The 72,089-nt window shown below is 26.8% G+C and overlaps 4 protein-coding genes and 1 long non-coding RNA gene across 9 annotated transcripts; 3 read left to right on the top strand and 2 right to left on the bottom strand.

The window, feature by feature from the left end:
- The first annotated feature begins 11,657 nt into the window (after window positions 1–11,657).
- LOC132929262 (E3 ubiquitin-protein ligase RING2-like) lies at window positions 11,658–14,430 on the top strand. Its single transcript, XM_060994484.1, has 4 exons — window positions 11,658–11,954; window positions 12,044–12,261; window positions 12,356–12,951; window positions 14,070–14,430. Exons 2-4 carry the CDS (start codon window positions 12,068–12,070, stop codon window positions 14,276–14,278), a joined length of 999 nt encoding a protein of 332 aa, XP_060850467.1. The 5' UTR covers window positions 11,658–11,954; window positions 12,044–12,067; the 3' UTR covers window positions 14,279–14,430.
- A 4,580-nt stretch (window positions 14,431–19,010) lies between these two features.
- Window positions 19,011–41,678, bottom strand: LOC132929260 (UDP-glycosyltransferase UGT5-like). Of its 2 annotated transcripts, none has more exons than XM_060994482.1 (6): window positions 41,521–41,678; window positions 39,717–39,951; window positions 36,148–36,740; window positions 34,129–34,351; window positions 33,167–33,386; window positions 19,011–19,659 (listed from the first exon to the last, which is right to left on the bottom strand). In XM_060994482.1, the coding sequence occupies exons 1-6, from the start codon at window positions 41,557–41,559 to the stop codon at window positions 19,356–19,358; spliced, it is 1,614 nt and encodes a 537-aa protein (XP_060850465.1). In that variant the 5' UTR covers window positions 41,560–41,678; the 3' UTR covers window positions 19,011–19,355. The 2 variants fall into 2 exon arrangements, with proteins under 2 accessions (XP_060850465.1, XP_060850466.1); XM_060994483.1 differs by having other exon boundaries at window positions 39,720–39,951.
- On the top strand, window positions 21,256–51,519 carry LOC132929263 (E3 SUMO-protein ligase PIAS1-like). 4 transcript variants are annotated; one of them, XM_060994486.1, is made up of 4 exons: window positions 21,256–21,313; window positions 21,547–21,665; window positions 50,091–50,285; window positions 50,359–51,519. In XM_060994486.1, the coding sequence occupies exons 3-4, from the start codon at window positions 50,162–50,164 to the stop codon at window positions 51,144–51,146; spliced, it is 912 nt and encodes a 303-aa protein (XP_060850469.1). In that variant the 5' UTR covers window positions 21,256–21,313; window positions 21,547–21,665; window positions 50,091–50,161; the 3' UTR covers window positions 51,147–51,519. The 4 variants fall into 4 exon arrangements, with proteins under 4 accessions (XP_060850469.1, XP_060850468.1, XP_060850472.1 ...); XM_060994485.1 differs by lacking the exon at window positions 21,256–21,313 and having other exon boundaries at window positions 21,320–21,665; XM_060994489.1 differs by lacking the exons at window positions 21,256–21,313; window positions 21,547–21,665 and adding an exon at window positions 36,627–36,759.
- A 6,288-nt stretch (window positions 51,520–57,807) lies between these two features.
- LOC132928641 (UDP-glycosyltransferase UGT5-like) lies at window positions 57,808–66,664 on the bottom strand. The gene is made up of 6 exons (XM_060993450.1): window positions 66,503–66,664; window positions 65,172–65,424; window positions 63,250–63,842; window positions 62,213–62,435; window positions 60,552–60,771; window positions 57,808–58,319 (listed from the first exon to the last, which is right to left on the bottom strand). Exons 1-6 carry the CDS (start codon window positions 66,539–66,541, stop codon window positions 58,016–58,018), a joined length of 1,632 nt encoding a protein of 543 aa, XP_060849433.1. The 5' UTR covers window positions 66,542–66,664; the 3' UTR covers window positions 57,808–58,015.
- Window positions 66,572–70,862, top strand: LOC132928642 (uncharacterized). Its single transcript, XR_009662054.1, has 3 exons — window positions 66,572–66,706; window positions 69,526–69,794; window positions 70,703–70,862. It is a non-coding gene; the product is annotated as an uncharacterized LOC132928642 (long non-coding RNA).
- The last annotated feature ends 1,227 nt before the right edge of the window (window positions 70,863–72,089 follow it).

Below are 72,089 nucleotides of genomic sequence, written 5' to 3'. Positions count from 1 at the left end.
GAAAATATGAAATGGTAGAATTTATGGTAACGGGCGAAATAAATCAATCTCCTTCCGAAATAAAAACTGATATAATCACTCATAAACTAAATCAAATCTCAAACGAAATAAATGAAAAAATAAATCTGCTTAACGAAAACAACAATAAATTTAAAACCGACATAGAAAATATTATAAACCCTCAAGTTCAAAATAACAATTCTAATATGTACAATAATTTTAAAAATAATCGCCAATCTTTTTCAAACAATAAAATAAATACAAAAAAATGTGAAATATGCTCTAAAAACAATCATATCACAGAATTTTGCTATTTTAAAAACAAAAATACATCAAAAAAATAACAACAAAATACAATGTACAATTTGTAATAGAAATAATCATTTCACAGAAAATTGTCGATTACAAAAAAACCCGATTAATTGTCAATTATGTGATATGATAGGACATTCAGCAATAACTTGTAGAAAATTTTCAATTCAAAAAAACTAATAAATAGGTCAAACAGTTTTTCTGACACTCGCTGTTACCCTTCATTGTCAGTTAAAAAACCAGCAACTACTTACAAAATTAATCATATTTCTGAACCTTTATTTATTCGTGCTAAACTTAATAATATTGATGTACCAATAACTATTGATACAGGAGCCAATATTTGTTGTATTAGACACACGCTTGTTCCCCCTGAAAATAAAATAATTAAAGAAAACATAATTCTATCAGGCCCAAATAACAACCATTTAACTGTATATGGATCTACAGTGATTAAACTAAAAATCGATTCTCAGGATTTTGAAACATCGGTATTTATTGTCAAAAATTTAACATGCCATATAATAATAGGAAATAATTTTCTACACAAAAATAAGGCTATTATAAATTTTCATAATAATACTTTATTATTAAATGATTCAATTACAATACAAACTTACACTAATCTATCTAATACAAATATTAATAATATTAAAGAGGAAATTGCTGATATATTTCTTGTAGATTCTGACTACTCGATTGCCCATTGCATATCTGCAGATTTAAAAATGTCTAAAGGAATAGCTTCTCGCATAAAAACAAAATTTGGAAACACAACGCCTCAACTTGAAAAGCTAAACCCACAAATAGGCGACGCAATTCCAATAAAAATCGGAAATAAAATAATTTATCACCTAGTAACAAAGCAAAAATATTTTCATAAACCTAAGTATAATAACATAAAGCTTACTATACAAAACTTAAAAAAATCAATGCAAAAATTACACGATTTCAAAATTGCTATCCCTACAATTGCCTCAGGTATAGATAAATGTAATTGGACAATCATCAAACAAACAATTTTTACAGAATTTCTTAACACAAATATCAATCTTCTCATTTGTCATAAAGATAAAACACACATAACGAATAATTGGAAAACTCAAGAACATCAAAATGTCATAAATTTAATACATAAGAATTACTATTTTTATAAAACATTAAAACAATTAAATAATATTAACGATAATTCCAATAATAAAATTAAATCACCCATCAATAACCTTAAAAATACTAAAAGTAATGATAAAAATATGAGTAACATAAGTGAATTAAAAAAAAATAGATTATGATTATAATATAGACATTAATAATACAAAAGATAATAATAAAATAAAATCAGTATTTGTAAATTATAAACCAGGAGAAAATGTCGCGGGAGATGGAAACTGTGGCATTTATGCTGTATGCAATGCTTTAAACGACAACAAATTAAATAAAATTACTTCCATAGCAGATATCTTACAATTATTGAATGTTACACAGCTGCCTAATTATTGGATGTCTGATGACGAACTAGCCGCAATCTCTGATTATTATAATCACGATACTTATATTTACAATGACACTAATAAAACGGCAATTATCTATCAAAATAAGAATTATAATAATAGGTCCATAATCGTTTTATATAGTGTTGATAAAAACACGCATTGGATTCCGGGAACAAGAGCAGATAAAATGTCAAATAAAATACCATCTAATTACATTATCATTAATGATATACCGCCTTTAGAACATTTAATAAATAGCATAAAAAAAAAAACATATTGATAATACAATTCCAAACGAGTCTATAGATATAAAAAAACCTCTTAATAATAATGATAACATTGAACCAGTAATTACTAATACAAAAATATCAAACACAATTTCGAATAATTCCGATGACAAAGAAATACTTATGGATAGTGAAGGAACTATAATAAATATATCTCAACATCTCGATAAATATCAACATAAAAAAGTAGTTGAGTTATTAAAAAAATTCATTCATCTCTTTACAACAGACACTTCACACATAAAATGTGCTAACGTAGATCCTTGCGAAATAAAATTGAAACCAAATTATACGGACCCTAAATTTAATGCGCCACACAGAGTATCTCCACAACAACGAGAAGAATTAAAAATACAATTAGACAAATTACTCGATGCAAATATTATTCGCCCAATAATATCAAAATTTGCAGCTCCAGCCTTTTTAGTAAAAAAAAAAGAAAAAGGATCTTATAGACTTGTAGTTTCATATAAAGAATTGAATGATAGAATCGAAACAGATCAATATCCTTTACCTAGAACTACAGATTTATTAAGATCTCTAGAAGGATCAAAATATTTTTCATCTCTTGACCTTAATAGTGGTTTTTTTTCAATTACCTGTAAAAGAAGAAGACCAATATAAACTTGCATTTACATCTTGTCATGGACTATTCACGTTTACTAGAATCCCACAAGGCCTAAAAATTAGCTCAAGTATCTTTCAGAGAAAACTGAATGAAGCTTTTTCAGAATTATTATATAAATCTCTCATAATATACATTGATGACTTAGCATCTTATGGCAAAGACTTTGAACAAGCCTTAAACAATTTAAATAATGCTTTATTAATAATGGATAAATTAAATTTTTCTCTTAAAACAAGTAAATGTTTCTTTTTTAATAACAAAATTGAATTACTTGGCCATATAATAACTCGTGAAGGTATTAAACCGATGGATAAAAATACAAAAGCAATAACTGAGTTCAAACAACCAACAACTCAAAAAGAAGTTAGGTCATTTATAGGAATGTGCTCATATTACAGAAAACACGTAAAAGATTTTGCAAAAATAGCACACCCCCCTCACTGAACTTATAAAAGGAGATAATAAAAAAATAGACTGGAAAGTAGAACATGAAGAATCTTTTAAAAAATTAAAAAATTATTTAATCTCTGAACCACTTTTAAAACACTTTGATGACGATAAACATGTTTTTCTAACAACAGATGCTTCAATAACAGGATTAGGAGCCTATATTGAACAACCCGATGATAATAATATATTACATCCAATAGGCTATGCATCGCGTAAGTTATTGGCTAATGAAAAAACATATTCTTCAACCACCCTAGAACTTTTAGGTTTATGTTTTGGAATAATTTACTTCCGAGAATATTTATGGGGAAGACATTTTACTGTTTTCTGCGACAATATAAGCCTTCAATATTATAGAAATTTTAAAAATCCCTTCCGCTCGAATAGCCAGACTAACGCTCAAATTATTAGATTTTGATTTTGATATAGTTTACAAAAAAGGTAAAGAAAATGTAATTGCAGATGCTTTATCTAGGAATGCAATTAATAAAATTGATATAGTTCAAGATGAACATACAGAAATAAATCTAGATTCAGATAATATAAAAAATGAACAAGCTAAAGACAAATTCTGCTCTGATATAATTAAAGCAATAATTGAACCAAATAATAAAAATATTCCTAAAAATATTAAAAGAAAAACGCGAAGATTTACACTATTAAATGCAATCTTATACTACAAACAATTTACCCCTCCTAAAAATTTCGTACCAATTTTAGTAATTCCAAATCTTTAATTAATAATATATTAAAATCATATCACGAATCACCTACGGGAGGTCATACCGGTATAACAAGAACAACTCATAAAATACAAAATAAATATTATTGGGAAAATTTGGTTAAAGACACCACTAATTTTATAAAAACGTGCCATAAGTGCCAAATAAATAAAAAATCAGAAGGCAAACCAATAGGTCAATTACAACCTATACAATTATCAAATAGACCATTAGACAGAGTAACATTTGATTATTTAGGTCCTTTAACCACTAGTAATAAAAAAAAATACATATTAGTGGCCGCATGTAATAATACTAAGTTCATATTTACCAAAGCTGTCGCTTCAGCTTCTGCCGAATCGACAGTTAAATTTATGATTCAAATAATATCCCATTGGGGATGTTTTAAAATATTTTCTTCCGATAGAGGTACTCATTTCAAAAATAAACTCGTGGAAGATATATGTAACAATTTAGGTATAAAACAAGTTTTATCTACAAGTTACTCCCCCCAATCACAGGGGCTGGTCGAAAAAATTAATGGTGTGCTTTCTACTTCACTGAAAAATTACATAGAAAATAATAATCAATCTAGATGGTCATACTATTTACCATACTACGTAACACTAAGTTATAACGCTACCCACAAACTAGTACAAAATATAGTCCTTTTTATTTAATGCATGGTTTCGAACCATACTTTCCAATTGACAATAAATTAATTCCAGATAATCTACCATACGATATAAAAAAGTCATTAATTGAATTAAATGAAATACGTAATAAAATCCCCAGTATAGTTTCAATAGCTCAACAAAACCAAAAAAAAATATCACGACAAATCACATCAAATAATAAGCTTTAATCCGGGAAATTTAGTTCTTATTAAATTTCCATTTTCAGAAGTAGGGAAATCTCCAAAATTAGGTCCAAAATATAGAGGTCCTTTTAAAATCTTAAAAAAAATCAATGACCTAAATTATAAAGTCGAACTTATTTTAGATAATAAAGTAACTGAAGATATAATCCACGTTAGGCGTCTTAAACCATATCACTCAAGAGAAAACATTAATAATTAATTATCACGAATAAATAATAATAAATTAAATATCAGATATTATTTAACAAAAAAAATAAACTAATCTTTTTAAATAAATATATAACAAATAAATTATAAATAATAAGATCATACAATTATACAGAACAATTTAATAATCATATTATAATTAAATAAAAACATGATTTGAATAATATAAAAAAAAAAGAAGAAAACGCAGAAATAATAAATAATTATTACACAAAAAGAAAAGGGGTTAATAATAAAATAAATAATAATAATATTAGTTTTAACTTTAAAACTATTTACATTATATTATGTTTGTTTTAGCAGCCATTGTATTTTATATTATACATTTATAAGATTGTAAGACAAGCATACTATAGCTAGTTAACTTTCAACATATTCATAATGAACTTCACACCTCTCCTCATCGTCTTACAATTACACATGGTACATGGATTTATTGCATATGACTGTAATGGACCCAAGCTCAACATAACAGCATTTAATAGCTTGTCTGTGGAGCCATGTGAACCACCATCAGAAATCCACACCCAATCAATTCAACGAATTCAACTTCTACAAAAAACAGATACCTACCAAATACCTTATAAAACATGCTCAATAATAATAAACTATTTTATAAGTAGGTGTTCAATTCTAGAAGATGCCCAAATGGTAGAAAATGGTTTTTTTACAGAAATAACTGAATTAGGCAGTGCCCGGTGCTCTGAATTACACCAGAGACTAACATACCATCTACCAAACGGAGGAATAATTACAGGTTTAAAAGTTAACGAGACTATATTATCATCCGTTACAGTAGCCGGTTTTGTAGATAGACATGGTAACTGCAAAGGCTCTACATTTTCATCTGAGAAAGGCACATGGCAAGAGGTTATAGTTCAAGCTAATTATAAAATCACTCTTACCGAAGGATTAGCCATAGTAAACCACAAACAAAATACGTTAACTCTCCCAACTGGTTCAACCTTAAAATTATCCGACCAATACGGTTTGGATATTTATAAAGGAGAGGTAGTGTGGAACGCAAATACTTATGATTGTGAAACTCATGAGTTCATTATTTTATATGACGGACCTGTTTCATTAATAACTTCGAACAATGACAAAACCACTCGAACATATACCTAGTGGAATCGGACCAAATCGTTTTTGCGTTACAACACATAAGATCAACATATATATGTAATATACCAGCTATACAAACTGATCATTCTCAATTAACCATAATTACAGATTCATTATTTTTTAATTATTTTAAAAACAAAGACATACATCCACAAAACATAGATTTAGTGGCTTATATAAATACTAAATTGGTATACATTGACAACCGTTTCAAAGCATCGATAACAACTTTATACACAGATCTAATACAAAAACAATGCGAATTAGAACGTAAAGTGCTGTTACACAAACTATCATTAGCCACATACAGTTTATCCGAATTCGCATACCATATGGGCGAAGGACCCGGTTATACGGCATTAAAGGCTGGGGAAATCATTTATCTACTAAAATGTAAACCAGTAGAAGTGGAAATATCATCAAAAAAAAATGCAATATGTTATGATGAATTACCAGTTATTTACAATAATAAATCATACTTCATGGCTCCTAAAACAAGAACCCTACAAAAATTTGGCACAGAATTAGATTGTAATCACTTTTTACCACCTGCATTTTTACTTGATGGAGAATGGTATACTACATCGCAAAATATTAGAGAAATAAAAAAACCACAGACTCTTAAGCCTTCCACGAAATGGACATGGACATACAAAAGTATGGAAAATCTAATGACAGCAGGAATTTATAATTATGACACTATGAAAAATTTTCAACAATATTTAATACTACCTCAAGAAATAGAAGCATCGCAAAAAAATTTAGCAAGACAAACCATGGGTTTCACAATAATGGATCACAGGATAAATCTAAACACGTTAATTGACGAAAACACCATTAGTAATATGGTTGACAATAAACTAAGAAAAATGTGGGGGTGGTTTACCATTTTTGGTGAATTTATTTCCGGATTATTAGGAATATTCTTTATATGGAAAATAATTCTAACCTGCATTAACACAGGACTTAACATTTCTCTTTTATACCAAACTTTTGGATTAAGCATAAAATTAGTAGCAGGAGTATTTACAAGCATTACTCATTTCATTATGCACAACGCAAATCAAAATCAACAACAACAACAGAAAAAGCAACAAAATCAACCACTACTGACTTTAAATCGAAATCCCAACTCACGAGACAAAGTCAATAAATCAATCACAAACTCAAAGCAAAAAAGCTTATACCCAAATATCAGAAAATTATCTATATGAATACATATTAAAATATTTCAAAATCCAATTTAACAGTCATATGCAATATAATTTCAAAAAAAAAAAAAAAAATATAGTCAACATTGAACATAATTACCAGGTCACAATATAAAAAAAATGTAATTATTTCCTAGTTATATTGTATATTCATTATTATTTTGAAAACATGTATGCATTGTCATTTGTAATATTAATATAGTACCATTTTATCTTGTATATATATATATATAATTACAATAACTACAATTATAATTTTTATTATTATCATAATTTCATATTAACTTATATAATATTAATATAAGTTATATTAATGTTCTAAATGTAATAAAAAAAAAAAAAAAAAAAAAAAAAATTACAGTATATAATTTGTAATCTTCACTGTATAACTTTTTTCTACTAATTTAGTTTTATATGATATGCTTACATTCTTATGCGAGGACGCATCAAAAAAAAGGCTAGGGTGGATGTAATGATGTGCACTTAGCCATCATATATCTTAAATTTTTAATTGTATGATAAGTAATATTCAATAAAATACAATAATATATAATAATTATAGTAATAACATATTTATAATAATTATAATAATTGATAGCTTTAAATATAAGATAAAACTCACACATATGTACATATACACACGCACACACTCTTATATGTAAAAGAATTAGATATATAAGGGGACTAGTAGTCGCTAAGCACTGGAGTCTTTATCATCTTATTGTGCGGATGGTCAAAAGCGAGTGTAAGAGACTACGCAGATCGTTCATACAATAAGACATAATAATAAGTTTGTAATTGATTAAAATATATATATTAAAAAGTGTTAAAAATAAGTTAAATAAAATTACAATTGTGATTCAAAGAAAAAAGGTCTAATTATTTCAAAATATAAATCGATCACCTCATATTACATCTTGAACGCGAACCACGATTTCAACAAGCAAGTCGATACAGGAAGCAGAGAGGTAATATCATTAAAATATAATTATTTAGCAAGTAATAATTTAGAAATATATAATAGTCCCCAATCAACTTACTATTATTCTTTCTCTATCATTACAAATTTATCTATTAACAATATTTAAATATTATTTAGATATCTAGAATCTAGATACTAGATACCTTATTACAATTCACTAATAACTTAAAATAAGTAAATTTTAGATAAGTACACTATAAAACAAGAAAAACAATTTTTAAATAAATAATAATAAATATTATTGAAATATACATGATGTCTTTGTTATTCTATACGTTTTGTTATTATATTTAATAGGTAATATATTTATTAACATAATATGTATAATATTATGTGCTTGTATAATGTCGTGAAAAATATTCAAAAAAAAAAGGAAACACTTAATTATAATATGAAATGAAAAATAAGTATACCTATTATTTTATTATCAAAACTATTGAACTTATTTTTATTTGTGTTATTTCAACAATTTAGTGTGATTATATTACAATATATAGATATTTTTTTCATATTAAATTAAATCTTAAGAATTAAACATAATTTAATAAAATATCAAACCAATTACCAATTTATGATCTAACTCCGAGTCATTCAAAATATTTAATAATTAGTGTAATTATTACTACAACTTTACAAGAAAATCATGATTTTGAAAATATTTCCTATAATAAACGTTGGAATGCAATGTTTAAATTTACTGCTAAATATGAAATTTCTCGTTAAGCTTTTTTGCAATACTTGCAATAAAATTGTTATTATTTATTATTTAAACTTCAATTGTCTTTTAATAATTTATTGTCATTAATCATTTGGTTAATTTGGTTATAGTTAAATGAAAAGAAAATTTACCTCAATGATTGTGTTTGTCATCAACTAGAGGTAGTTATGAGTGAGTGTACTGAACACAGTGTCAGATCCAGAAATTTTAGGGGGGGGTATAAATATTATTTATATTTCCAGTAAATTAATTATAAATTATATAATATAAAGTTATTAATTTATTATACGAGTAAAATACGAGTATAAGAATAAAGTTTCAACACCAGCTGTCCGACTATTATATAGGTATTTGTTTATATAGTTGTTAAAATCACATCTATATATAAATAAAAAAATGACTATTTCAAAAATTGTCTATAGCAACGGGGGGGAATGGTAAACTCCTACAAATGTAGTGTAATCTCCTACAAAATATAGTGTTAACTCCTACAAAAAATAATACCGCTCGTATTGCTGTAAAAAAATATCAGTCAATATAGTTGCAATATATTAACACATAAAATACAAATTGTTTGAAAAATATAATAAAACAATAGTCAAAATCATTTAAGCTTAAAATAAATTAAAAAAATAATAAAAAATTCAATAAAACAATACTTAGTCATAATCATTTACGTATATTTTTATGGCACACTTTGGAGATAAGCTCAAAACGTGAAATTTCTCCTCGTATATAATTGTTTTTTTGATTAAGTATAAATTGATATTTAGAAATTGTTTTTCTGTCTGTGACTAACTTTACTGCACAAAACGGAGAAAGACGCAAAAGATTCACTAGACTAAACTCAAACAATACACAGTTATGCAGTTACGAGCGGACTACGATATCGGCAATTATCGCCAATTTGTTCGGAAATTTCCTATATAGACGAGATTCATGTTCTATCGTTATTTGACAATATTCGATACCATATCGCTGATCTAACATTTTGTACTGCAAGTGTCGATATGAACGTATAATATAGTATATAATATGGATATAACCTAACCTTTGAGAATCATCATACAGCGTATAAATACGCTCTATTCAAGCGTTTGTTTGTTAAATATATATTTATTATTTTCAAGTTATGATAATTTTGAGCTTTTCAACTTCAAAATCGTGAATTTAAATAATATTACCCTATTTTTAAAAGGGGAAAAATTTCTATGTAGGAAATTACAATATCTTTGATTTATAGGTAAAAATTTTGAAAGGTTATTAGTGTAGGAGTTTACATTTAATGATGATTCAGGTAAAAAGGTTATTTGTGTAGGAGTTTACATTTGGCCAGCAACGGTTCTCTATCTTTTTAATACCGTGACCCAAATTTCCCCCGAAAAATCTTTTGCAACCCACACGGTTTCACTTTTCAAAAAGTAGTTATAAAAAACAAAATTTGTATTACATAAATATGTATATACATTTTTATTATGTAATTAGTATTTTATAAGTTTATAATCAATATATTTTTACTAATGTACTTTTAATAACGAGGTGCATGCGAAATATGTACTTGTTTTCTGTTATGGTTAATAACAGCATTGACACAAACGTCAATCTTAGTTTATTTTCAAACGCAAGGAGATCGATAATTGTATATGTATATAGAATATAGCTTGTTTCGCTGTTTGTTTTTGATGCCCACCATTATTATTTATTACCATCACGTAATTTTTGGTACTATATTATACTATAATAATATAATAATATGTTTAATATTAGTAATATAAAACAATATATTTAATATTAATTTAACATAAATTTCTTGGAATCTGTATAGTTCAAAAAATTGTTCGTGACCCACCAAAAGTTTACTGACGACCTACTAGTGGACCACACTTTGAGAAATGCTGGTCTATAGCCCATTTGAGTGGGGCATGGCCCTGTGCCCCCCCTGGATCCGCCACTGACTGAACATACTATAGAATCGAAAATTCATTATTGTATATATAGTATATTAGACACAATCATAAATATTCTATAAACATGATTTTCTGAAAAAAATCCTCAAGTAACGTAATTTACAATCATGTATTATCATTTTGAAGATTTTTCGTTTTTAATTCATTACTTCAAAATACAAACTGTCCGCGGTATGCAAGTCAAACGATAGATAACACGAAGCATATGTACGTTCATAATATTTTTACCGCGTAACGGTTTGACGGCGACGTGCTCACGTGGTCGTCTTTGCTTACGTTCTGTTTCTGATAACAAAACGGAACACTGAAAATGTCAAAAACATATTTATTTTCAATCACAGCGATGGCGAAAAATGTATACAAAATTAAATCGTCAGATGCTGTACAAGTCACGAATTATAATAATCGATATAGGCACATCGCCGTTCTACTTTCCGTGGCCTTTTCCGCCGCGTCTGGGCGTCTTGGATATCAGCCGCATTCACTTGTTTGCACAACGATTAGTGATAACCCGTCGATTCCTGATAACGAATGATGCATGTGTACACAGATGTCTATGTTATTATATATATATATATAGACATATTCTGTGTATGAGCATTTAAACACCTGTTTACTATCTCTACGGTATTACCGTAGTATCGCAAGTCGTGACAACTGTTGAATGATTTTTTTCTTTTTTTTTTATCGGACAGTTAAACGGTTCATAGTTCATACTGTTCATGGTTCCATAACGCATTATCGTTTCGCCGTCGATTTTCGCACGTTAAACTGCAACCACTTTAGGAAAAACTAAAAAGCTAAAGTCGGTTTCATTTGTGCTGTCGGTTGTGACGGTCGTTGTTCGCAGTTTTCTTAATACCGTCAAACCGCGAAAGCCAAAGCTTCTGTTACGCCATTTGCTTCATCGTCACGTGTCGTAATTGGGTACACGCGTTTAATCATCACTCAGCCACCGTCCGCCGCCATTATGTGAGTATTGATTTTATTATTACATGATATACTGAATGACGTATTATTGTAGTACTGACGTTGAATTTTATTTTTTTTACGTGATGAAGACTGTAATTTAATCGCTTACCAACATGGCTTCTACAAACTCGAGCAAACTCGGCAGAGAATGGGATCTTACATCATACGAATTGCAGAGAACTCCCCATAAAGTTATTACAGACAATACCGAAATTGCTGTACCCCGCCGAAGTCTCGAAAAGGAATTTATGTGTCCGATTTGTTTAGATTTGTTGACCAAGACAGTGTCGACTAAATGTCTCCATAGGTAGGTGTTAATAGGATCATATTATATAATATTACATTTATTATGTCTTCACAATTATGCAGCTAGCAATGAAAAATTAATCTGTTTTATTTAGATTCTGTAATGAATGTATTGTGACTGCACTTCGTTCAGGTAATAAAGAATGTCCTACTTGTCGTAAAAAGATAAAATCGAAACGATGTCTACGAGCTAACCCAGAATTTGATTTGTTAATTTCTAAAATCTATCCGAATCGTGAAGAATACAATGCACATCAAAGCAATTATATTGAGAAAATAAAACAGAATCATAGTCAAGATAATTTGATAAAATCTATAACTGAAGGATTAAAAGTACAAAAACAAAAGCGTGAGTACCAGACTAAAAAGAAACGAAGCCTACAGCAAACTGAAAGTAATTCATCAAATGCTTTGACACCATCAACATCAAGTCAAGCGGACGGCGTCAAACTGAAAGAATCAACAGTAGAAACAAATAAAATAAAGAAAAAGATAAAAAGACCTTCTCCATCTTCTACAGAAGTAATCCCCAATATTATTGAAAGTGATGGTGCGTTTAAAAGTGTATCATTAAATGATTTGGAACTGGTGCTTAAACCTCATCCTAAAAAAATGTCTAATAATAATCAACTAGAAAAGGACTTAAAAAAAGCTGATCTACGTTATATAAAAATACCACCTTCTGCTACTGGTATGTCTTTTAAATTAAATAACATGAAATAAACTAATTATATTTTTATTGTTTTTTAACATTTATAATTTTATTAAGAATTCTAGATTTTATCTTTAAAGTTAAAACTTTTCCATACTTTATGTTTGATAGTTTTATAATAAGTTGTATTCATATGCTATACTTTGTCTTATATAATAGTGACCTCACATAGTCACATGACAGTTGGTGGAAATGGATGTAACTAAAGTTTACCTAGTGTCCCAGTCTTGAGAGTATAACCATGTTATTTCAAGTACTACCTAGATTATATTTTTCTAAGATAACATAAATTATAAATTAAAAATGTATGATTTTAAAATATTCACAATTTATTTCAAAATAAAAATGTCAAGAACACATTTTGAGGTGCCCTAGACAGTATTCTTGCTTTTGAATTTGATAGTAAGACAATTCACTATAATATGTTTTAAACTAACAAGTAAAATGGATTTCTCATATATAACATTCATCATATATTATAAGTTAATAAAAAGGGAACAACACGTGTGAGTATAACATCATCTTAACATAATAAAGCGATTATTCAACCTCTAATTATCTGAATTAAAAGTTTGTTGGAAATTAATTTAATTAAGTTTAGTGTAGTACAATATAGTATAGTTTAGTATAATTGAATCAAAAAAAATTGATTGCCATCCGAGGTTACTCTTATTTTAGACAAAGTATATAATACTATAAGAAAAAACTAAATTAATAGATGAACTGTTAAAAATTAAAATGCTAGGAATTAATCACAAATTCTTAAGCAATTTATTGCCCTATACATTACACCCTGTTTCAAAAGATAATAATCAGTTGGTTCATCGATTGTTGTTTATTTCCATGCATCTCCTACCTATGCCCCTTACTATTAGGTGGTCCCCAAATTAAATATAATAATATTAGTCATAAGTGTTCATACATTATTATTAAACAACGCCGGCTAGCAAGATGTGGAAAATTTCGGCTCACCACTGCCAGAACCGTCAGTCGGTATGTGCGAAGAGTAATTATTCTCTTTTGATACAGGATATAGTTAAAATAAAATAACATACTTTAAAAATGTTTATAATTTTATATTTATTACTTTTTTATAGTTGAACACTTGAGTAGTTATTTAACTATGCGGATCCAGTTAGATCATGATAATGAGATTGAAAATAACCAAATTAAAGTTTTAATCTACGTTTCCCTAACTGCTGGTTTATATAGGATCCTTAATGGCAAACGAACACTTCAATATGTTAGAGATAAATTTTGGAATACCAAAAAAGAGGAACCAATGGAAATTTTTTACTCTTTTTAAACTTAATTAAATTTATACGAGTATCTACATTAGTTATAAATATCCAAGTTTTTTAAACTAAAATGGATTATCTGTGGTGTTTTGGGTTTAATAATTTGTTAGTTGTTTTAAATTTTTACTTAGAATGTACTATTTAGTTTTTAATTTTTTAACTCTTAAAAAATATATATAATTTTTATTATTTATTTGTTTAATATTAATTGAACTACAATTGTTAAATAAATATTTTCAAAATTAGTTTTGTTATGTATACGCTATACAGGTTTTATTCATTTTTAATTTATAATCTTTTGTATTTATACATTCAACTTATATTATTTAAGTCATAAATTAAAATGGAATATGTAATTAACTGTTTTATTTAGATTAAGTTCATTATTATTTTATTAATATCAATAATTAATCTTACAAAGATTAAAATTGTTGAATTATTAATGTGTTTCAAATAAAGATGTGATATTTTAATTACTTACTAAGCTAACTTAATGAATTTAGTATTATTTACATTTATATTTTATTAATTTAAGAATTTATTAAATAAAAAAATTGTATTTCTCAAAGTAATTATTTTTAAATACTTTTGTACGCTTACATTACTGTGATAAAAATAATGAATTTTATCTTTGTTAAGAACAAATTTTATATTATTTATCTAGTATTGTTAATCTTATTTACTAAAAAATAATAAATATTAATAAACAAGTATCATCTAACTATATTTTTTTGATTATTATGTATTACTAATTTGTCAGGAGAGTTATATTTAATATTATCAGTTTACTGATATTTAAATAAATAAAAGTAATTTGGACGAATATTCATGATTATATTTATATGTCTTATATATTTATGCTTTATCATCTCATGAATTTATTTCTTTGTAGATAATTTATGAAATTACGTTGGTCGTTAAGAGGGATCTGTGAGAACTCTATTGTTATGAAGTGTTCAAATAAATTTCTTAGATTATTAATTTTAAAGATTGAGTTTTTATTTTTTCCACTAGACTATAACACTATTTTATAAAAACAAATTAATCATTAATTTTATTACATATATTTTTGAATACAAAATTAAACAAAACTTAAAACTTAAAATGTTGAATTTAAGAACCAGTGAAATATTAAATTGAGGAAATACTGTGTATAATTTTAAATTATAAAAATATGAAGTCATGCACTCATACCCACTTCACACATGTATTGTATTTGTCATAGGGTAGATTAGTAAGATTAGTTATTAGTGATGTTACACAATACACATTTGACATATCAAATTTCTATACCTGATTCTTACTGCATTTAATTTATAGTTTGTGATATTAGATCAAATTTGTAATATTAACTATGCTCGATCGAAGAGATTTTCTACATATTTTTAAAATTGGATAAATATTATAATATAATTAAAATTATAACTCACTGCAGCTTATATTCTTATTTCTTCTCTACAAATCCGATAGTATATAAATATGTTCCAATAATTAACTAATATTAACTAATAACTATAAATGAACTGTAGGTTTAGTAAAAATTCCTTACATAATATATTTGATATATAATATTATGTATATATGACAGATACACACAAACGGGCACTACTTTTGTGGTAAAGTGAACAAATGATAGTAATAATAAGAGAGTTATTTGAAAAGACTGTACAAACGTGAGTGGATTAAATGATGAATTTAAAAGATAATAATATGTATTAATGTATGGTTCTAACTATTGTTTGGTTTAACACGGTTTAGGTATAATAATAATAATAATATTATACCTAAAATTATTTTGTTAATTATTTACAGCAAGTCCTCATTTAACGTTGTTTACGTTGTTTCACTATTACATCACAGAAGTTCAAGTCTTAGTGTTTCGTTCAACATTGCAAGTCTGCAACGGTTTCAATATAGGTAACGTCATTAGTAATACCATTGATTTTATAATATATTATAAAATATATTTTTGTGGTATATTATAAAATCAATGGTAATAAATATGTTCATCAAGTCGTTGTTATAGTTATATTTATACTTAGGTACCTACATTTAACGTTTGTATGAAATAATTTAATTTCGTCGATCTTTTTCAGAAAATACTGTTAATCGTTTTGGTTGACATGATCACATACCTAGTATCTACCTACCTAGTACCTATACCTATAATACGTAACGTATGGTAAGGTAGGTATCTACTATTTTTATTAATTTTAGGTAATATAATGTATTTCGTAATCGTTGTGTTGATAATCAGTTATTCAACGACATTTTTACTGTCAACTATAAGGTTTTCGTGCACATTATTTGTTTGCATTGTATATGCAATATATAATATTATTTTACTCTTATACATGTTTGACATATTTTGTTCATTTATAATCAATATGGCGACAAAACGCTCATATTCGTCTTCTATGTCTGAAAATATGTAAAAAAAAATCAGAATTACCTGCTTTCTTTTATTAAAATTGACATCAAAAACATTTTAAATCAGGTAAACGAGCAGAGGACGTTGCTATGTATTATTATCCTAATTAGGTATCAAGGGTGTGTACTAACTACCAGTTGCCTTCAAAAAGTACTTTTTTTTATGCCAATTCCCGAATTTCCCCAAACTACATACCTAGAACAATATGCACCAGTTGCCCTCGCATATTATTAAATTATACATATGATTATAATACGAATCCATAAAATAAGGGAAGTAAATATGTAAATAATAATAATAATATTTATAGTAAAAAGGATAAATAGGTACAATAATAATTATTAGCGACATATACAATGTAATTAAATGATTATTAGTTACATATTTACCTCTATTTTACGCATTGGTATTTGGTATTATAGTCATGTATATAATAATAAGTGAGGGAAAATGGTACATTCGGTTGAGGACAACTGGTCAACACCCATTAGGAAAAGAAATCAAAAAAAAAAAATCAGCTGCAGGATTTAAATCAGCTAAAAGTCAAGTAGCAGTGTTTTATTGAGTAGCAATAATGCTTTTAGTGTTTTAAAATGAAACCGTTGCTAATTCATTTAATTGAAAATCCACGAACTTTTAAAATTTGCTCGAAAGACAATTTACCAGCAATTTACAAATCAAATAAAAAGACGTGGATTAATGGTTCTTTTTTCAATCATCGACTGACTGATTTTATTTAGGCCTGGAAAAATATTGTAAAAAATAAAATGTAAGTGTTAGTAAATAATACTACTTATTATAGTTATTGATAATGTTCCATTACATCCTATACATCGTAGATTCTTAACCTTTTCTGGGCTTTTTTGAAGTATAAAATACAGTCATGGATCCGCCTCCTCCCTGAAGATATAAAAATAAATATAATTTAAAAAACCTTATTAATATCTATAATTAATATAAAAATTATAAAAAAAAACTCACAGCCACTCCATGGAAAAAATCCTATGCTATACATCTATATAGATTAATTAAATGAAAATGACAAAGTTATATTCATCCCATCAAATACAATAGCTTTAATTGAACCAATGTATGAATTCGTCGTAGTGAAAAATTTAGAATAAATGTGTAGTCAAGGCCGTAGATAGTTGGTGGTGGGGGTGGGGGGTTGAAGTGGAGGGGATTCAAACTTTCCCCGCCCCTAAATTGTCTCACATTACGCAAACTTAGAAATTTAATATCATTTTTTAATTAAGCATTTTAGCTCAAACAATAACAATATAGAGACATGGTGTGGCCGTTGCGGGATGTTTGGAATCAGACACTGAATGGTGCTACCTAACCTGTGGTCAAGCACCTGCGTTACTTCCCCCTCCAACCAGAAAATATGATCTGAGTACGGCCTTGTATGTAGTCGATTAATTAGAAACCATACCTGTTTCTATAATAAAAGACTCTAATGATGTTAGTGCGTTATATATTTTTCGAGCTAGAAGAAGAAGAAGATATCGATGTAACGATTTATTGTTAAGTATTTTTTTCTTTTTTAGTTTTTATTAATTTCAGGATTATATTGCTGGATTGTTATACAGTCAAGTCACGATAACTCGAATAATATATTATAATATCTCGAAGCGAATTTTTATCTTCCTTCAACTTCGACTACTTCGAGTTGTCGCGACTCAACTGTATTTGTATTCTGTTATTTTTTGTAAACATATTAATAACACATGACTAATGGACACCTTTTCATAATTTTTATATTATATTATCAATTTATTTAGGTTTTGAGTATTTATTCATTATAAGTACCTATTGTATATGATTTTTTTTTTTTAACTAATTTTTACTAATTCTTCTTATTTTGAATTATTTATAATATTTAATATGTATTTATTGTAAAAATAAACAAGATAGTTAAATTATATACTATCAAATAACTAAATATTAAATATATATTACAAGATTTACATTTATTTCTTTGTTTATTCATAATAAAAATGAGTTTTTGATGATAAATTTAATACTAGAATTGAGAAAGTAAAAGAATTAAGAATAACTTATAATATATATATATGTTTATATGTATGTATTACATCAGCAGATTAGTTAAAAAGTGTCAATTTATAGATGTTACAATGTGTTGTTGTAGGAAAATAAAAATTAAGTCCAAGAGAAGTTATATTTTGAACTTATATACCTACCTTAAACATAATCATTAAATTTCTATAGTATCTATGTTAATAAAATAACAAAATTTTATTATATAAGTTACAACGGGAAGTTAGAGGGAAAAAAATAAACAGAAATTTAAGTGTATATAATGGCTTCTGTATTAAGAATATAAAATTTTACTTTTCAAGTACATAGTATATCACACTTCACTTCTCACAAAAGTATAAAAATGGAGGTCTATTATTTTAGTGTTACGGACGAAGTTACAATAACCCGTGTTTGTTTTTATAGCCATACAGGTATCTAGGTAAATATAAATATGAGTAGGTACAAATAAAATCTATTTATACATAAGCAGATATAATTATATTTCATTAATAATTTGAACAGTACGCGATACATAACTCATACCCCTATAAGGCTATAAAGTGGCGGTGATCAGCTGTATGAGTACCTATATATAAAGTTGTTATGTATTATCATTGTTTCTTCTTTTTGCTTTTTGATACTTTTAAGGGCTTAGCGTTGCCACCGATTATTTTCTTTAGCAAGTACGACAAGCACTTGAAATTGAGGTACGAAACGATAGCAAAAGCAACCACGGCTACTGCTATCACGTCTAACATGTAATATTGAAACCAGTAAAGTTGGTTGGCGGTTGTACGCAGATGGGGCGCACCTTTGTGCCGGACGACGAATTCGATCCAAAATACGGCATTATCCATGATGGACGTCGGGTTGTCCCACATTATCGACGATGCTTTCGCTGCCGCCTCGCCGAACCTGAAACCGAACCGTCCGCCGCGTTAATAAAAACAGTTCTGCGGTTAAGGTTTCCTATAATATGTATATGATATATGTTGTTTTCGACATTTGTACCTATAGTCAATAAAATCGTCATATATTATAATTATATTTCGATAGATATGCAAAGTTAATATTATAACGAATTCACAACGCATTATATCACAGTAACGTGCATTTCGATTTACCTGTATAATAACGGAATTTTTATGTATGAAAAACATAATATCATATGGTCAATATAATATCTGTAAGTTGTTTTGTTATCTAGAATTTTTATTTTTTTGCCATCGACCACGGCCATATTATAATCTATATGGCCGCCATCGACTTAATAAACCTATTAATAATTGTTAATTAATAACATTCATTAACCAACCATCAGTTGATTATATAATTTCCCTTTAATTACTGATAAACTTAAAAAAAGTTTTAATCTAAAAATATTTTATATTTATTATGGTAAAATGGAAAGCCACATGCGTGATATCAAAGTATATGTATAGACGTATAGTTAAAATTTCTCAGTTGAGGGGAATGGCCCCTTTTCACACCCGCGGGGGCCATTGCGTTGCACCTCATCAAGGCGTCCGATCATAACTCTACTAATTAATTACCTACTTATATCCATTCATAATAACTATATTCTATTTTTCGAAACCAATAGCAACCATATAATAGATACCATAATATATTTATTAGTGACTACGTACGCATGTACCTATAAACCGTAAATGAGCACACGATTATAACCTAACCTAAGTTATAACTAGGGCTCGGAAGTTGATGATGCATATTGCATTTTTTTTTTTGGAACTTTTTAGACGATGATGCTCTCCTTGCCACAAACGTGTTTCATAAGCATGTGAATCTGAACAATTAATTTTTATTTTGCATTTTTTGACATTTTTAGATCATTTTCCCACATTTTTAGTCATTTTTACTGATTTCATATTATTTCGCCCTACGTGCACTAAGAAGGTAATGAAATCTATGCGATGTCTGTTTTTGTTCTCAAAAGTGCAGACATCACATTGTAATATCAATGTGCCATCAAATGTAGATTTAGAGTAAAATAGTATTATATTGCGATATCTATATGACGTCACACAACAGTGGTATATGTGAATACAATAAGTATATAGTTTTGTAGAAGTTAATAGTTATTAATTGATATCAATTAATTATCTGCAGTTATTGATACTATGAGTATGTGACTTCACAAAAAAGTTACATTGGTTATTAAATATAAATATGTGAAATTCTAAATCAGTTTATAATATACAGTCGACTCTCGGTAACTCGAACCTTGGTAACTCGACATTTTTGATGTCTCGAATAATTAAAATTCCCCTTCAAATAACAATAACACTTATCTAATGTTTAAATAATCTTGTTTACTCGAACAAGACAAGTTTTCGATATCTCGAATTTTCTTATCCAAATTTAGTACTAAAAATAGTTTATCAAGGCGATTATTTTTCGTAAAACCCGACCATTGTAGTCAACTACATATTTGAAATTTAAACCTTGATAACTCTATACAATAGATATCAGTTTTAGTTCTATGCCGTCTGCGTGACTAAATAGATCTATTTATTCGTGGCCGTCTGTTCGTTTAATCGTTTATCGTGTGAGTGTGACGGTGTTAATCACGAATTAAATTTAATAATTTTTAATTAAAACAGTAGAACCTCGATTATCCGAATTTTTTTTAATTTCCAATATCCGAACTTTTGGATATTCGAACTAGGTGCGATCTCAATTAGTTAGGATAATCGAGGTTCTACTGTATTTTAATTCGTGGTGTTAATACAGTGATTATTATGGCTCAAAAAAGAAAATTAATAACATTATCACTTGCAGAAAAAGTGAACTTGCCAAAATTATTGAAAAAGGCGAAAAAAAACAAGACATAGCCAAAGATTCTGGAATTCCAGCGAGTACATTATCTACAATAATAAAATATACAGAAGGCAATAAAGGTATGGAAGATTTATTTAAACCACTAGGTGTTTTAGAAAATAGAATTGAGAACAATGTTTTAAATAAACAAAAACAATTAACTTTACACCAATTCTTTAAAAATGATAATATATATAAGTAGGAATGTAAGAAAACATTTTTTTATTTCTTTAATGTAAAATAATTTAAAAATAAACATACTTTTTAAAAGTTTTTGATAACTCGAAATTTTTATAAGTCGAATTTTTATTCCCCCTTGAACTTCGAGTTACCGAGAGTCGACTGTATATATATTTAATATGATATATATGAATCCACGAGTTTTTATAGAAAATATAATATTACAAAAATGAACATAACATATATATTATACATGTATATAATGTGTATATACATATATTACAGTATACATAACATTATTAATACAATTTAATAGGTATAAATAGATGTATTATTACTAAGTGATCACTTTTTATCATTATGCCGATAACTTACTTTGAACTTTGAAATTACCACGGACTAAGATTAGTACCTATCCGATTTTATCTCACCGATTACAGTCGTCGTTGTCGTGTAGTAGTGAATATTAAATACCTAAATTTTATTGTTTTTTTGTAATATTTTCGAAATTTCGAAAAAAAAAAATTATTTAATTTTTAGGACGTTTTTGGTAATTTTTATGTCATATTTTGAGTAATTTGTAAGCTTTGATAAATGTATATTCAATTTTATAGTAAAATAGAGTACAATTTAAAAAAAATATATATTTTTATTAATTTAAAACAAATATTTATAAATTTTTAAGGACATTTCTTGTCATTTTTATGTCATATTTGCATTTTTTACGTCATTTTTGAATGTTTTTAAGGTCATCAACTTCCGAGCCCTAATTATAACTATATAATGATTAATGAACATATTTTATACATTTATTGTCCCAATAAATGATGTTTTCAAGTGGGTCGCCACCCCACCTATCGTTTGATAGGTATATTACTGCCGATATTAGGCAGAACCTAACTTAGGAAATATGGGCCCGGGGCAATATAATTTTAGGAACCTTTAATATTTGTTAAATGTAATTTAAAAAAGACAGTGAACATTAAAATAACATAAAACTTGAATTAATGAACAAAAATTAGTTTTTAATAATTGTATATTTGTATATTTAAATATATGATTATTAACTAAGTTTACTGATATACATCATGTAAATGATGTCTAACAAAAATAATAATATTCAATTTCACAGTTCCACATTAATATTTAATCATCAACAGGGGGCCGGGGCTGCAGCCACCCTACCCCCCACAATAATTTGAGTTCTGGTAAATGTTAATTTTTATATCGAGTAGTATCGCTAGCTATTAATTATTATTTATTATATAGCAAATATAAATTATTTACATGAGTGCCTTATAAGTTATAATATTAAAAAAAAAATTATAAAATCACCCCTAGTAGAAAGTTCATACAAAACTATTACTTTATTTATTTGATTATTTCTATTTAAATAAATTATTATCATAGGCGGATTAGCCTTGGCACTATTTAATTATATATCTATTATATGTACATTCTACATTTTGTCTTTAATATTAAATTATTAAATTATGTCAGTGGAGCTAGTGGCATGCTTAGCGTATGGGTGTAGAAATACAAGAAATATGTTTACCTGGGCCTTGTGCCCTTGTTCCAAACACTACTTTTTAAACTTTTTTTATAATTTTTATAATTTATTTTTTTTTTAAATAAGGGTAGGTAGATGTTACCTATTCTAGCCCAAGTCAATGACAAAAAATCAGGTATGTCAGCAATATATTTGATACGCATAAAATGGCGGTCGGCTTGCGCCTATTATCAATTTTACTCTTATCGTGTAAATACGTTCTGATAAAAAACATCTAATTTTCTAAATAAAATAAATGTAAACAATTTTAATTTAAAATAACTTATATAGGTAGTTAATAAATAATATTATAGGCAGTACGCAGTAGTAGTTAAAAATTGTTTCATTTTAATAATTTTTAATTTTTTAATTTTTATCACTAGGTAATTGTAATTGTTTGTCTATATTTTATCTATTTGAATTATTGAGGTGAATGAGTGTACGAGTTTGGATTAAACACTGAATAGTGAACAATCTCTGTTGAAATAATAAGATGTTTGATATGTGGTGTCTGTATATTTGTTTCTTGAATATTTGTTTTTCATTTAACAGGCAATTTAACAGTCTTTGTGCAAGTTTTTAAAGTGTTTTTTCCATCATTTGTACGGCATTAAAAAGATTATCTGATGGAGTCTTAAGATTGCCTTTACTAACAAAGTAGGTAATAAAGTATATTCAATTTGAATTTTCTGGTGACTTACCAAATAATTGAAGATACTCTTGCTTGCAAACAAATTTTCCACTTATTGCTACATACTGTGTGATCTCAGTGGTAGCTTTTATGTGGTCCTATAACCCTCGGTTTTTTTGTCATGCTCTAGCCTTTTTGTTCTGTTTATGGTTTAGGACTTAGGTACGTATTATATTAAACTTGTTTCTAAATAGAACAGATATGTCAAACGTGTGGCTCTCAACCTTTTTTTTATGATTCATTAACTCCAGATCATTGAAAAATTAAAAGAATATTAACACACTCCAATGATTTTAACAAACGAATAAAAGCTGGACTATTAAAGTGGTTAATGATGCAGAAGCTTGAATTTTAAGTGGCATATATGTTGGAACTACAATCAACTGGCTTACTATGATACTTGGAGTGTAAACTGTGTGATAATTGAATATTTTAGTATGACTAAGGATTGTTTGGAAAGTAGTATAGACAGTATAGTAATAATTGATTAAATTAAATTTAACATTAATATTAATGAATTTTCTAAATAAATTTTATTGCTAGATTTATTACCAGCCCAATGTGTGTCACAATATTTAACTAGCTGGCGTTGCACTTGCTACATAACAATAACTTGAATACAATTATGGCGTTATTAATTGGGCTTATATTAAGAATTTAAATACAGGTATATTTTTCATATTTTATGTATAATTAATTATTTTAAATTTACAACAAATATTTTTAACTATCATTTTTATAATATTTAAATTAGACAAAAAGTTTTGTTATTGAAAATAAATGATGTATATTAGTGATACTCTTATTGATTAAAAGTAGAGTATAAAGCTTCGATCACAAGATTGATGAAATATTTGACTGTGAATATTGAATCACAATTCATTAATGACAAAATAAAATTGGTAGCACAAACATAATTCTACTCTATAGCAGATACAATAAAATTATTCTAATATTTAAATGACTGCATTTAAAATTAATTAATTTAAATTGTCATATAATTAAATATTACAATATATCTAAATAATAAATATGTCAGTATAACAGTTATACATATTCCATATTAAAATTGTTTTTGAATTTAAGATGAAACAGCCAAAAAATGTATTGAAGCAATTAACAGAATATTCTGATTTTGATTTTTAAAAATATCAAAATTTTATTTTGCATATATTTGCATCTTGCATATTTTACCATTTTAATAATTTTAAATACATATTTTGTGTTTTTTCTGTTTTTAAGCGCATATTAAACAGTTTTTGATGCAAAATTCTAAAAAATACTGTCATTTTATATTTTATTATCTAGATCTAATCTAATTTTATTTATCTGTATTTTATATTCAATATATACAGACAAATTATCACTTATTTATTGTTGAGAATTCAATAGAGTAAGGTACCTATTTAAATAGAATTGTTGATAACCCTCATTGATTGTGACAATCATACTATATATACAGTGAAACCTTTGAATAGCTGACACTCTCGGTCACCAAAATTTTATCGGTTATTCAGGGGGGATATATTTTTGAAATTTATTTTTATAATAATTTACTATGTATGTATAATGTTATTATTTATTATTTATCATAAATTATTATATTTTTATATTTTTACAAATTATTATTAATTATTATTATTTAAAGTATATTTTTACAATCAAAATCAAAATCATGTACATGTATTTTAAAATTATTTTTGTTTGAAAATATCGGTGAGCTTTGTCTGTTTATAATTATACCGTCTCTGTGCAATCTCATCAGTAATACGAGAGTACATACAAATGTGAATAAGTATTATTTTCAAAATAAAGATTAGGGACTTAACATTATTTTAAAAATTCCCTATTAAAATAATGTCTGTTATTCAAAGAGTCCACTATTCGGAGGATTTCCTATTGAAAAGTAGTGAAAATGTCCTTGTTCCCCAAAAAACATCCGCTATTAGTAGGTGCTCGCTATTGAGAGGTGTCCATTAGTGGAGGTTTCACTGTACATATATATAATTGTGATTAATATATATGTAATATATAATATTTATAGAATTAGAAATTAATAATATATATAAAAAAGAGCTTATAATCTTTATAAACACTTAAGCATTGTGAATAATTTTTACTAATTGTAAATATTTAAGAAATTAAGATTATATTTTATAGCATTAATTATAAATGTTAGTATTTATTTAATCAATGGTTATAGTTATATTACTAATGTTATGTCGTATACAGGGCTCGGGTTTTATAGCATTTGCTAATTATTGTAGGATACAGATAAAAATAGAGTGAGCTAGACATTTGTTTTATGCACCAGGGACTCCAAATATAAAATTTTATAATGCTATTTTCTGCATATTTGAAGTATTTTAGGTTTTTAGTGCTATTTTTCAAGTTTTGGTGCTATTTTTTGCTAATTCGTATAATATAACGTTTTATTTTGTATTTTCATAAATCTAGTTTATATTATGTGGTATGAAAATTATAAAAATGTTATCATTTGTTTTAATTATTTTTTTTTTTCAATACATATGAAAAATACCCACATTTTTGTTCATATTTAAACATTTAATCTTACAGTGTAACTCGAGTAAAATAATTTAATATATTATTTAATTAATAAATAATAATTTGTTCTATTTTATTCTTATTTCCAGATAAATTTGAATAGTCACCATATTAATTCAAGTAATTTTAGTAATTAAAAAGTGTGAACAAACATGAGTTTTTAATGAATTATAAATGTACTTAATAATTCATAAATAATTTTTAGTTAATAAATATGAGTTTTTTTAAATTATGAACAGAATACATTTTTATTTTTGCTATTTTTTATGTTTTCAGAGCATATTATTGCGCTTATTTTAAGATTTTTTAGGTCATATTATTGTGCATAATATTTAATTTATTTTTAGTGCTATAAAATCCGAGCCCTGTACTCATATATAATTAAAGAAGTTCACAATGATAAAGATATTGTAACTTATTTAATGAATAATTTTTTAATACATAAGTCTCTAATGATATAATTTGACCACAAGTCATTTAAATCAATAAAATTGAATTAAAACAAATAATTATTTTTAATTTACTTAAATTAGTTATAAAACAGCAACCGGCCATAATGAATTCTCCGCAATATTCTTAAAAGAGCATGTATTTTATTTTTAATTTAGTCTAGTTATTACTTTTTCTTTAATATTGTCATTTGATATTTTTTTCCAGAACAATAGAAATGCTTATTTATAACCCCGAATTAAAAAAAAAAAAAATATCTTTCTGAATAAATACTAGTTACTTTTGACATTCCACAAGGAGATTATTTATCACCAATATTATTTTGTTATTTTATTAATAATATATAATCTTTCTACAATTCTACTATTGTCTGGCAATGCAAAAATATTAGTTATATTAATAATGATGCATAACTAAAACTACAGTTAGATTTATTTATCACGAGTATTAACGGTACACAATCTTGGGGTAAACTCTAAACTTCTCTCAATGACCATATAATTTTTATTAGAGATAAAACATTTAAAAAGCTAGGTGTTTTAACACACCTGTACAAATAATCTAACATTCATATTTAGTAATGCAAATATAAAAGTTTAAATGATTTGTCAATATGTAAATGATGTAATCAATGTTTTGTTCATGGAGCGTCTCATTCTACTATAATTTTATAATTATTTTTATTATAATATATACAATTGATAGAACAAGCAATTTACACAATTAAAATTGAAAATGTATACACATTTGAAATTACATAATAATTTGATTGATTGTCCTGGACTAATGCAAATTATAAATTTTAAAATAAATTCAATCAACTGGGCACTGGCAATATTCTAATTTATTTTATACTAAGTATTCTTACAGAAATTAAATAAAAAATTCATCAGCCAAAATTTTAATGTCTATTTGTAGTTCTATAAAAAATATTGATTTTTTTTTTGTTGATAAATCTACATAATACATAATTAAATTCAAATACATAATGAATAATTTATTTTTATTTTGTTTTCTTCTCTCTCTTAGAAATATTGTATGATATTTATGTATAATTAAGTATATTTTTTCCGGTTTGTATATTTATTGATGTTATTATTATATCGTAATATTAATGATGTATATAGTATATTAGTATATAAATATCAGTTGTTCTCTAACTGTAGAGATCCACAGCACCAGACAATGAATATATGACATTAAACATTTTTGTATCAACAGCAAAAATTAAGATATTAGAGTAGTTGATAAAAATAATTATATAATTAATAAATAAATTTAACAGAAAAAAAAAGAAGTGATAACTTTGTGGAACGCCTGAAGTGACGTCAATCTCTTCAGATATATAATTATTTATTTTAACAAATTACACACATTGAGAAATATAGGATGAAAACCAAGATAATAAGGGATTAGAGAAGCCAATTTTTTTCTATTTTAAAATTAATTAACTAATCAATACTGTTGAAAGTCTTTTCAAGGTCAGTAAAAATAATATCAGTTTGAGTACTATTTAAAATGAATAAAATTGGTCAATGTTGGTTTATTACTTTTAAAACTATGTTATGAAATAAGTAACTTTTTAAAAATAGGAGTTAGTTTATATAATTAATAATTTTAGAAATTATTTTGAAGTAAAAGATATAGGTCAATAATTAGAGACTAGAGATTTTGAACCTTTTTTAAAAATAGGTTTTATAAAAGTTGGTTTATAATAAGAGGGGACAATTCCTAGGTTTCAATTGTTTAAAGAAAGAGTAAAAATTGTATGCAAGAGCGGAGTAATGATTAAACTTCAATGATACAAGAATAAGGAAGATATACCGCCAGGACCAGTAGACGTTTTACTAGTTGATTCATCTAATTCGTTAATATAAATTATACAATTATTAATGACATCAACTGATTCAATAACAAAGTGAGTAATCAGAGAGATATGTGTTTTGTTTTTAATAATATGAGTTTATAATGAATAATGATTATTAATTATTTCTTATTGGATCATGAATAATCATTTTCTATTAATATCAAAGCTAGGTTATGTACAATAAAAAAATGATGAAATATGAAAAAAAAGTATTTTAGATTCTATTCAACTTAAAATATTTATTTTGAAAAAATTGATCACAAAATATAATATTATTAAGCATTTTACTATCAGTTTTGAAAAATATTGCTAGAAAATTTTTCAAAAATGTATCATAATTTAGGAACTTCACTTTTAACTTGGTACATTCTTTGAAATAATTTATATGAAATTTTGCAGCAAAATGTTTTTTTTTTTTTTTTTTAATAAATGAATACCATTTGAATATACTCAGGAATAGAAAAATTAATTTTATTAAATCAATAAGGTGAAATAAAATAAAAATTAAAACTACCTAATATTAAATTAAGATATTTTATGCACTGATAGAATTTTAACATTATTATTTAAAATTGATATTTCCTAAGATGTATTCCTAATAAGGTATTTGTAAGTATGCTTAAAACCGTTTGCTAAATATGTGGCAGCTTTAGGGATGCTTCTGTCATCAATCCTCCCTCTTCACCTCCTTTCAATTATATAAATTAATAACACATTATATTAACTTCAAAAATGTAATTAATATTATTATAAAATATATTTATTTATCAAATATAATATAATACTTATAAATTAAGGTTATAGCTTATAGAATACTCTACAATTTTTGTTTGAATCTTTCTTTTTCATTTCTATTTATTTTTTTCTAAATCTAATGCCATTAGTCCTATGGTTTAAATCCATCTTTTAACATAATCTTCAGGGTTCCATATTCAATGGTGGACCATTTATGTTAATCAGCATTAGATTTGAAATATAGTGAATAGTTAATCTTGAGCATATATCAGTGCAAATAATATTCATCAGGCTAAATCTATGTTCGAATTCTGCTGTATGGATCGTTTTTATCAAATTATTTATTTTATTTAGCTGTTCAATTTTATTGATTTCTTTATTGATTAATATTCTTTATCCTCTTTATGTTTTTTCTTTATTTAAAAGAAATCTCTTACAAAATTGTTTTACTTCTTCCTCGCCAAAATGAATATTTACATCAGTAGGCCATGTTTTTTTTTTTAATTTAAAATTTGAATATCTAGTATGATTAGTTTATCTTCTTCATTATAATCTAATAGTTTCATATTTAAATTGTTTATGATTCTTTTTGTACCTAATGAATTGGTTTTTATTGATATCTACTAATTTAATATTATTACATAAAGGGAATCACGATTGATAGCTTTTAAAGAATCAATACACTGATAGCTCTTTTAATTTTTTTATTAGATTGTATTCAAGTTACATCACGACTTTGTAAATCTAAAGACAAATGAGATAATTCAGACAACACATCATACTTAAGTGCCAAGTCTGAAAGAAATAAGCTTTTGAACCGTTTACTAAGACCTTTATACTTGGATTTAGTTTTTTTATCACAATACTTATCCTTAGAAGCTTCTTTAAGGTGTTTGTATAAAGCTGGATACATCTTTCAAACCACTTTTACGGTTATATAGCTGCTACTTGCTAGCAACCTAACCTAACAAACATCTAGTACTCGACCAATTTTTAACAATATTTCATTTAAACTTATATAATACAAATTTTATTTGTTTTGATTCTTAGTTGATTGTCTATACAAAGAATATAATGTATCAAGAAAATACCTATTTGAAATGATATGTTGCTATAATATTTTTTAATACATCATTAATTGCCAATTCTAACCTATGATTAATACAATATCAACCAAATATTAATGAATATTTTTCTTTTAAATATGAAGCAACTCCATTAGTTTTTCCTAAAAAAATTATATCCAATGTTCTTTTAAATAAATATCAGTAAATCTATGTTTATGTAAACATTCAAGTGGTTTATGATGTTAATAGATGTTTGACTTTCCAATTCAATTAAATCCAAAAATATAAAAATAGTTGAATCATATGATATGTGACACCTATATCAATAACCTCGTCAGAGTATAATAATTAATAATATTATTTTTACTTTCTTGATTTTTAATCAAGTAAGTATGGTAATTAAAATGAAAAAAGTTTGAATTTTTAAAACTTCAAGAATTTTTGTTAAATAGGAAAATGATAAAAATGTTACTCAGTTGTATTGAGTAGGTGGATAATTAAGCTAGATTTAACATAAAATATTATTGAAAGAGATCCAATATCACACCCAAGTGGTGTAACGATTTGAATCCATAAAAACGTCGGCGTGAACAGTCCCAAAATTTCTATTTTTTAATTTTTCCCCAAAACTATTATAGCTAAAAAGTTGGTTGATAGCTCATTAAAAAGGGATTATCAAATAGATACAAAATGTGTGATTAAAAATTTTCAAAAAAAATTATTTAATGTTTCACAAAAAAAAATAGTTATTTTTGCTAGTTTTTCATGTAGCGTGGTACTGTGGTAGATTACCGAAACTGGAGAACAGATTATGTTATTTGGGGTCTTGTTAGAGTCATATTGGCTAGGAGAAGTGCAGTGAAAATTTTCAGAACTTTAGCTTTTAAAGTTAATTCATTACACAACTTAAAAAATAATTAAAAACACATTTTATTGGGTATTTTTTTTATCTTTTTCAGCTTTATAGCTTTGTAATGAGTTAACGATTGAAGACAAAGTTTTGAAAATCGTCACAGCACTTGTTCTAGCCAATGTGAATCTAACAAGACCCCAAATAACAAAATCTGTTCTCCGGTTTCAGAGATCTATCTCATTTAATGAAAACGAAAATAAAACACATTATACATAAATATTACATACAATTAATAAATTTCTAAAAATTGAAAATCATGAAAATTTAAATGCTGATCTCTGACTCGGCAAGCGTTTTTTTTTCAAAAACAAATAACATATCTTTTTATAGGATTTTTTAAAAATATTTTCATATTTATTGTTTTTGTAAACCTAATTAACATACCATATATATATATATATATGTATCGTGTACCTACCGTTTATTCAATATTTATTTATAATATTTATGTATATGTTGAAACTAACAAATAAATGTAATGACTCTTTAGTAATGAGGAAATGTACCTAATAGCTATAATAAATAAATTAGATTTTTAAATTCCCCTTTTATTTGATACCAAAATAAATGCCATATATGTATCTTTGGTAAATATTTGAACATTTACACAGGAGTGTCATTTCAATGTTTTTATTGTTGGTACCAAAATGTTTGCAAGTAATTTAAAATCATTACCAAGCCACAATCATGAGCATTTTTTTGTGTGAGGGAGGGTGGGGTAAAGAGGTACATAAATTTATACTTTCTATGTCTGCTTCTTTTTATTTACCTTTTCTGCCTATAGGCAAGGGCGCCCACAAAGGGGAGCAGGGAGCGGACAACTGCCCCCTAGTTTTCCTGATAGTTAAAATAATTATATCCAAATTAAATATTCTAAAATTCCAAAATTCATTATTGATACCAAGGTGTATTGTATTGATATTTGATATAGGTAATCATATAGTCTATAGGAAAATATTTCTTTTTTCTTAAAGATTGTGAATTCTATCCAACTTTGAAGAGAAGTATTATTATTTATATGACTATTCCACCAACAACTTATTGTAGTATAGAAAGGACATTCAGCACATTACGTCGTATTAAAACCTGGTTACGTTTAACAATGTGTGAGAACCATTTCAGTTCCCTTGGACCCCCCTCAGATACGGCTTTGGCTATCCCCCCTGAAATTTCACATGGGGGCGCCCTTGCTTATAGGTTAATATATATATAACTATATATGATTAGTCATCATTATCCTACACCCTCATTATGAACCCCCCCCACCTACACTAAAGCTAAAATCTATGACGTCGTCGTATACCTTATGTTTACATATAAATAGCACTTTTTTTATGTCCCCTTGTTACCTATGTTATTAGTATGGGTAAACATTGTTGAAATTCTGTTTTTTAAATAATCCATACAAATTTGTTTTTCAAAAAGAAAAATATCACTACACATTATGATTACAAGACCATTATTTGTCGTTTTCTCGGACATCTAACAATGAGGGGGTAGGTACCTATCTAAAATATTAATCATATAGATAGTATATTATTAGTAATATACGAGCGCACTTCACCTTGGATCTCGCAAAATTTGTTGAAGTTTTGTTCCGAAAGCCTCTGCAGTCAGTTCAAAGTAGGGCACGTATAAAGCGAATCCCCTACTCTCGGCTTCCATCGAATTGTGCGCCTGGTCGCCGAATACCGGTATGGACAGCATTGGCACGCCGTGATAGATGGCCTCGATCAGGCTGAGTATGCCGCCGTGCGTGATGAACAGCCGGCAGTTTGGGTGACCTGAACAAAGGGTTAATAGTATATAAATATTACAATATTATATGTAGGTACCTTATGGATGTATCCCTGATTGTAATCTTCCGATTTTAACGACCTGTTAAGGTTAACTCGCCCGAGTCTGTACTAACTTTGTTTGTACATTATAGTTGTATCAAATCAATATAATATAATATGAAGATACATATTTAAAAAGATTTAAGTACCTATATAAATTCTGGAAATTATCTTGTAGGTAGGTGTGCAAGAAGTATTAAAAATCCGTTGATGCGTGCGTATTAATATTGTATGCATCGGGTCCGTAAACTAGATATTATTTTAATGAAAGTTAAAAATACTATTTTCGGCTATGTACGGTGATTCTAATTACATATCTTTATTTTAATTAAAATTATAAACTCACATAGAACAGCAAATCAAATTGCCTGACCTAAGTCCAAGAGGTTAGATTAAATGTTCTGTATAAACTTTTAACATAATAAACGATATAATAATTATTATCATCATCAAAAATATATCATCACCGTATTTTTGATACTTATTGTAAATTTGTAACTTTAACTGTAATTAGTATTTTATATGAGTTAATTAATGCGTATAAAGGTAAGTAGGTTAGCTAATCATACGAGACATACTGAAGTCACATAATGTAATTTATATTCTAGAGTGCCCCCCTTCAAAAAAATAAAATAAAAATTTGTTACTTATAGAAATTATAGATATGTTTTGATATTTGCATGCATACCCAATATATCGTTTTGCGGAAACCATTTCTTGACCTTGACGTTTTTCGGCAGGTTAGGCAGCTGATCATCTTCCCATTTCCATAGAACCGTTTGCTTGAGCTTGGCTAATTCCGACAACAGAAGCGATACTGTCTCTCGCGGCATTTTTGACGACTTGACTACCGAACCCAAACTAAAATAGATCACTCCGTGTTCAGCTGAGTCCAAAATGGTTTTTAGATCCTAAAAAAGAATATAATTATGAAAGGTTTGCAAAAATGATTTTTTTTAGGGCCAAGTATAATAATAATAATATTGAACGTATAACAAAATATATATTTTATTTATTTTTGATTTACTAATATTGTTATAATATAATTACTAGTTAATTAATAGTTAATATATAGTTTTTGATTAAAACTATTTAAATAGATATATTTAAATTATATAATAATTATTTAAATAAATTTGATGTGATACGCTTATTTATATTATAATATTATTTCTATAGGACTACACTTTTATTAGTTATGGTAAGTCCTCATTTGATCCAATAAATAATAATAGGTTTGTAAATCGTAAATGGCAATATTTTTTAATGAATAGTGATCCCCATTACCTATTGTTCTTAATTTTGCACACAAACAATAAATGCCTTGTTATGAATTTGAATCTACAATAACGTGTATTATAATACGTTATGATTAAACGCGCATTAAATTCAGGTTCTTAAACCAGATATAGTCTGTGATTCCATCAACAAACCTAATCTTAATATAATGCACACGTCCTGCACATATGAATAAATGTTAAATACCTAGTTCTAAACCCGATTATCACTAGAGAAAAATGTTATTTAGTAGGTACAAAATTCGCAAAGAAATACTCAATCAAACGTAGTCCGTTAGATTTCCATTTAAACAAATTAGCAGATTCAACAATTTGTTTTAAAATTAATCGAATCTGCGAAATCTCTCACCAGAGGTGCCCAAAAAGGGTCATTGTTCCCCTGGAAATTTTTAATTGTATGTACTTTAATACCACGCATTTGGCATTTCATTTCACCATAATAAATAGGTCAGTAATATTATAGAATACAAATAATATAATCAACAGTTATGTTATTAACCAACAATTAATAAGTTTATTTTACCTAGAAACAAGGACGGCAGTGACAACAATTTATTATAGATATAGCAACTTGTAGATATGTAGATTGCCGAGTAAATTAATTAAAATTTGTATTTAGATTATTTATTGTTTTTGAAATTGCTAACGGATATTCCCATGATGTTTATCACATTTATATTATATCGTGGAAACGCGGCCTAGACCCCCATCAATTATAGTCGTGTGCTCACTGGCCACTTTTTTTAGCACGTGCAATTTTGCTTAAAACAAAATTTTGGCACATGACCCACCCCCGCAAAAAAGGTACTTCCGGAGCACACACTGGGTATGCCCATAGGGGAAGAGTTTATTATTATAATTAGGGCTATGAATTTAATACACTAAAAGACCTTAAAAAATGCATTTAAAATGTCAAAAAAGTGTAATAAAATATGCACTTAAAATGCCAAAAAGTATGGTATAAAATGCACTTAAAATGATTTTTGATTTAACATTTATATTAATATTAGTATATTATATGATTTATATGCATAAAAGTGTATTTATTTAATAAAAATAAAAATTTATAAAAAAGTTGATTTTGAAGTTGATTGATTCTTTAATAATGCTATTCGCTTGAAACGATTGAAACAGGTTTTTAAATATGTTAATTGACGAAGTTTAATTAAAAATACTGGAAAACAAACTTATAAAAAGAAAATATGACCTATAATAAGGCAAAAAATGCAAAATAAAAGTTTCATAAATGGATTTGCTATTACTCGTACATAATTCAAATTATGTACTAACAAAAAGCTACATTTCACAATTACCAAAAAGAAATACACTTTCCTACAAATTCACAGCCCTAATCGTAATATTAAATGTGTATAATATATTATATCGTCAATATTATATTATGTATCTACCGCGGGCAACGGTCCGGCCGGTTTCGTGTGCATGCCGGCCACCTGCACGTAGCTGGGCACGTACGGCGCGGCCGGGGCAATCATCGGGTGGCTGTTGACCAACGTGAGCGACACGTTCCGGAGCATCGTCTCCAGGTCGGGCCGGCCCTCGTGGTCCGCGTACGCGAAGTGCTCGTCCATGATTGCCCGTTGCTGGGGCATGTACAGCAGCTGATTGACCCACGTGTTGAACAATGTGGCCACGGCGTTTTGGGCGCGCTGCGCGAACGTCATCGGCGCCACGTAATGGGCCGTGAACTCGGCCACGTACGCGGGCGCGTACGGGTTGCCGTGCCACTGCGACACTCGGGGGTTGACGGCGAACGGTAGCAGCTGCACCACCGGCGCCCCGTACTTGTGGCCGAGCGTCACGAAACACTCGTGGAAGAAGTTCTCGACCACCACCAGGTCGAACGCGGACCGGTCGCCGAGCACGAAGTCCCGGACCGACCTCTTGTCCAACGCGTTCTTGGTGATCATCGGGCCCATCCACAGCGTGACCATGTACAGCGGAAATCGATTCATTGGCGAGTTCTTGTCCAGGAAGTTCATGTCTGCAACGGACCGAAGACGGTAATCATAATTTATTATTATAGATGTGGGCGTCGTTATGTCTTATAATTATGTTAAATCATTTTTCGCTGAAGTATTTTTTATTTTATTTACGCGTTGATCAATGTGTTTAAGTATAAAACCATTCAATTTCAAAAACGTTTATAATTTTAAGTCAATACGCGTCTATGAAGTTCTTAATTTAATTAGAAAATTAACTAGGTAGCTTTAATAAATTAGTCATTGATACAACTGATATGAGTTAAAAAAAAAGTGAGTAATATGTAAGCGCTTTGTTATACAATAGGTGTCGAGTATATCTTCTCATCATTGGGTTACTGTAATGGAAATGTTAAATTTTAATTAAATTTATAAAACATTGAAGAATGATTCTGAGCAAAACTCATCGTGAGTCTATATTACTATGTATATTTTATGATGTTTATAATTTATATTGTTATTAAAGTAAATTGTTTTACTAATTATTGTACGGTAAGTTGAATCATTTTTACCCAAAAAATTATATTTGAAAATGTTATTGTGTATATAATAAAGTAGGTTAAAAGTTTCAAGTAGATCTACACGAATAATATTTTTGAAATAACTTTTAAAGTAACTAAAATCGTTATACTTCGTTTAAATATCTATTTTCATTTAAATTTTAAAAATATCAATTAAAAAAAATTGTGTAAACAATTATATATTTTTAATTACAGTACATAAAATATTTAATAGGAAATTTATGTTTAATTTTCATGCCAAATAAAAATTGAATATTAAATACATTTTTGGAAAAAATTTAACTTGAAATAGCCATAATGCATATGTTTTTTTTAAATATTTTTAAATAACCATCACAATATGTAGGTACTAATATCTTGATATTAATATCAAACATTTTATGAATTTTATACTACAAATAAATAATCTAAACATTTTTGAGATTTTAAGAATTTTAAAATAAACGCTTATAAAAAAATATTAAGAAATAAATAGATTTTAAATTTTTGCAATTGATTTATGAACGACTTATAAGAAATCAAAACATTTTTCAACTACTTTTACCCAGTGAATATTTTTTTTATCGATATTTATAAAAAAAAAAAATGGAAAATTTAATGTCTATAAATAATCAAAATATTTTGAAATTATACCATGTGTGGGAAATACTAATATAAACAATCAGTAAAAATCGCAAGGTTTTTGGTGTATTTAATTTATGCCAACCCCCCTCCCCCTCTAAAAATATATATGTGCAATTTAAATATTTAATAGAAAATTGAATAATGTAAAATAATTAAAATGATTTAAAAAAGGTCAAATATTTATACAAAAAATGTGATTGTTTAGTGTAATATTAGCGTGTTATTTATTTTAAGGCATATTTAATTGTATATTTTTAATTTTTTGTTGCAAAAAAATATTTCATGATTTTTTAATGCATAAAACTTGTTGCACTAATATTATGATAGATTACTACCAAAGTACCAAATACAAATAATTATGTTACATATAATAAATGTATAATATTATAATAGTAGTACAATTGTTGTATATAAATAATATGTATTTACTTATATCATAATATTATTAAAATTCGAAGCGATTTGTTAACACAGTGATATTATTATCTGAAGTACTACCGGTTTGGTATACAGGTATTATAGGTTCTATTTGAATGTTTTTTTTTTTTTAATATAAAGTTGAGTAATTTATTGAGAAGTTCAAAAAAAAAATTAACTAATTAGTTATCAGCGTTTTTTTTTTTTTTTGTATACAAAATGTTCGTACCGGTTACAGCTATAATCAGTAAGTAATATATAAATATGTTTCAATGTGATATTGGATCTTATAATATTTTGTTGAACTAGTTGTTTATAAATTATAAGTATATACTGTAGAATAATGATAAAACACTAAACAAAAAGATTACGCGATACTAAAACAAAATATAATAGAATAGAAAATAATTAAAATAATCAAGATGTTGACATACTTATTGGTAACTAAAACATTTTTATTATAAAATAAAATGTAATTTTAAAACTATCATAAATTCATAACACTAAGTATTTTTTACAATTTGAATGTTATCATTAACCATTGTGAACACAACCGAACTTCGAAGCCGGAGTTCCAGTCAAAATAATGATTATATTATGGAAAAAGTAAAAAATAGTACGATAATTTATTTTAAAACATTACACAATTACCTGAAATCGTATAAAGTAACAATAATATATAATAATAATTAATTTCTATATCGCGATCATTATTGATTAATTAATTTAAAATTGTATTGGTATTCATTTTATATGAATAGCGAAGTGTATTGAAATTCTAATTTCTAGAAATTGATATATACCTATAGTTATTATCTATATATATATATACCTAGTACATACATACCTACATGGCTACATAATATGTACGAAACTATAAAATTGATATTTTTATAGACAAATTAAAATCATACGAAATTAAAATAAATTAAGGACATATCGGGTTTGTAAGATCAATACACTTTACTATAGCCTCCCACCCACACCACGCACAATTCCTTGCTTATACAATAAGCTGGAAAACTTCGTTTAATCGTATACATGTTATGATATAATATTGTTTGACTGAACGGTTTACGCACTGTTACCAAACACGCTCATTCTTAAGAGTAAATGTCGCAGTAGTTTCAGTGAGATACCTACTATATAATATTATACTTCAAATGTAAATATATTTGAAGTATTTGCGCACACGAATATAATGATATTGTATAAACTTATTGTACTATTTACCATTAACTTTGAATATGTTCGTAGTCGATGTACGACTTATTTACTTGTTAGTTTATTACTTAAAATACCTTCAGGGTGACGAATACAGAATATTTGATGTTGAATATTTGTTTTCTCGTATTTAGCCAATATAGGTTTATTATTGTTGTATAAATATTAAAATACACAATGCCTATGTACAACTACCTGCGACGTTTTCGTTGACTTCCACTTTGATGTGAGTGTAGTGTGGCAACGACGAACTTAACGCGAATGGTGAGACCAGAGTCAAATTGTGACCTCTGGTCACTAATGTCTCCAGAAGAGGTTTGAAACCGATGAAATGGCTTTTTGTCTCGGTTGGTAGAAACACCAAAATGTTGTACGGACGTGTGTTATTCGGCAAACCGCAGCAACAACAGACAGCCAAAATTAATATCTTTAAAAAAAAACAACATTTTTCATGAGGTATGTTGTAAATAAATTATAATCAAATTTGTATATAATACACATGGATGGCAGTGGTGGAAAACGTAATTTATTTTTATACAATATTTTCTATCAATGTTATCTTTCAATTATCTATATAAGTAGTAGGTACTAATTTATTAATGGCAGTACTATAGTAGTAAGTTAGTTAAGGTGTAATAGGCTTCTTTGGAGATTTGATTATTGTGAATTATGTTTATTATTATTATTTTAATTCATATACCTTATGAAATAATACTATATGAACTTAAACTTGAAAACAATATTTTTTGTATTTTTCGTATTATTCAAAAATGTGTTATGGACTTAAACTAAGGGCGTTTTTCAAGTATTAAGATTACAAGAAACATAAAAAATTACGAATAAGTAAATAATTAATAATTATAAACTTATTATAGTTATTTATTTAATAAATACAAACTAAGTAAAACATTAATTATGGTCAATTATATATAGGTATAACATAAAGACACATAGTATATTACATTTATACCGATTTTTGAATTAAAGTGCTTTAATGTACAATATAATATATATAATATTATGTTGAAAAAAACGTATTGGTAATTGGTATACAGTAGATATCCTTGATACAAAATTACTTGTATTATTACTGTTTAATATACAGCAGTATTCAATATTATATATAAAACTATGATGTAAGACATCAATAGCCACGAGCCCATACGAAGTCAATAACGGGCTTATTAGGTTTTAGAAATAGACAATAGTTATTAGTTTATTACTTATTATTTAATATTCCATAATATCTTAATTTATAATATTTGTACGATTGTTGATTATCATGAATTATGACCATTTCAATTTAAGAAAATTTAAAATTTAAAATATTAATGTTTAGTTATTTATTTTTAAATTGTAAGTGTTAAATAATAAAGTAAGCACATTTACATTCAAATTTAAATTTAAATCAACCCAGACTTCTGAGTGAAGTATAAATAGTTATACAATTAAACAGTCTTGCAGAAGGTTTTAAATTATATGCATCTATACTATTATTCATAGGTATATTACTATTTACTATACAAGTATAATTCTCACTTATTTTAATATCTTTTTCAATGAATTTTTCTTTTTTAATTAACTGAACTTATCAATTAAAGATAAGTTTAGTTAACAAAATATCTGCCAAGTCGTGTTTCCGACTTAGGGTACCCACTTACACCGAGTTACACGGGCTGCTAGTTATAGTTTAAATGAAAAAAAATTGAATAAAAATAGATTTTTTTCTTCAATATTTTTTGTTCAATTTTATTATTTTATGAATATCTTTTTATTAATATTTATAAAAATTATACTAAAATATGTGTATTTTGCACTTGCAGCCCATTTTAAAAACCTTCACGATCACAGTCTAAAAAAAAAATTACAAAATGAAAAATAAAAAATGACTACGTTTTTCTCTCGTCTTATTTATTCAGTGCAGTAGTTTTATCGAATAGTCGCATATAATGACGTACGTATGTTATATTCACATTTTAATAATATGTATACTCACGGTAAGCTGTAACCGGTAATCCATTTTTTTACTTTGCATTCACACTATCCGTTAAACGTAAAAATGAACGAAAATATTTCACCACACAAGGATAACGCGATCTATCGCTTATGATCACGGCATTAAACTGACGGACCAGTCGCTGTAGCCCGTAGGTACCTATAATAAGTGATAGCGACGTGGTGTTTTTATCAGATCAAAGATCGAAAGTCCATGTAATATTATTATGGTTGGTTATACAAGTAAAAACGGTTAGGCGCTACTTATCGAATTATTAGAGGTAGATATATCGATTGTTTGACAGTAATATCGACAGTTCGTTCGATTGCTTGTTGAAACCATCATCAACGTTTTTATAATTTTCATGATCTATTCAGTATTATTTATACATTTTAATTTAATTTACACGAATATAAAGTTAATATTAAAGATTATCGTATACAACATAACTATAGTACTAGATTAAATCAAAATTGTAATATAAATGTTCTTTTTTTCTTCAAAAGTCCAATTTATAAAGGCCTTTCTATGTTACATAATTATTGTAATTAAAATATTAAAATTAATAACTTCATTAGCTATATAAATTTATAAGAAATATAAAAACATATTTCTAGTAAATTTTATGTATTAAAAAAATTAGAAATTATATTACTATATTAGTATTGTTACTTTTGTTTTTAATATAGATAGTAAGATCAATAAATATTTTTATTATGCTATTGTTAATATACTATTATGGTTAGATACTAAAACTCAACCCAGCTGCATATCAGCTTTGCTTTTTGATTGAGTTTTGCAATGTATTATCTAATGTATTTATGGTTATATTTTGATGCTAAATTAAAGACATTATTAATATTATTATTATTATTATTCAAAACAGTAATCCTTTGGCTTACACAAATTATCCACATTTAAGAGTAAAAAGTTAATTTCCAAATTTTTATTTAAAAAAAAAATAATTCAATTTAAAATTAATTTAATTAAAAACCCAACTGTTATTAAAATAAATTGAAAATTGAATTAAAAATAATATTTGGTTACGAATAAGTATGGTGACCTTAATTTATTATTATAAAATACTTTTATTCATAGTAAAAATTTGGAAACTCAGTGTACTGTATATGGTATAATTATACGGTTGTCGATTGTACTTCGTCATTGAGTTCCTATAGGTAATAGTAATAAATGTGTTATATTTTATTAATTTAATTAAAATAATCCTAAAAATTATTTCAGATAATATTACTAGCTGTAATTAACTTGTAAGTTAATACCTACCAAGGTAATACCTACCACGTATCGTAGAACTGTCTGCAAAAAAATAGCCTATAATAATTTAAAATATTATTTTTATAGTAAATAATCATTTACAGTCCTAACAAATAATATTTTTGGAATAAGTTACAAAAAAATAACTAAAATTATTACTTTACATTTAAACATTGTTGAAATTTGATTTTGAAATGTTTATACAAAAATTATGTGTTTGTATTTTTTACATTTTAAGAAAAATTTATAAATAAACCTTATTTTAAATGTTCAATGCTTAAACCTATTAAAATAAAATAATTTATAAATTTTCAACTACAAAATAATTTGCAATTTTTCGAGATTTTGAGCCGATGTATTTTTAATATTTTTAAATCAATATAAGTATATAACTTAATTAAACTATGTTCAAAATATTCAAACTTTGACTTATCGTACAACATATTATATAGATAAAAAAATTGAAAATTTCAATTACTTATTAATACCTTAATATTTGTCTAAATGTTTTTGAAATAGTATCGTATATTGAAAAAAACAATTGCTTGAAGTAATGTTTAATTAGTGAAATGTTTAAATAGTTTCTATGATTAATATTTTTTTTTAATAATAACAAAATATTAATAATTGTTTATGGATCTATCGTTATTATAAACACTGAATATAATATAATGTCATCTAAATATGTATTTTAAACTATCATCATATACAAATATATAATATGAATTTATGAAAAATTATTAAGGAACCTTGTATTACATTTTTAAAACTTAGTTGTTTAAATAATAAATTTAATGCATTTTATAATTACAAAATAATTAACATATATTCATGGTTTTAAAGAATATCGTTATAATTTTAACTTAAAATATTTCTATAAAAATATATAGTAACCATGTATTTTTGGTGTTTATAAATTTTTGTAAGACTGTCTTATAAGAAACCTTCAATTACATTAGTATGAATATTTAATAAAGATTTTAATAGTTGTTTATTAATTTTTGAATTACTACAAATAAATAATTTCGATGTTTTCAAAAAATGGTTATTGTCTATGATTTAATGTTAAGATTCCCGTTTTATATTATTTTTCTAAGAATATTTTGAAAAGTGTTAGAAACTTTTACCTATACATCAAATGTTTACAATAAATCCCCCTCGAAGTTGAAAAACATGTTAAAACATTTTTTCAAATCTAAAATTCCGTAAAGCCAAACACACACACACACACACACACGCATCAGTGTAAAACCAATACAAACATTTGCGTGGAGGTCATGCGACTTACGATGTGTTCTTTTATGTAAGTAGGTATAGTTATAGAATAAATATAGAAATATACAATATATCTATGGACCAATCGGACCATCGTTCTTATTATTGTGATGAGTTGGTCTGTCATAATCAGTCATAGGTACACCTATAAGTAATTGTTATTGCATGTAATCTGCAAGGTCAACTATTTTATGTTATAATGAGCCTATCATTATAATAATATTATTTTGGCCATGGAAGTTCTTGTTCTTAATAAGTATCTATAGTATTTATAATAGGTATCATTACTATTTGCGATACAATGTTTAAAAAATACATGAAGTAAGTTTTTAAATATCTCCCCTTCTCTATAAAATCACCGACTGATAAATTCACTGCTTGCTTCACCGCGGTCATTCGGAATTACAATTTGACGTTAGATATAAATGTACCTAACTTCCACTAAATGATCATTATATTACCAATTAGTAATTATATTGTTGCGCAATCAAATCATAGTCAAATCTACAAAAAACACGTTACGCGCACGTTATTTTAAATAAAATTATTTCAGGTTTTTTCGAGTTCACTGAAAATAAGTACTTAATTTTATATTGCAAGAATTACAAAAAAGTAGAATGAAATTCTACGAATACTTTTTACCAGCTTTGGAAGCTTAAATTGTAACACAATTTTATATTCATAAAAATGCTCATGTAAATTAATTAAATAATGATTTATTGTTAAACAATTTTAATTTGATTGTTGTGATTCAAAAATTATTAATTGTAAAATCTTAAAACATACCATGATGGTTATACAATATATATGAATAATTATTATTGTTTATAATCAATGCAATTTTCAAAATGTTTAAACTATAAATTCAATCTATTTAAAGAAATTTTAAATTTAATTAAATTTTTAAAACGTTGATAGAAATATCTAATCTCGAAAATGTAATGTAAGATTTCACATGAATTGATATTTTAGTAATTTAAGAATATTAAAAATATATAAATACGATTTTTTACATAAGTGTTTAAAATTAAAAAATGTTTTAACAAATCACGAAAATTTGAAAATTATTTTGTATTTTCATTGCATATTTAATATATGATTTTATTATAAGTTATTGTTAATGAAATTCGAAGTTTTGAAAATATATAGGTAAATACTTCTTTTTTTTAATAGATTTTTGAAGTTTTAAATTAATTTTAATATTGCTCCCTTGTCTTTCTTATTGGTCTACTTAGCATTAAACATGGAATGCGCTTTATCCAATTTTTCTTTAACATTAAAATTATAAAAATAAGTTTAGGTGATCAATATGTAAGTATTATTTTATCAATTCTGATTTGTGCCATATAACATTTACAAGAATATTTTACTTATTACTTATAAAAATTTAATTAACTAATAAGTACGGTATGTTTAGAAATATAATTTGAAAATTATTTTTATAAATACAATTATTAATTTTGTTTATTAAATTTATTTTAAATAAGTATATTATTTGTAAAAAAATATGGTGGTGTTATTTTTATATAGAACATTAGTACAAAATAACTAGGAATTTTTTATTATAAAATGAATGTTTTATAATCATTTTCTTGTGTATTTATAATATCTATGATCTATGATTCCTTATTGTTAGATTGAAAAATAATTTAAAAAATATTTTGTAATAACTATGATTCTAATAAAACAATGTTTATAAATAATGCCTATATTAAAGTTTTCGATACATTTCTTCTGCATTTGGTTTTAATTTTTTTTTACGTTTCATTGTAGATTGAATGTTTTCCAAAAAAATACATACGATTTTTAACAAAACACTTGAAAATTTCTTTTTGTTAAATTCAAATTGTGTTCTTTATAAAATCATAATCAACAAAAATAAAAATATTATGTCCGCCCATAAGTTAGAAATTATAGAAAAAAATGGTACCTATCAACATTTAATTCTTTAGAAATCTAAATTTTGAATGCATTTTTTGTAAAGTTGAAATGAGAACTTACTAGATGAAATAAGTTCATTTTTTATTGTTAAACTAGGATATTTGGTAAATTTGGTTAATTTTCACACAGAAATAAGTCAAAACTAAAATTGATGTACCTATCAGAAAAACTATAATCATGATCATAAAAAATGATACAAATTCTATTTGTTTAGTCTTTTATCTAAAATTTCCTGATATATTTGAATGAAATCATTTATCACACAAATGTATAAAACTAGTGACAGAAGCATTATAATATCTACGCAATTGTTGTCTAATATGTATTAAAATTATCAATCATTTCAGTTTAAAGTAAATATTACTAAAAACAATTGACAACCTTACTGAAAAATGATATACGTAATTGCCCTCTTCAGCATGGTTTCTATCAATAGTATCAAAGCATTAAAATCTAACGAATCTATTGATTTATTTTAATCGATCAAAATTGTCAAGTATAGGTAGATACAATATTTATAGATTTCCATAAATCTTTCAGTAAGGTTATCCATATTGGCCATATTATAATAATAAATTAGTTAAAGGTTTTTGGTTTAGTGGTTATTTTTTATCATGGATTGTTTATTATCTAAATAATCATTCCCAAGCAGTTAAATTTTAAATATCTTATGATCTTCACTTATTAGTTATTAATAAACATGTTAGGTATTTTATATTTATTTATTGATATATTTTACGAACTATGCCTTTTTATATGGATAGATTCTGTTAATATTTAAATATTATAACATTTGATAATAAATAGTATACAATGCTGACGCGGATTCAAGGGGGGAAAGGGGCGATAACCCACCTCCCCCTAGTGATGCGATAAGAGAATATTCTTTTAGAAATTATTATCGGGTAATTATTGCTATAGTGGAACCTACTGGCTACTGTATTATATAATATTTAGAATTTTACCACCGAAAGTTATACATCATAATGATTACTGATGTCTGATCTTGATGCCTATCTTAGAGAATATTCTTTATATTAAAAAAAGATAATTACGGTAATTTTACATCACTACCTCCCCCGTAGACTTTGGCATGCCACATAGATAAATTTTAGGATGTCTGTTTTTGGCAGCCGATAAAATACAATATGCACATGGTGTTACCCCTCTCCCCTCCCGCAAATTTATTCTGGATCCGCGTTTGGTACAATGGCAATGGTACTAGAACAAAGTAGAAAAGAAAAACATTATGGAGATGATAATATGTAATTTACATTTATTTAATAATTATGTAAGAACATATTATTTGCTATAGTGTACATCTCTTATGATAGTTTCTAAATAATAATTGGCAGAACAATATCACAAAAATTATTTTTTTTATAGTACAATATTTAGGTAGAAACGATAATCTTATCTTTTTTATTTTTGTGCGGAAAGAGCTATGCGTAAATCATGGAACTTGATTTTTGGTAGAATGGAGTCATGCTCGGTAAAGGCAGCTGCCAGCTGGTTTATGGGTAGATAGCCTATTGGGAAATCGGGATTTTCCAGGTGGGCCCCTGTCCCTACAAATTATGGGACCCCTAGTCTCAACACTGTATTTTATATTTTAAATCTTAATAATTATATAATAGTAATATCGAACTATTTACAGTTTGGTTTATTTTATTGGTATTTTGCTTATAATTATTAATTAATAATGCAATAAATACTTCTGCGTTTAATAATACATGATAATGTAGAACGTTTTCTAACTATATAATTATTGAACCTTCCTAATGGCTAATATCAAAATCGAATATGAGTGTCCGCAAAAAGTTTTTGGGTGGAAAAGTCAAAAGAAAAAATATAAGAATGATATTTTAATGACATGCGCTTCTATAAGTGCAATAAAATAACTGGATTTTTTTCTCTTGATAAAAGTGACGATAAACAAATGATTACAAATGTTATAGTTACGGATCGTAGTAACTCAAAGTATGTACAAAATTATTTAAGAAATTCATTTTCACAATTCACAAGAGCATTTAGAACGATTAATATTAATTGTGGACCGTGGGGCGTAGCCACATCTATTCGAGAGCATTGGACTCTTAAAAGTTAAAACCGTGGCCGTAATCTAATAAGTTGTTGATAACATTTATCCCTATTTGTTATGATATTTAAAAAAACGGAAACAATACATTGGACCACCTATATACTCTGTAGTGCCCTGTCATAAAAATTGAAAAATTGCAATAGTGCATATTGTTGATTCATTGTTTTGCTGTGCTCATTATGGTTGTAAAGTAAACAATTTATAAATTTTTAAAAATATGTTGTTCTGTGATAATATTGATATGGTTTATGTAAGTGATAACGTATGTTATGCCTCCCAGGCATAGACCTCATCACGATGTATTACATCAGCTCTTCTCTACATCGTGGACCTTATACTAATAGACGGTACATGGTAGTAGTTCCTGCGTCCACACGTGAGGACGCTGATCAAGGAAGTACACCGCACAATATGCGAAATGAACTATGGGATTGTACAATCATTGTAACCGTGCGCCAAATCAATACTCATACCGGGTACTATCACAGTTAGGAAGACCGCACCACCCACCCGCATCCACCCTGAATGTACAAGGTTTAGCCGGTTTGGCCAATGCACACAGTGTCTACAACTGTTTATACCCTAGTGGTACACAGTACACGCCAACACAGTCACGGCCGCCAATCTGATGGGATCAGTTCTTCCCCTGTTTTCGACACGTCATCGTCATTTTTTTTTGTGGTTATCCTTGTAGTGACGCCGCGACTCCATTCACCATTGTACTCAAGTGTTGGTCTTCCGAGAGTCTTCTCTGTATTAAAATATTTCTAGTTTTTGGTTGATATCTGATGACTGTTATTTATTTCCTATTCGATAATCGTTATCCGTAGATCGTGTGCACGTTCACTCCAACGTTCAGCAGCAATCAACCACGCAAAGTTTTGAGTTTTCATCAGTAGTGAAACGACGAGGTAAGTAACTAAAATGTAACGCTTTTTAAATGTTTCATTATAATTCTTGGAATTTATGGCATTATTGTGTCATTGTAATCACTCGTTCTTTGTTTGTATTTCCCAAAATGTATGTTTAAAGGCACTGAATATGTAAGTCAGAGCCGTGCAAAGGAGATGGGTGAATCAGGGCAAGTGTTCTAGGGCGGTAAAAGTAACAATATTTTAAAGGGCGGCAAAAAGCCACTAGGGCACCACTGATAGTTAGCATAGCACTGATGTGTTTTAAAGAATTATTGCTCTTATTTACGTTTGAAGTAAGATGTGTGTGTTATACACGTACACAGCTACTGTGGCGGTAAAAGTCTATTGTGTTGGTGATGAAGGTAGTTAGTAAATTGTGTTAGACTGAATTTTACTGCTTCCATCACCATGAAGGTTATAGACCACCTATAAACCAAAATAATTGATACCTATTGTAGCCTTAATAGAAATTTCAAACTTTTGTTTAATAGTTGGTATTTTAGAATGAAAAAAATTGAACATATTGATTTGATCTATGTACATATTTTTAAAGTTATATCTAGTTAAATACCATAATATTCTGTAAGTTTAAAATTGTAATTGACTCTTAAATATCTGCTTAATTAGAAGTATATAGTTATTCAACCTTTTTTTATTTTTTATTTGATACATTTGTTTACATTGTTATGACACAATAAACAATATATATATAAATACAGATAAATTGTTTTGAGATTGAATAATTTATTATTTAACTTTTAAAAACCAATATTCTATCTCGTTAGGTTAGACACATATTATTCTTTATAGATTAAGTACTATTAAAAAAACTGTATTATTAGTAAATTTTAAACTTATGGGCTTCACACCAACTTATTCAGTTTGACTTAATAATTTAAAGAATTAAAAAATATTATTGTTTCATAAAATTCAGTGTATAAAATAAAATTGTATTTTTTAATTTTTTTATGTTATAAACCTATAATAATAATACAACTATTTAAAGCAAGTACAACCATAATCATAAATTACTAATGAGTGATATTTAATTTCGTTTTTTTCAGATACTGGTACAATTTTTTTTAAAGTTTATAATCATTGGGTTCATTAATCAGATCAAAATATTACTTTGATAATGAATGATATACAGAATAATGATCAATCCAACAATTCATACAACGAATTTCCACCCTATCTCAAGTTCAAAAAGTTACCATTTCATGATGTTATTTATGAAGTTATCAAGCCAACAGTTCTAAGTAATTCAACAAAATATATTTTATGAAAATTCTTCATTAGTTAATTATACTTATAATATGTATTTTATTTCAGATACAAATGAAGAAAAAATAAATTTTATTTTATCAAATGAAAACATCAGCCAGATTACTGCCAGTCGTTACTTTTCCCGTGGTGGAAATGGAAATAATTATCAATTACAAATTAGAATTTGTCAGCTGGAAAGTAAGGTCACGTCTTTAAATGAGGTAACAGATTATTTTCCTCAGGGTCTTAATATTCATGTTAATACTAGACGTTGTTTATTAACAAAAGTTAGACCTATATCAGGAATTGGCACAGGACAAAAATTTGCAATCCCAATTGATTGCACTAGACTTATTAAACTTACTCCCAACACTGAAAATACTATTAGCATAAAGTGGACTCCTGATACAAAAACATATGCTGTGATAATGTGTATTGTTAATAAATTAACAGCCAACACTTTGTATGAGAGGCTGGTGAGAAAAGAAAGAAGAAATATAGAAGAGACTAGAAATGATATAATTAAAATGTTTCAAAATAATAATGATACGGATTTGGTTATTACAAGTTTTACGCTTTCATTGATATGTCCAATAACAAAAATGCAAATGACCGCACCGGCAAAATCTAGCCAGTGCGAACATTTAGAATGTTTTGATGCCTGGGCGTTTATCAGAATGAACAAACATTATAATAAATGGAGGTGTCCAATCTGCAATTTAAATTGCCTTTATGACGACCTAAAGATAGATGACTATATTTTATCTATTTTACATAATCCGATAATTAAAACCGGTTCAATTGGTAAAATAATTATAAAACCAAACGGTTTCTGTACAATTACTGGCAAATAAGACGTATTTATATATTGTTTGGACGATTAAAAACCATCGTTTGAGTTGGAAAAAGAACAAGATAATGAAACCCAGGCAAACATTAATAATTAAATCTATTTTCAATTATACTATTCTTTTAAATGAATATTAAGAAGTTCTAAAACAGCTATAACCATCTATTATTAGCTCTCCAGTTCTGAGCTAGGAATAATAATTGTAATAAACTGTTCAGTTAACCGTCTCCTCAAGTTTTACCTTCTACGACGGAAGAATTTTGATTTTATTATTATAAATATAAGCTGAACGGTGTTAAAATGTAATAACTTTTAAAATTATGAATGTCTATAAATTCTACATATTATAAAGCATGCAAATAAAAGATTAAACTATTCATATTCTTTTTTTTTATTTTAATATTGAATTATAAGTTTTATTATGAGTGATTATTATCAAATATCACAATTCATGCCATTGCACATCTTTGGCATAGAAATGTGTTGCTAAGTAAAAAAAAAAAAACGTAAGAAAAGCCAGATTTGTTCCATTGAAAACTGGGAAAATTCGATCAGAAATATTGAACGGATAGGAATAGGGTAATTCGCAAGTAAATTGAATAGATAGCTTAAGAGTTTAAATAAAAAATGTTCAACACTGATTATGTCCGATTTTTCATATACGACGAAAATAAATCGTAAAATATAATTTGCCTCCAGATCTGTCTCTTATCAATCTCATTATTCACGCTGTCACGGCGGTGATAACGTATGGCCAGTGACAACTTGTGACAACCGGCTATGAACACACGGACGAACTTCGGGTATAGCGGCACATCAATATTATGTGATTTGTTCTTTTATCTATATTCTATGGACGACTTTCTTTCAAACCTATTGTTCATGAGCCATGTCTCTTACTGTCATTCTTATCGTGTACTTCGAGTATAAGAGAAGTAGATTGGACATCTCTTTATTAATCAGGAACATCAAGGCGCTGCTGAGTTTATTTGTTTTTTTGAACTATTAAAATATCAATTGCATAATTCATTATTAACGACTGATTTGTTTTAATTGTAATACAATTTGAATACAAAATCACTCATAATGATATTGTTCAACTAACAGTTCAAAATGGTTTAATTAATACGGTGACATTATATGATACGTTTTATGATCATGTCGCCTGCAAGAATAAGAAATGATAGAAAATGTATCTAGATTGTAGTGCTTGTAATAAAATAGCTAATATATCATGTACAGAAGTAGTAAAAATAATCAATAGGTACCTACCAAAATATGCATTTAAAAATCCATCTTTGGAATAATTTTAATTTCAAAAAATATAGGAAATGTGTACCGTTCTGCTGTAGATTGGGCGTCGAGTGGGGTTCATTATTATATGGATGTGTTAAATTTGAATTCAATAATAGGTATAAGGTATATTATTGTATACGAAAAACGATTCTGAATGGAAATAATGATTTGTCAACTTTTATTGCTAAGTATATTAACTGGTTCCTTCAATTTTGTCTATCCTCTTAATAGGTACTTATAAAGCATTTTAATCATATATAATTATTTTTTGAATATTTACTATAGACTTAAATTAAATTTATTTAAATAATAATAATATATATTTATGGTAAAATATTAATCTTTAAAGAATATTTATTATTTATTCTAATATAACTGATCATATGAATGTTCATCTAATAATAATACATAGTTTTTTTTTTCATTAATTACAACATGTTTACTTAGTAGTTAGTACGCTATTTAAAGTATCTTTATCATCCTTCTTACTAAAATTATATATCCTATTTTAAGTTTCACAGTTTGCAAAAAATACGTGTGGTATAAACACTTTAAACTATAGTAAACACGATTTAGGTAAGCGGGATTGGTGAATTGGGTCCCGTAAAGAAAGGTAGTAGGTAAGTTAAGTCCCGGGAAAAAATGTTCGTACCTATGTTAAAATATAGTACGTCAAATTTTATAATTATGGTATAAATATTGTATAAATGGTATAAATTAAAATATATGTGGTTTTTATAATGTCATGTTCTAAATAAATAATTGAAAATTATGTAATGTTTGTTTAGCTATCGGTATTGTAACAGAATTATTCAAAAGTAAATTGTATAAATATTAAATATTAAAGTTTTAAGTTGTTAATATTTTAGACCTAGTTGCGTTAATTAAAGCATTATCTTTTATATCCGAGACTCGACTTACCGCTTTCAAAATAAACTCAGATAATCGCGGACCCAATTTACCTATCCCCGATTTATAAGATATTTTAAATGGATTCAATGTAAACTCCCAAACGAATAACCTTTTTACCTGCAAATAAAAGATATTGTAATCTTCTACATGGACCTTTTTACCTGAAAAAAAAATTCAGGTAATATCCTACACTCCAACATTTTTACTTGAGTACATGATTTTGAAACTGAAAAGCTAAAAAACCAAAAATGATTATAATTAAATACAACTGATCTAATATCGTAATTATACTTATTAGACGAAATGTGAGAAATATATGCGTAAATCAATATTGCAACCTCTGTCTAAAAGTATAGATGAAGTTCATGAATACGATAAATTTAATAGATATTTAAACAAATCACTTTGAACAATTTGTTTTATCAAATGATCAAAATACCTACCTATATTATAGTATATTTTCTTATATAGAAATTTTAAAATTTCTCTGTTCTAACGAAAAAGAGTAAAAGAGGTTACCAGTCCCTCTTAAATCGTGGTTGTAACGCTATTATACAATACTAGCACAGTTAGACTTTTTTTTCTGGGAAGTTTAATCTTCTGACGCTTATTAATAATATTTGTGATCTTACACCCAATTTTTTTTTGTTAAATCCTAACAATAAGTTATAAGAAACATTTATACTAAATTTTCAAAACTTAGGTATGAGTATTAAATTAAATTTAATGACCTATCAGTTACTGTTTAACGGTCCTGGTATAAAATAGGCAATTTCTGCTTGAAACATCTTTTCAAATCAATACATTCATCGTATCACTTCAACATTCACATCACAAATCAAAAATATGTTTCAAAAGTTTCATATTTTTTATTATCTACCATATTTAATTGATTATGGTGAGTAGGTATTCATTTTCATCATACAATAACACAAAGTTTACCTGTACTTACTTAGTATAATAATAATAATAATAATAATCTTTATTGCTGGAAATTTATTTCAATTTACTATAATATAATATAATATTATGTGCAATGACTGTAAATTGCAAAAGATTAGAGTTAATAATAAATATTATGGTGAAAACTTAATATATTATTTTATAGATATAGCCGATGTCGATTTTGACAAATCCATATAAAATAATATAATTTATTGGTACCAAATAAATCTAAATTGTTGTTTAACCTTTGAACTATAATCTTATCTTTGTTGTTTTATTTAGGCACCTATACCTAAACTAAACGCGTCATGTGTATTTTTACAAATATTATAATATTATATAATAAGTTTAGATAGCACTTTAGATTTCTATAAAAGCTTATTAATCACTCTTCCGGTCAGTTCGGTTACTTGTGAAAGGTCATTTTCTGCAATGAGAAGAATTAATAATTATCTCAGGTCTAATTATATGTCACAAGAACGGTTTTTGAAATTGACAATACTTAATATTGAGAAAGGTATAATTGTTGATACTGCAGAAATTATTTTAAATACATTTGCTAAATAAAATAGAAAAATAAAAAACTAAAATCTAAAAATCTATATTAAATCTGTTACCTATACTTTAAAGTGAATTATTTTTTTATTTTTATTTTTAAGTTTTACTTGCTTTCCAATAAACACATTTTTTATAGATGGTGAAGGGTGGAAAAAAAGTTTCTAAGAGGCAGTGATTGAAAAATATATAGGAGGAGCTGGAGCCCCCCCCCCCCAAATTTTTTACACTAATTGCGCCTATGCTTATTATAAATGCATTATTTATTACAATCGTTATTCTAGATTTCTAAACAAACCATAAGCGGCACACACAAGTTTTCTACTGATTTACCTGTAAATATGAGTAACAAAATACTGTACCTACAATACTAATATTACCAATATATGCGTTGTTTTACATGTGTAAACTCTACTGATTTTATTTTACATATAATTATTAACCAACAGCATTTAGCAACATTAAAATGATAAATAACGAGATCATAAAAGACATGGTCATTGTCAAATCAATTTAGCTTTCATAAGATACTTAAACATCAAAATTAGTATAATTTAGTAAAAAACTAACAAATTAATGATATATAGTGCAAAAAAAAATGATATTATTGGTAATAAAAAAATGCTTTTAATACTTACGACGATAGATTAATTAAAAATCATTAAAATTATTTTATTTTTTTTTTTGTTTCGACTCGTTTGAAATTTCAAATAAAAAATAAGAGAAAATACCTTAATACGTGCAGTCATAATAATATGGTTATTACTATTGTATAGTATTGTGGTTTGTAAGAGTGAAAATGTATTTCTTCATTACAGCTTTATTGCAGTATTTATTCAGCAGAAGCGCATAACCTCCTACTACATAAATCACTCATAAATAATATAACAATTAATTTGTAAAAATTTATATAATATTTAGTTTTATTATCATCATAGTAATATTATAGTAAATAAAATGAACATAACAAATATACGAACTATATATTCATAACTTATTATGTCAAGACATAAAATATATAAGGTAGGTACATCATCTTATCATAATAGGTAATAACATTAAAAATATCTTGTACCTACTTTTTTAATAGAAAAAATTCAATTAAATTGCATAAAAAGTATAATAATTGGAGATGTAATTAAATTTACGAACACGCAATTTCAGAAAATATTAAGCGAATATTTATGAACTGATCTTATTTATCCGAGTAAATATATAACAATTCATAGACAAAATGTGTTTACTATACATAAATCCAAAAATATGTCTACTTAATTAGTAATTAGTATCTGCTATACATATTATACCTATATTTATAGTTGATTGTGTTTATTTCACGTACAATAGTACGTTAGAATACGTACGTTAATACGTTTGAATAATAATTCAAATACCTACCCTTAAGTTGTTTTGAATTTTTATATAAATTGAATGTTTTTGGAAGAGTATAAAATAATGTTTTTTACTTTTTCAGTCTTCATTCATCACCTTTTACGAATTTATAAACGAATTAATATTTTTAAAAACCATCGTAATAAATAAAATGTAAAAAAATAAAAACTTGTATCATTATTTTATTAATTTCATATAGGTACCTATAGCTTAGATGCATCAGATAAGTGTCAAGCGTGTACAATCCGTAAAGAAAAATTTTCGAACATTGTGACGACATCACAACAATACAGCATGTATCCTATGAAATATAATTTTTATTCATCGCAAATTTAATAATAATTTAAATATTTGATTTTCAAAACCTCGAGGAAAATTAATAATATATTATCTCATAATAGGTTTGCACAATATGCATATATAAGGTACATGATTTTATTAAATAAGTATTAAATAATTTTGAGCTGTACTAACTACACCAGGGTTCATTATATTGTTTATGACAGATGTATATTAATTATTAATACAATAATAAAGTACCTACTATTATTATTGTAAAATGCAGTTGTGTTAAATTTCGTTTTTAGTTTTTATATGTTTTTTACGTGGCCGAAATTTAATATAAACATTTAATTATGTAATATGTACAAAATAAGATAAAACGATTCATTACGATTATTAACTATAGAAAAGTATTAGTTTCGTGTAGGCGAACTGGCGACAAAGCGCGACCGTCATGAATTATATGTCTGCCTCACGCTGCGGTATAGGTAAGTATTAAGTAATATTGATTATTGACGTGTAGTACGTATTATTATCGCGATTCGTAATGTAACCTATTTAACCTAACCTATTATAATTCATAATAATATCGTGTAAAAGTAATAAATGTAATGGAAAGACGTTCATGGTTTCGTCGAAATTTATAGTAAATAATGGATCAGGGCTTTTGGAATCAAAATTACATTTTTTGATTTTAATTTCAGTTTCACTTTTGATATTCGTTTTCTTTTCTAATTCAAATAAAAAATGATACATCGATTTTATAATTTTATATATTATTTTTATCTTTGTACAATACCGATTTATTTAATTATCGTTTAACGATTTTTAAGTAGACTTATACCATTGTTTTTCGATTTAAAATATTATTTTTGCGATTTTAATTTTATCTGTACACACAATAAGCCTACGTATAGGAGCGTCATCGTTTGCGCGGTGTCGTAACGTATAGCTGTGAAATAAACCTAAGAAAATGAAATATTAGTTAACTTATTATACTTACTGATGAACAATATTAGACGTTTTGCATGTTGGTTTATAGACGTTTAAATTTTAAATGGATTGTAAATGGAAACTATAAAATAACTATTATTTTGATACAAATATTATTGGTTTTATCTAATTGTTTCAATCACAATAAAAATGTTAAATAACATTAAATACAAAAAAAAAAAATGTCGATATTAATGTTGCTTTCGATTTCTCAGAAGGTTTTTATCAATATTTAAATTTGATTTCAAGCAATGTTGATAATTAGGTTGGTATATACAATAAACAATACGATAAGTCGACTTTCAATATTATTTCGAATATTAAAAATTATTCTTCAGCATAACGCGGTATACTATTTATAGATTATAATATATATATATATATAGATTGATTTTTTTTTTGACACTGACATTTTTAATTACTAACTCGATTTTTTTTCTTTTTGAACTTCGAGCGGAACGATAGTCGACTGCATATTGGGCTGTGCTCATTATCATATCACTGTGTTTTTTTCCCCGCTGCTGGCGGCGAGGCAACATTTCGGCCACGACGACAACACCGGCTGAACACGCAACAAAGCATTTTTTTGGTAATCCACACCATCAATACGATCACGAATAACACCAGCAACAGGACGTCCAAAAGCATGTACTGGAACCAATAAAGGTCGTTGGCGGCCGTCCGTAGATGTTTCGCACCGCCGTGCCTGGCAACGTACTCGATCCAAAATACAGCCTTTTCCAGCGGCGGCAACGGGTTGTCCCTGAACAGGACCGACGACTTTTTGGCGTTTTCCCGGTACCTGTCGCATTGAACAAACGGTACGATATAATATTATACTTTAATCACATATATTTATACTACATAATATATTCAACGAATCTCGCGTATAGAAATAATGTTTAAATTGTTTGAGAAATATTGAATAGAACTGCTATGTGCAGGTCCACGTAGAACTGATTAAAAATAAGTAGATTTTTTTTCGGACTGCACGAGTTAAGTTAGAACCTATTGCCATAGGCGTAAACTTAAACTCCGTAGGTCAAATTGATTATTTATTAACTATTTATAACTTCTAACTTAACGATCTTGTGTTTACTCATCTTTACTCAAGTTAAATATTTTCATTAACTCTCCTCTCCTTTGAGAATATTATAGTCAGCCAAAGAATTATTATATTAGTCTCGATCGTAAATTAATGCCTTGACCCAAAATCATATTATTATTATATCTATAAGTATAATGTGAGTATAATTATTAAAGTTGCGTTGTGTTAAAAAACAAAAAAAAAAGCATTTTCAAATAAGTCTAAAACTGATCATTTTGATCAATCGAAAAGTATATTATTATTTACTATAGACATCCATCCGTGTTTCAACTTAGAAGACAATTGAAATTTTTCATGCACAAAAAAGTATTAAATAGTTATATATTTTGTAAAAACAACCCTCTATTCTAAAGTATAGGTTAACTATTTATACATAATACGTAATATACTACTTATCATTACTGAGTAAAAATTGAGTTTAATGGGTAAATGGATAACTTTACTTATGTCCAAGCTTCAATATCGGAAAATACAAAAAATTTATAAATATTTTAATTTAAATATTATACCAATTTAATATCAGTATATTATGTATTTTTTAGTAATAAAAATAGTTAGAAAACTTAGAAAACTATAGATTCGATTATAGAATATAAGCCTACATATAATAGGTAATTATCGTTGATTATATATATTATAAAAATATATACCTACTATTAAATGTTCAAATTTTATAAAATTTAAATTTAATAAGTTACGTAATATTTAAACAATTCTAAAATTACAGACCAACCACTGTATTCACATCTATAAAATACTAAAACAAATAAACCAAACAAGTTTCTAAGATAGGTCCTTAAGAAGTAAAAATAAAGTTAAACTTAGTCCTGGAACTTTTAAATTAAACTCGTAACCAATCAAAAAATAAAACGAACAAGTTTTTCATTATGTTTTCTTCAAAATGTATTGTTGGAAAAATAAATAAAAACCTTACCTTTTATTAATGAAAATACTATGTATGATGAATTTTCATTATATTAAGAATAAGAAAACCCTATTAAATGAGTTTAATACACCTAGTTCTATCCAATATTTTTACCTAACACACACATATACACACAATTCTCATAAAAAAAATGTATAATATAATGCCGAGGACATTAAAATGAAATCGAATAAATGATAAATGAAACGGAATTTCAACGACGAGCGATAAGAGATAAGTACATTGAGCGACAATGCAACAGCGTATACTATAATATTATTAATATTAATTAAACCACGGTTGTAATCGTGTAATGATATTTTATATTAGAGTATATTTTAAATTAAATAAGTATAGTTATATGCATATTCAAGGTGGGTTATATAGGTATGTATAGGTTGTGTGGGACTTATTCCCTCCACTACGTGTTGCCTATAACTGCAGTGTATTTACGTCTGGAGTTGTTTAATGCTGACAAATTAAATAGACATTAAATTAAAATAACATGCACAAAATAGTGAACGATATGAAAATTTTGCAGACATTTAAAATTTATATACTTTTTATGTACATAATACATAGGTAGGTACATATTATTTTGTTTTGGTCTCAGAAAACATAATTATTATGCCATATACTGTTTATATTTTTCATCTGTTACTCTGCTCTGCGTAATCGATGAAATAATTCAATCTATTTAATTAAATACAATCACATTTTAATTCATAAAATATCTTTGACATTTATTGATATGTTAAGCAGATAATGATTTCTTAGTTTATATTTAAGTTATAAATGAACTACCAATAGTTATAATTTTAGCGAGGTCAGTATAGACTATGCCTTTTGTTGCTACCAAATTTTTTTTTCTTTCACTAATAAACATATTATATTTTTTTTTAACTTTGCCTTCCCTCAAAGCCACAACCGGGTGTTGTAAGTACGTTTTTTATATTATATTTATATACTTATCCATGGTATTATGCACATGTTATACTCACGTTGGATCGATGAGCAGCTTGTGCAGTGCACTGCCAAACGCTTCGTGTGTCAATTCAAAGTACGGCACTTGTATAGCTATGCCTCTGTACTGTGCACGTAGTGAATTACCCTTTTGGTCACCAAAAACGGGTATGGCTAACATGGGCACTCCGTGGTAGACGGACTCGGTGGTGCTTTGTACTCCACCGTGCGTGATGAATAATTTGCAATTTGGATGACCTAAGCAAAAATATTATTATTCTGCTGGAAATAAAAAATCCTAGCATTTTCAATAGTGTCTGGAAATTTCTGAAAATAAATAACGAATAAACATTTTTCTTCTTCGACTCTCTTTACAAACATCTCCAATGCAATTAGCATTATAATAAGTCTAATTTTTGCATTGAAACACGTTTGCAGATATCGTAAAAAACTATGATTGGGCAGTTTTAAATTCAATATATCTTTAATACCTACCTACTAAAATCAATATTATCTAATAATAAAATCTATACTATTTTATTATTTTACTACCTATCATGTTGACACATCATCATTATGACAAAAGTTAAATAATATATTTATTATATTGAAATCATTTCTACGTTATCCATATAGTATTATATAATTTGAGAACTATTCTAATACATTTCCTTATTTTAAACTTTACCCGTAACCTATGAACAGTAGTAATTAGTAATTATAAATAATATAAATAATATTATAATATTATTATGTTTTTTTTTTGCGTTCATTGTAATTTAAAGTCTCAACCTGCAGTGCCACGAGCGGTTACGTGATCCTACTACCTGTTATCTATTTTCCCGGTGTTAAAGTCTATTGGAACTTTCCTCTCCTTCCTTTGAATACATTACATAAATCGTAATAATTTAAACGTTATTTTGTTTAATAACAATGATTGTTTATCTAAATTCATATTAACAGAGTAAAATATATAAAAAGAATAATATGAGTTAACAATTTTTAAGCGCGAGCATTATTTTTTATAGTGATATAGTTTATTAAACGTATTTAATAACACTAAATTTACAATCATTAATCAATGTGTATTGTGTAATTTACTTATATGAATAATATACATTTTTTGCAGCTTGAGTGTATATTGAATAATTATTATTTATCAAAATACAATAGTAAGTAATAATTAATGTTCAATACACACAAAAGCAATTCAGAATTTAAATATGCATATATATATATATATATATATACTTATCAATTTATATTGGATAGCTGAAATGGTGTAAAATATATTTAAAGCAATTTATATTCTGTAAAACTGTTAATTTAATTCTTTTAAAAAAATCAACTTATCTAACTAGACATAAATGATTTTTTTTTTATTAGAAAAAGACATATGTTTACGTATGGGTGCTGTGTATATATTTTTTATGTTAACAAATATTCGATAACAAACGTTTTAAATTAATTCAGTTTTGAAATTGAAAAATTGACTTTTACCTATATTTACGTCAATATATCTACAAACAATAATATAATAAAATGTCACAGTAATTTCTTTTTTTGTGAGAACTTACACCTCTCTGTATTTCTGTTGATGTATTTCCGGATATTTTACGTCAAATTAAAAATCAGTACGTCTTACTTATCAAACTCTTACAAGAACGGGAAATCAATAATATAAGTATTAAATACGTACCTAGTATGTCATTTTGGGGAAACCATTTTCGAATGATGACATTCTTGGGTAGTTGCGGTACGTCTTCCGCTTCCCATTTCCATAGGACAGTCTGTTCGATTTTCGAGAGTTCTGACAGTAATAGTGACACTGTTTCCTTGGGCATTTTGGATGATTTTACCACTGATCCTAAACTGAAATAGACTACACCTTCTTTAGAATTATCCATTATCTGCTTCAGGTCCTGTAAGACACACCAGAAGATGAGGAATTAATTTTCAATGGTTGGAAAGTAGATCCACGTGATTCTACTTTATGATAACTGCAACTAAACACAGGCAAACTACAGCACTATACTCAACTGACGAATACCAGAATACCTACAAGTAATCTAACCTATAGGTAACTTTATAATATCTAATAAGTTATTAATTTATTATTTTTAGTATAATTTTATGTCATTTTTTTCATATCATACAAGTCAGTTTTAGTAGTATTTGTACAGCGTGGGACATTTTTCTCGAATTTTAGATTTTAAAGGAAATTTTTTCAAACAAAAAATTGTATTATTATTATTGGTGGGTTTTGTCGTTGTAACAAATGTCATTAGTTATTACTTATTAGTTGAATGAAAACTGATTTTTTTTTTATTTATATTTTACTTTTTAATTTATTTATAATAATTTCATATATATATATATATATTTACTGTAAATTAAACTTAAAATTTAAATGTTTATACTAAATTTTGTTTACGAACAGTTTTGATACTTTTTTAGTGCATCGACATCTTATCTCTGCTAATAACCTCGTGTGGTTTTTACCGCAATAAGAACCATAATCATATTTTAGTGTCTGTATTCGTAAAAAAAAAAAAATGAGTGTCGTGAATATCGGGACAGAAATGTCGGTGTAATTTAAATCGTCTATCTATATTTAAATTAGAAAATAAAAATGAGGAAAAATCGATGACGCGCGCAGTGCTTGGGCTATACCTACTTCAATACGCGGTAGATTATCGTCAAAGCATATATTATATAATATTATATTATTATTACTTCAGGCAACGGACCGGCGGGCACGCAGTGCATGCCGGCCACGTGTACGTAGCTGGGCACCATCGGCACGGCCGAACCGACGACCGGGTGACTGTTGACCAGCGTCAGCGATACGTTCCGGAGCATGTCGATGAGATCGGGCCGGCTTTCGTGTCCCGGGTAAACGAAGTGTTTTTCGGCAACGGCCCGCTGCCGGGGCATGTACACCAGCCGGGAGACGGTCGTGTAGAAGAACGCGGACACCGCGTTGGTGGTGCGCTGCGCGAACGTCATGTTCGACCCGAACGTGCTGACCAGGTCCGGTATATAGGCGGGGTTGTACGGGTTGCTCTGCCACTGCGACACCCTCGAGTTGGCGGAGAACGGCAGCAGCTGCACCACGGGGGCGCCGTACTTGTGTCCGATGGCCACGAAACACTCGTGGAAGAAGTTTTCGAACATCACCAAGTCGAACGACGACCGGTCGGTCCTGATGAAGTCCGCCACCGACGGTTTGTCCAAGCTCGTCTCGCTGATGTGCGGCCCAAACCACCACAAGTGCACCGGCGTCGGTACGAGGTTCACGTATTTCGCCACTTTCAGCATGTCGAAGTCTTGAACATATAATAAAAATACACGAGTAATACACGATCACTACGTATAGACACAGAGTGCTTAATTAGCTTAACAAATTGTTTTAGTTTTTCGGCCACCATATAATATGATATAGTTAAATATACTTTATTTATATACTATTCAACGTACACCGATTATCCGTGTAGATATGCTTACGCTTTCCTACTATATTTTTCCTCTTATACTCTCGCGCTGTCTTCAATTATATACCCACAATTCTTTATAAATTATACGTTTTATTTGTAGCTTTCGAATGTGGTGTCGAATATAAAGAAACAAAAAAGTGAACAATGACACAACTCCACGGAAAAATATAGTCACGGGTACCTAATTTTGACGAAAAAACTCGAATATGGATTGACCACATAATGTTAATAATAACCTTTAATAACGTTTTTTATGTCTTATGATGACTTGTTGATAAACTTTGATTTCTTATCAAATCTATAAATGCCAATAATGCCATTCAATACCAAACTTTCCTTGTCTATAGCTATAAAAAATTGTAGAGTGCAGCTACTATCAGACGTTAATATTTTTCGTTCCCTTCAATCAATATGCTTCTATCTTATCGACTTATAAAACTCCTTAGTATATGTTAAATATCTCACAATACACAATATGCATCTTTAAATTCCAAAAAAATTGTATTAACCACATAATATTACAAATAAATTCAAAATACTTAACACTTATAAATTATAAATTGTAATCATACTATAACCCACTTATAATAAAAAAAAAGTCCATAAATACCGACAGAAAGTACATTAATACGTGTGAATTATATCGCATTTCGATTTAACACATACCCGCAATTTTGCTTAAACAAAAAATAATTATATTGACACACAGGGAGATTTTATATCTATGTTATACACTATACACAGTAAGCAGTGTGAAAGCGGAGGGAATTCAAAAACTGTATATAATTATGTAATTGTAAACATTTTCTAAAAACCAACGTAAGATATTCAATATTTGTATATATTACATTCCTCACTTAGTTCACAACCTAAAAGATAAAAGGTTAGGTTAGGTTAAATAGAAAAGTACACAAAAGAACATAATATTACTGCCCTATGTGTTTATGTTGCTTATAATAAGCAATATACCATATTGTACGTCGTATAAATTGTTATTATTTAAACAATAAAATAATAATTAACATAATTGAATAACCAAAAAGATTGAAATCCAAAAAGTTAAATAATAAAATAGTATTTATTTTATAAAATTCGACAGTGCTTTGTTTCGAAAACGAAAATGAAGCTTTTAACTAATCTACGAAATATTTTAATAATTACCTGCCATCGTCTTCTCCACTTTGACGTGACGATACGGCCGTTTAGCACCGTCCAGTGGAAACGGTGCAACCAGTGTGACATTATGTCCTCTGGAAACAAGATTTTCGAGTAACGGTTTGAAGCCCATGAAATGACTTTTGCCTTCGGTCGGTAAAAACGCCAGTATACTCAATTGTTTCACTGGTGGCTTCTGTCCCTCGCTGGACGATCTTACCGCAAACAACAACAATGTTAGCAACGTCAACAGCTGCATCTAAAAATGAAAATGAAATAAAAATAGAAGTAAAATTATATAGCGATTTTTTCCCTACAAAAATACGATATATTATGTTGATGGACGATGTGAATTTATGTAATACAATCATATATTACATAAACACGCTGTATATAATAATATTTTTTACAATTTAATTATATGCAATTGTATTGTATACAAAAAACACAAGTATGATGAATGATGATAGGTGATTGTTAAAATTGTTATCCATTGGTCATTGGCCATCATTTATATTTGATTTAGCTAATTACCATTTATTAACTACCTATTTGTTTTAAAATGTATTGTCAATTCGAAGTCACTACATATTTACAATTAAATATTTACTAAACATAAAACTTCCTGTTTGTTTTATTTTTATCACTGTAAAAAAATAAAAAAAAAAAAAAAAATTATTATAAATGTTTTGAATATTATCTGCTGTTACTACCTACATGTAATAAAATCTATACATTGTAAGTATAACACAACAATTAATTAGACTATAGTTCAATACAAATATAATACGTAATAAAAATGTTGTAGGAACCTAATACTAATATAATATCAAAATAAAATAAAACGTAGTATTTTTACTTTACTATATCATATTATTATAATATATTGTGTAATCTTAAAAAATATTGAAAATCAGAGTATACGAATTTAAATACATATTTATTAACAGACTGTGAATAGATACTGGAGACAGTAAATGGTAATAATTTATATATAGTATTGATTGGTAATATATTTTTTCAAATATTTTATCAGCTTTGTAGTGCGTAGTACTTATGTTAAGTTAACAATTTGGATACACACCAAGCTTAAAGATAATAGTATAGATGGCACCACATTTCCTTGTAAAATATTATGAATTTTTAATTGTCTAGAATCTAGATGGTAGCACAAAATACTTATAAGACGAAATTTACGTTTTAAAATATAAATTTTTTACCATTCGTAAAGTACTTAGTTTTTTCAAGATCGTATTTAAATACATTTTGAATCATCTGTTTAACATACATAAGAAATGGTATTTAATTATTTTTTGTAATAATAATATTATACTTACGGTGTTGCAGAACGCTGTTGATAGAGCGAACATCCTCATGGTTCGTCTGTTGCTCTAAACAGAAATACGAAACAAACCACACTGCGGACAACAGCCGGTTTTGATAGCCGATGGAATACTGAACAACTGAACTGATCAACAACTATAAAATATTTACAACAGACTCTGAATGACCGTCATGTTACGTAACGGCGACTACAGTAGGTATGATAATATAACGGTGGGAGTAAAAATCTTAATAAACACGCACGCATACCATATTATTATTACTACTATGTATTATGATTATATTACTACAGGATATAAACTGTTATTAAAAATAACCGACCGTTCGATAACGCTTAGCATTTAGATCGATTCAATTTATAAATTATTGTGCAAGGTAATAAAATAGATGCAATCTTCAATATTGTGTTAGGAATATTATAATTTTTTTTTAAAAAAAAAAACTAATTGAAGTGTGATTTATAAACAGTTTGAATAGTTTCACGAATAATCATTTTTTTCTCTGGAATACGGCAATTTTTTTTCATTAAAAATAAATAAATAAATTGCGCATTTACAACCGGCAAAATTAAAATCAATGTAAGTAAATAAGAAACAAATAAAGAAACTTGATGACGTGATGACGATTGAAGGGGGCACAGTAACACTACTAAAACTAAGTTGAATTTACATGTATATTTTAATTATGTAAATGATTTCACAGATACTTATATACCTACACTTTAAATTTAATATTAATAATATAATATTTCGAATAATGAAAAGTATCTGGAGTATGAAATTTTTACGATAAACCATAATGTAAAACAAAAAAAAAATTCCGCAGATGTAGATAAACTATATTTGTATTTAAAATTTAATATCTAATTAATGTATGTACTATAAAAGGCTTAAATACTTTAAAAATGTGAATTATAAATAAATAAGACATTGATAATACAAGAAATGATAAAAAATATAAATGATTGGATTTAGATATTTTTTTTTATGAAATATTAACTATAAAGATTTTTATTTTATTTGTATCATACCTATGTAATTATAGGTACAAATAAATGCAAATCAACTTATATGTTGTCACATAATTTAATGAAAGTATAAGAAATTCAAATCACTTGTTAAATTATATTATTAATGCAAATTTGAAATTTATAGTAGTGTTATAATATAATATAAGGTAAAGTTGCTGTATTGCTATATTTACTATTATGACAAGGGCTAGGATTTTATAACACTATAAAAAGTAGGCACTAAAATATATGCTATAATATCACTAATATCAGTTAAAAAAATTTTAAAATGTACGCTATAATATACCATAAAAACATGAAAAATTCATCTATTATTTCTTTTTTAGATTAATAAAAAGAAAGAAAAAAAAATAATTTGAACTAAGACAATTAGTAAGACATCGATTGAATGTAACGAATTATGGATATTTTTATTATCTATATATTCTCATAGTATTTTTTCTACTATTTTCATTAAAATAACAAGATTATTTATGAAAAACACAAAATAAATTATATTTAATGTACCTATGTAAGTAAATAAAAAATATACCAAACTGAGGAAACAAAGCAATAAAAAACTATAAAATATTTACGATATGCAAAATTATGCAAAAATATGCAATACAATATAATATTATATTTGGAATTTTTAATGCAAATAACAAATGTATAACTTACCCTGCTATTTTTATTCGTATTCTATAATAATTGACTAATTCACAATTGTTCTAGAATTCTGATTTCGAATCCCTGATTATGACTAAATTACTTAAATATTACCTATGCTACCTGTATCATAGTCTGTATTGTAATTTCAATGTTTTTAATTGGAAACTAATCATTTGCTAAGAGGTTGCACCAACTGCACCAAATAAATACAATACTGATACATAACTACATCATACTCAGCATACTCTACCTACTTATCGTAATATCAAAATTATCTTGCCATCTAGCCATCTAGGTAATATCACAGATTTTGGATAATTTTAGCGTTCAAGTCTATACGACAGTACCTATCATGTCATTATACAATATACATTATAGCCGTGGTTCTTAACCGGTGTTCCGCAAAAATCTTAAAATCAGTAAGAAAAATATAAAAAAATTAAAAAATGTATATAATTACTGTTGTTTACGGCCGTGTTCCGCGAAAACTTTATAAAATGTTAAGTTTTCCGTCATTCCAAAAAGGTCAAGAATCACTGTGTTATTGTGTGGTATTATCTAAAGTTTCAATCGACATTTTTCAACATTTTTTGTTTGATACTGAAAACAGTAAAAAAAAATTTTAATATTAATATATAATAATGCAATGCTCGCTGCTTAAAAACTTTTAGACTTTTAACATTTATTATATTATAAAACCTATTGTGATAAGTAAATAATCACGAAAACGGAAAAAGCGAAAAACGTTTCAAAGCAATCCGGTAGATCTCACCACGTAACTATAAAAGTTGAACAGTTCTTAGTGCTCTTTCGGCGCAATTTTAAAAAGAATAAGAAATCATAGTTACATTATACAACTTACGGATAGTGCTAACCAAAATGGGCAGTTCTAAATAAACATATTTTGGTCAATACCTAAAATAAGTTAGTTCTCAGAGATATCTATGTATCATTATTTTACGCATGTATTTGGTTTAATTTAAAACAAATGTATATGCTTTTATTTTTTTTTTTATATATCATCGTGAATTATTCTATTCCATTTTTATCAAATTGGGTTAATTACTTTGATAGATTTATATGTTATTATAATTTAGCTTCAATTAACAGCAAACTGCAAACAATATTATTTAATTAAAAAAAAAGGCTCTAGAAAAAAATAAAGCATTTTAATCAGTGATAAATCGTAATTTGTATAGACAATATATAGGTAGTATTAATAAACGGAACATTTATTTTAATTTTTTTTAATTGTGTTTGCAAAAACACGTTGGCAGTTTTAAAAATTCCTTTTTGTTAGCACTGGTATAACGTATATGTTTTTATTTCGTCTAGCTGGAGACGGCATGGATGATCGTTCAAAACTGGTTTCACTATATATAATATATATGTGTGTATTATGAAGTTTTGACTCACAACATATCACTATAAACGTCCTCTTGGCATGCGACGTTAAAACTGTCCAATCAAAAATCGACAGGAATAGGACGACGACCACTGTTTTACTTACGTACCTATTAAACGTAATATAAACACAACACGACAAAATGCATTGTAAACACGGTTTGATGACCAACAGAAAATATCGCGGTTGCAAAGCCACCGTAAGTATTGTACACATTATACTGGATATGGTCAGTAAAGGTTGATGGAATAATATTGTACCTAATTTTAAAATTCAATAATTGACTAAATTAGATATTTAAACGAAAAATAACGATTTTATCATTTAATAAAAATCTTACTTATATTATTGTGATTCGAAAACAATAAATACAATAAAATAAATTAATCTTAGGAACTTGAAACACTACACCATTACATCATACATATACATAAACACAATATTACCCATAACTATCTAACTGTTGTCCACATTCTCTTCACCTTTAGTCTTAAATAATATTTACTAAAATTATATAGAAGTTCCTTCAATCGGAGAACTTTTCACTCGGTCACTCTTGTCATGTTATTTCCCCCCCTATCCCCTATGCACATATAATTTCAATAATCTATTGATAGTACTATCAAGTTCACTTATTGTTCGACTTAATTGTAATAAACTGCTTAATACAATAAAATAATAAATATAAAAAAAAACATACATATATTTTTATTTTCTACACATTTTAAATTATTTATAATGTTTAGACTTATTATCTATTTAAACCACGAATCATTGCCATTTACTGTACACCTGTACTCGTACGAAAGTTGCCTTATAAGTTAAAAACAATACTAAAAATTACAATGTAATTTAATATACAATTTTTTTGTCAAAAATAGATTCAATTTGCGTCTTACTATATTACTAATAGTCATATAAATAAATTATAAAATATCCTTAGAAATAGATGTTAACAAAATACCGTCTCCGCTTAAAATTACTTTTCGTATACAATAATTTACCTTGCCCTATTATACAGCTGAATGATTCCCAGTTTTTTCGATTTAAACTTATAAATTACAAAAAAAAATAATTACAATTTTATATTTATTAATATGTTTTCAGAAAAATACATGCTGAAATGCTGTCATTTACAAAACATTACCAATTAAAGAAAATGTCGTTGTGAAGACAAACAGAAAATTGTTTTGAAACTAAAATATAACATGAAAGTCTTTGACAAAATTACCTATTATGTACAAATAAAATAAATGGCTACGTGAAATTATGATGTATTTTATTGTATACAATTTATATAAATACAAGGTAAACTAGATATAACTCAAATCATAGATTTACAGACTATAAATATACCTCTATAATTATTTAATTATTTAAATTATGTGCGTGCATATTACAAAATACAAAGTTATACTTCATCGATCGTTGTTTTTTGTTATACATACATAATATGTATATGTAACGTAATATATATACGTATGTCGTATATAATATGTGCTCGTTATTTTTGATGTAAATTTGATTTGATGCTTAACTAGACATATCCAGCGCACAACAAGTCAAACCGTATATTTTGCTGTAACAGTTGACATGTAAATGTACAAATCTTCTTTGGAAATTAACAAGAATCGTCATACGTCAAGATGAAGTCGACAGTGAAAAAATTAAAATAAACGAGGTTAAAAATTTAAAAAAATAGTTTTTATAAAAAATAATTTTTAAATCGATAACACATATCGTTGTACCTTAAAATTATGTACTGTTAATATTATGAAATAGATTAATAATATAATACAAAATGCTCTGATTACCTACTTAAAAACATCAGTAGCATGGCACTTTCACGATAAAATATAATTAACTATAAAATTGTTTATTTTAGTTTAACTAGTTACAATAATAACGAATTAATATTAAAGTTGCAAAGATTTAATTAAAGCTTACCACCCATTTTTCAGTATCACCACCACCTATCGTAATGTTTTAAATTTATGTTTAAATTAAAGAATTATATTTTACCTAAGTCGTAAAAAATGCATTTATTTTATTTTTTATTATTAAATAATTTTTGATGGCTTAAGTCTATAATTGTTTAGCCATAATATTATATACTCATATCACTTTTCACAAATCCTAACACGGGATCAACAGCTGTTAGAACCATTTCTCATTTGGAAACAATTCTGTGGCTCTATATTATATAATTATAAATTGTAAATATAGAAAAAATATTTCTAACAAAGACACAAATTTAATATTGAAGAATTTTATTTTATTTTCGACGACACGTATTACTGTATATTATACGTAAAATAAAAGCGGGCAAACAGCGGTAACATCAACTATAAAATATTTAATGTATATATATATAATATAGTACACGAATAATACATAAACTATTTAGTTTATCGTAGTAGGTATATACTATATATTGTATAGTTTTGTAGTAGTTTTTATTATTTTTAATTTTTCAAGGTCTAACCGATACTAC

Source organism: Rhopalosiphum padi, chromosome 4 (genome assembly GCF_020882245.1).
Source record: "Rhopalosiphum padi isolate XX-2018 chromosome 4, ASM2088224v1, whole genome shotgun sequence".
Lineage (NCBI taxonomy): Eukaryota > Metazoa > Arthropoda > Insecta > Hemiptera > Aphididae > Rhopalosiphum > Rhopalosiphum padi.
This window is presented reverse-complemented; position numbering and strand designations above follow the sequence as displayed.

Bases quoted from the DNA above. Each gene is read 5' to 3' on its own strand.
- LOC132929260 (XM_060994482.1), bottom strand. From the start codon at position 41,559: ATGCAAAGTAAAAAAATGGATTACCGGTTACAGCTTACC. The intron at 39,952-41,520 runs GTGAGTATACAT...TTTTTTTTAAAG, and splicing joins ATTACCGGTTACAGCTTACC to ATATTAATTTTGGCTGTCTG. The intron at 19,660-33,166 runs GTGAAGTGCGCT...GTTCGGTTTCAG, and splicing joins CAAATTTTGCGAGATCCAAG to GTTCGGCGAGGCGGCAGCGA.
- LOC132929263 (XM_060994486.1), top strand. From the start codon at position 50,162: ATGAATGATATACAGAATAATGATCAATCCAACAATTCATACAACGAA. The intron at 50,286-50,358 runs GTAATTCAACAA...ATTTTATTTCAG, and splicing joins TATCAAGCCAACAGTTCTAA to ATACAAATGAAGAAAAAATA.
- LOC132929262 (XM_060994484.1), top strand. From the start codon at position 12,068: ATGGCTTCTACAAACTCGAGCAAACTCGGCAGAGAATGGGATCTTACA. The intron at 12,262-12,355 runs GTAGGTGTTAAT...TGTTTTATTTAG, and splicing joins TCGACTAAATGTCTCCATAG to ATTCTGTAATGAATGTATTG. The intron at 12,952-14,069 runs GTATGTCTTTTA...ACTTTTTTATAG, and splicing joins AATACCACCTTCTGCTACTG to TTGAACACTTGAGTAGTTAT.
- LOC132928641 (XM_060993450.1), bottom strand. From the start codon at position 66,541: ATGAGGATGTTCGCTCTATCAACAGCGTTCTGCAACACC. The intron at 65,425-66,502 runs GTAAGTATAATA...TTTCATTTTTAG, and splicing joins CAACAGCGTTCTGCAACACC to ATGCAGCTGTTGACGTTGCT. The intron at 60,772-62,212 runs GTACGTATTTAA...ATTTTTGCTTAG, and splicing joins TCCCCAAAATGACATACTAG to GTCATCCAAATTGCAAATTA.